General features: G+C 43.0%; 1 protein-coding gene across 1 annotated transcript; it reads right to left on the bottom strand.

The window, feature by feature from the left end:
* Positions 1 to 14989: 14989 nt before the first annotated feature.
* On the bottom strand, positions 14990 to 47406 carry ST6GAL2 (ST6 beta-galactoside alpha-2,6-sialyltransferase 2). Its single transcript, XM_028103776.2, has 5 exons — positions 46461 to 47406; positions 37669 to 37766; positions 36173 to 36274; positions 33675 to 33849; positions 14990 to 15261 (listed from the first exon to the last, which is right to left on the bottom strand). Exons 1-5 carry the CDS (start codon positions 47404 to 47406, stop codon positions 14990 to 14992), a joined length of 1593 nt encoding a protein of 530 aa, XP_027959577.1.
* Positions 47407 to 72089: the final 24683 nt, after the last annotated feature.

The raw sequence follows: 72089 nt of genomic DNA on the forward strand, positions 1-72089 counted from the left end.
GAAACAAAAGCCCAGGGCCAGATGGCTTCCCAGGGGAATTCTACCAAATCTTTCAAGAAGAATTAATACCTATTCTCCTGAAACTGTTCCAAAAATAGAAATGGAAGGAAAACTTCCAAACTCATTTTATGAGGCCATCATTACCTTGATCCCCAAACCAGACAAAGACCCCATCAAAAAGGAGAGTTACAGACCAATATCCTTGATGAACATGGATGCAAAAATTCTCACCAAAATACTAGCCAATAGGATCCAACAGTACATTAAAAGGATTATTCACCATGACCAAATGGGATTTATCCCTGGGCTGCATGGTTGGTTCAACATCTGCAAATCAATGTGATACAATACATTAACAAGGGAAAGAACAAGAATCATATGATCCTCTCAATAGATGCAGAAAAGGCATTTGACAAAGTACACATCTATTCTTGATCAAAACTCTTCAGAGTATAGGGATAGAGGGTACATACCTCAATATCATAAAAGCCAACTATGAAAAACCTACAGCGAATATCATTCTCAATGGAGAAAACCTGAGAGCTTTCCCCTTAGGTCAGGAACGTGCCAGGGATGGCCACTCTCACCACTGCTATTCAACATAGTAGTAGAAGTCCTAGCCACAGCAATCAGACCACAAAAAGAAATCAAAGGCATCCAAATCGGCAAAGAGGAAGTCAAACTCTCACTCCTTGTAGATGATAGGATACTTTATGTGGTAAACCCAAAAGACTCCACCCCAAAACTGCTAGAACTCATACAGGAATTCAATAAAGTAGCAAGCTGGTGCAACCACTCTGGAAAACAGTATGGAGGTTCCTCAAAGAGTTGAAAATAGAGCTACCATACGATCCAGCAACTGCACTACTGGGTATTTACCACAAAGATACAAATGTAGGGATCCAAAGGGGTACGTGCACCCCGATGTTTATAGCAGCAATGTCCACAATAGCCAAACTGTGGAAAGAGCCAAGATGTCCATCAACAGATGAATGGATAAAGAAGTTGGGGTATATATACACAATGGAATATTATGCAGCCATCAAAAGAATGAGATCTTGCCATTTGCAACGACTGGAGGGTGTTATGCTGAGTGAAATAAATCAATCAGAGAAAGACATGTATTGTATGGCCTCATTGATATGAGGAATTCTTAATCTCAGGAAACAAACTGAGGTTTGCTGGAGTGGTGGGGGGTGGGAGGGATGTGGTGGCTGGGTGATAGACACTGGGGAGGGTATGTGCTATGGTGAGCGCTGTGAATTGTGCAAGACTGTTGAATCACAGATCTGTACTTCTGAAACAAATAATGCAATATATGTTAAGAAAAAAAAAGAAGAAGATAGCAGGAGGGGAAGAATGAAGGGGAGTAAGTCGGAGGGGGAGACGAACCATGAGAGACGATGGACTCTGAAAAACAAACTGAGGGTTCTAGAGGGGAGGGGAGGGGGGATGGGTTAGCCTGGTGATGGGTATTAAAGAGGGCACATTCTGTGTGGAGCACTGGGTATTATGCACAAACAATGAATCATGGAACACTACATCAAAAACTAATGGTGTAATTTATGGTAATTAACATAATAAAAAATAATTGAGCATGAAAAAAAGATATACATTTTCATTCATAGCTCAGCAATTTGTTTTATTTTTCTTCAGGTGTGCCTGTGGTTATAATTTTGTATTGGACACATATGAGAGCCAGATTTTCTGCAGAAAGAAAGCTTTTCTAGTATATCAGATGAATGTCCATATTGATATTTTAAGGTTTCACAAAAACTTCAAGTGTGGTAGAATCATTCAGTTAAAGCACGCCCTGAATAGGGACCAAGTCCCTGAACCATGACTATTTCTGATTTGTGTTTCATTCAAAACTGGCCATTTTGCAAATTTGGTATGTGGTGATAAAAGCATGAAACAGTAATTTAAGGTTCTCTCCCCATAATTTCTAGTACCCAGCTCAGGGGGTAAGGGCATGTTTCCATCATTCCTCAAAGATGGAATCTAAGTGTAAAATATAGAGAAATGAAGAGTCAGATATTTGGCTTCTGATTTTCTTTAGCCACAGTTGGTTTTAAAGCAGAAGATTCAGAAGACTATACCATACAAAGAGCTAGTTTATATCCATATCCAGATTGGCTGAAGGTTCTCTAAAGTGTGGGTGAGAGAGAACCAAAGAGGTAGACACTGGTGGCCCAGGACCTGGAGCCATTTCCCTACTCTTCCCTCCCCACGCTGACTCCAGATCAGGGCAGTGAAAGAATCCCAAGGTGGGTTTGAAAATCCCCAGAGAGAGAGAACACACGACTTGCCTGTCCTGGGGAACCATGGGAGGAATCAAGATGTAAGGCATCCCCCACAACCAAGATGGCATAGAATAGCAAATGGACTCTACAAGCAACAAGCCAGAGAGACTCCCGGGTGTCCCATCATTCTGCAAGACATTGCTGTGACTTGTGAGCCTGCCCAAAGTGGAAAAGAAGTAGCTTGTGAGAGGACCAGTCTTCAGAGGCCTTGAGACTGCAGAAAGAGGAGAGGTGGTGGATCTGCTTGGATGCACCTGTGGTTGGACCCTAGACCACAGTGAGGACATATCAACATGGATGGATGGTGGCTGAGAACCAGACATGTCCTCCAGGGCCTCATGCCATGAGCAGCTGCTCCCTCGCATGGTCATGAATTTTACTTCAATGAAACTTTAGTTTTATTTTTGAGTATAAATACATTTGAGTGTAAATAAAAAGGACATTTATTTTTCCTTTGTTGAGATATAGTTCACATACCACACAGTTCACCCTTTAAAGGGTACAATTCAGTAGTTTTGAGCATATTCACAGGCTCATGGGACCATCACCATTGATGGTAACGTGCCATCTCTACCCTAGAACATTTCATCACCTAAAAAAGAAACCCCATGCCCATCTGCAGGCACTCTCTACTCCCCCCTTGCCCCAATCTCCAGGAAAAATCTCCAGTCTACTTCTGTCTCTATGGATTTACCTAATTCTGGACACGTCATATAAAAGGAAACATAAAATATATGTCCTTCTGTGACTAACTTCTTTCACTTGATATAATGTTTTTAGTTTCATCCATGTTGTGACATATATGACCACTTCATCATTTCTTATGGCAAAAACAACAACAACAACAACATTATTCCCTTGTATGGATATACCACATTTTCTTTATCCATTCATCAATATGGGTATTTGAATTTTTCTACTTTTTGGCTATTATGAATAAGGCTACTACATATATTCATGTATAAATTTTTGTGTGGATATATGTTTAAATTTTTTTTGAGCCTTTCATTCATTTTCTATGCTTATTATAACAAATTACCACTAATACTGGCTTATAACAAAAATTTATTATCTTACAGTTCCATAGTTTAGAAGTCTGAAATTCATCTCATTGGACAAAATCAAGATGTCAACAGAGCTTCATTCCCTCCTGGAGGCTCTCCCTTCCTTGCCCTTCTCAGCTTTGAGAGGTTGCCCATAGTCTTTGGCTCATGGCTTTCTTCTTTCATCACCAAAGACAGAAGCCTAGGGTAGAGATGGCACGTTACCATCTCTCTGGTTCCCCTTATTCATATCTTCTTCTAATTCTTTCATTAATTTTAAGATTACATTGGGTCCCCCTTTATCATCCAGAATAATCTCCCTATTTTGAGGTCAGCTGATTAATTCCTAACTGCAATCTTATTATCCTTTGCCATGTGGGAATTCTTTGTTGTTGTTGTTTATTTTTTTTTTTTAATGTAAACTCTATGCCCAAGTGGGGCTTGAACTCACAATCATGAGATCAAGAGTTGCATGTTCTTCTGACTGAGTCAGTCAGGCACCACAATACCCTTTGCCACATAACATAATGTATTCACAGGTTCCAGACATTAGGATGGAATTGCTGAGATGTTTGGTCACTGTATCTCTATTTTTTTGAAGAACTGCCAAACTGTTTTCCTAAGCAGACACACCATTTTATGTCCCCGTCGGCAGTGTAAGAGTGTTCCAATTTCTCCCCATTCTCACCAATACTTGTCATGTCTGGTTTTTGATTATTGACATCCTTGTATGTGTCAAGTGGTATCATGTGGTTTTGATTTACCTAATAACTCATCATGTTGAGCATCTTTTCATGGGCTTCATGTCTTTTGTATAGAAATATCTCCTCAAATCCTTTCCCCATTTAATTGGATTTCTATGCATTTTTATTGTGTAGTTGTAGAAGTTCTTTATATATTCTAGATACTAGACCTTTATCAGATATGTGATCTGCAAATATTTTCTCCCATTTTATGACTTTCTTGATGGTGCCCTTTGAAGCACAAAGGTTTTTTACTTTGGTGCAGTCCAGTTTATGTACCTTCAAATTCATTAATTATTTCTTCTGCTTGTTAAAAATCTGCTTTTAGGCCCCTTTAGCAAAATTTTAATTTCAGGGATCATACGTTACGACTCTAAAATTTCTATTTTGTTATTTTTATAATATCTATAACTATTGATATTTTCTGTTTTGTGAACCATTGTTCTTACACTTTTTAAAAAATTATTTAGACATGGTTATTTTTTGTTCTTTGAACATAATTATAATAGCTGATTTAAAGTCTTTGTGTAGTAAATCCAATATCTTTCTTCCTCATAGGTTTTTTTTTTCCATCTTTGAGCTATACTTTCTTGTTTGTCTTATGTCTCATAATCTTTTGTTAAAAACTGGACATTTTGAATTATATAATATGGCAATTCTGGAAATTGGATTCTTCTCCCTTCTCCATGGTTATTCATTTTTGCTAATTGTTTAGTGTCTTCTCTGGATTAATTATGTAAATTCTGTATTCCTTGTTGTACACAGCCATTGAGGTCTCTGTTCAGGTTTAGTGTTCAGCTAGTGATTGAACAGTGATTTTCTTCAGTGCCTTGAACCAATAAGTCACCTAGCCTTTGCCAAGGAGTCTGTGTGTGTACTGAAGCGTGTCTTCAATGCTTGAATCTCAGGTTTTTTTCTGGGCATGCACACATCCCTGCACATGTACATCGTCTTCCAGATTCACAGGAAGATGTCAGAGCTTTTACAAAGCCTGCTACAGACATCTCATTCCCAGTTTTTTTATTATAAGACTTTGGTCAGCCTCTTCTTAGCCCCAACTGGTATCACTATCTCAGATAGCTGCCATGTTAAAGGATTGCTGCGGGTTGTTTTCAACAAACACCCTAGTGATAGGGTTGTTAGCCCCAGATGGCTTTGAGTCAGGAAAAGAACTACAATCTCTGAGAAAGGTGTTTTACAGTGAGTTGCAAGAAAGGTCAAATAGTGATGGTTTTCTAGGGCTTTCGGGAAGCTCAAAAGCTGTTCTGACCCTCGAGTGGCTGCTAGCGTTCTGGTTTTCACAGCTACCATAGTTGTGAGGCTGTTGTTCAAGACTCTCAGGGAGCTGGAGTGAAAGGGAAGAGAATAGGGCAAGGTAAAAATGTCACAAAGCTCACTGTTCTTATTGAGATTTAGACATTCTTCTTGAATAAACAGTCCTTGGATTATTGTCAACCCTTACTTAATGTCCTAGTGTCTGAAAAATGTAATTCCTACAATTTCTTCCAGTGTTCTTGTTGCTTTTATGGAGGGAGTGGATTTCTGGAGGGCCTTACACTGCCATATCAGAAGTGCTCTTCTGCAGTCCAGAATTAAAACACAATCTTGGGGAAAGAATGGGATTAAATCCAAGCGAGATTAGAAATACCAGTTTTCATAATACCAAGAGTTTTTCCCCTCATATTTTAACGTCCCAGAAGTTGAAACGCAGTTTGCAATCACTATTTGCCAGCTAGGAGTCCTAAGAATTTGTTCTTGTCTCCTTGTGGACATTAAAATTGCAGAATGCATCAGTAGCTCAGAAGAAAATCCTAAAGATGATAGTAGAGCTCCCTTTATTTTTATTTTTTAAAGATTTTATTTATTTATTTGACAGAGAGATGGAGAGAGAGCACAAGCAGGGGGAGCTGCAGGCACAGGGAGAAGGAAAAGCAGGCTCCCAGCTGAGCAGGAAGCCCAACGCGGGGCCCCGGATCCCAGGATTCCAGGATCATGACCTAGCCTAAGGCAGATGCTTAACTAACGCCACCCAGGCACCCCTAAAAAGTGGTGTATTCACCATTGCTTCTGATGGTGCAGAGAACAACTGTGGGTCAGAAAATCATAGTAGAAATTAATGACTCTTATCCAAAAAGTGATTAAGAAGAGAGCCTCTGAATATGAATGTTTTAAGAATACCTTAAATAGGGGCGCCTGGATGGCTCAGTCAGTGTAGCATCTGCCTTTGGTTTAGGTCCTGATCCCAGGGTCCTGGGATTGAGACCCACATTGGGCTCTCTGCTTGGCAGGGAGCCAGCTTCTCCCTCTGCCTCTCCCCCTGCTTAAGCTCTCTCTCAATTGCTCTCTCTCTCTGTCAAATAAATAAATAAAATCTTAAAAAAAAGAATATCTTAAATAATCTGTTTCACTTATATTTAGCTTTTCTGTATGTACAAGAGTGATAATGTAAGAAAAATTTGTCTAAATAAGCCTAAAAACCTTTTCAACCAATTTACAAGTTCAAAGTAAGTATTGTTTTCTGGAGATTTAATGTGAGCATAGATACTGCAGCTCTTCTAATAAGCATGTTAAAAAGGTATAAAGGAACAAATAAAATTAATTTTCATGTATTTTTATTTAACTCCAAATGTCTAAGATATCATTTCAATGTCATCAGTATACCACAATGATTGAGATATTTTACATTCATCTTTTCACAGTAAGTCTTAGGTATTTGGGGTGTATTTTACACTTCACGTCTTAAGTCTGATGAGCCCCATTTCAGCTGTTCAATATCCTTATGTGGCTTATGGCCGCTGTGTCAGTCAGCACACACGAGGAGTTCTCACTAATTTAATTACAGCATTTTCCTCTGTAATGGTGCATCTTATACTTAAGGATGTCTTTGATGAGATGGAATATGGTGGTTTTTCCCTTGCGCTGGGAAGGGGATTCAAGACAGAAATTAAATTTAGTGATGGAAAAAATAAAGTTATGGTTCTTATACACACCTGCCATGTAGGTTAGATGAGAGCTGTCCGGGATGCCATTGTTGGCTCGGGATTCCTAGGTCAGCTGAGTCCACCTCTCGGAGACCCTCTGGCGAGGCAGCCTCAGTATCATGGTTGCTGGGTCTCCATTACTGCCGCCCAACATGGCTGCCAAGCTGTGTCCATGTCTGCCCCTAGATGCTCCGTGCAGGGCTCACTCAAACAGGCTTCATAAATGAGAAGAAGCGCAGTCCAAAAAGTACCCTCCCCAGTGGCTTCAGGCCTGCATCGTTTTTTTTCTAAAATAGCCAAGGGGCAGGCTGTTGTTCTAATCCCAACCCCCCACCCCGGCCGTGTGAGGATCGGGAAATCAACAATGACAGGGGGCGCCTGGGTGGCTCAGTCGGTTAAGCGACTGCCTTCGGCTCAGGTCATGATCCTGGAGTCCCGGGATCCAGTCCCGCATCGGGCTCCCTGCTCCGCGGGGAGTCTGCTTCTCCCTCTGATGCTCTTTCTCTACCATTCTCTCTCTCTCAATAAATAAATAAAAATCTTTAGGGCGCCTGGGTGGCTCAGTTGGTTAAGTGACTGCCTTCGGCTCAGGTCATGATCCTGGAGTCCCGGGATCGAGTCCCACGTAGGACTCCCTGCTCAGCAGGGAGTCTGCTTCTCCCTCTGACCTTCCCCCCTCTCATGTACTCTCTCTCTCTCATTCTCTCTCTGAAATAAATAAATAAAATCTTAGAAAAAACAAACAACAAAAAAAAAGCAATGACAGGAAAGTATTTTTCAAAGTCATTGATTTTTCTTTTACTTTTACTTTTGTGATCAGCTTCTCAGCTGGCATCTCATTTTCCAGGTTAAGTACTGTTGTTTCTCCAGTATGATGCAATTGAGTTAGGACAGTAGCTGGGAATAATCGATGAAATGCCAGTGCTCCATGCCTGCTTTCTCTATCCCACATAAGAAGCACTCTATTCGCTGGATGGGACACACACAGAGACTGGCTTCTAATAACAAAATAAAAGTTGTACTTGACTGACACATGTAGTTCAGATGCATTTCAGTGTTCTGAGGATTTAGAGAACTTGAAAAGCTTGGATCCTCTGTTAATCTCCATAACTTTCATACCACAGTTTCTCAAAATATTCAAGATATAATTGTCCTCCAGAACTGAGACCTTGGAGTATTGGGGTATGGGATACTCGAGTATTAAAGCAGTATCTCTAGGTACTAAAGGCTGCTTTAAAAAGCCTACCATAATGGTTCCAAGCATGAGCTGTGAAGTCAGACAAGGACTGCAAGCCGGCCTCTGTCATTTGCTGGCTGTGTGATTGTAGGCCGATGAGTTAACCCGAGCCCCAACTTTCTGGGGCTAATAAAATATTTATCTTAGAAGGTGATTTTGTGAGGCCTAAATACAACCATCTACCACGAGGCTCGCCTAAATAGTTCTTGGTAAATTGTGCAGTGGTCCCCCTGACCCCCAGGGGATATATTCCAAGACCCCAGTGGATGCCTGGAACCAAAGATAGTACACACCCCTATAAATACTATATTTTTATACATATCTATGATAAAGCTTGATTTATAAATTAGGCACAGTAAGAGATTAACAATAGCGAATAATCAAATAGAACAATTATAACAATACACAACAATAAAAGTTATATGAATGTGGTCTAAGTATATGATTGTGCTCTACTCACCCTTCTTCTTGCGATGACATGAGGTGATAAAATACCTCTGTCCGAGGTGAAATGAGGGGAATGATGTAGGCACTGGGACATAGCGTTACTATCGACCTCCTGGTGGCAGGTCGGAAGGACGATCATCTGGTTCCGGACGGTGGCTGACCTTGGGTAACTGAATCGTGGAAAGCAAAACCACAGATAAAGCTGGGACCACTGTACTTATAATGGGAGGTGGGCAAACCTTTTCTGTAAAGGGCCAGATAATTCATGTTTTAGGCTTGGCCGGCAGACTATAAGATCTCTTTATATGTGGCAGCATAGACAAGACGTAAACAAGGGAGCATGGCTGTGTGCCAGTAAAACTTTATTTACAAAAACAGGCTGTGGGCCCCAGTTTGCCAATCCCTGCTCCCAGAGGGGCCCGCAGAGGTTGAGTGCAGGAGGGCCTTCTCCCCACCCCCCCCACCCCCCCACCCCCCGCAGGGTTCTGTGCTCCAGGCTCTCCTGAGCACACATTTCAGTAGAAGGGCTCCCTTAACCCTTTGAGCCTTTAGCCAGGAGGCAGTTTTGTCTCTGAATGGATGCTTTGCTATGCAAACGGTGTTGAAGATCCCTGGCACTTAGATTTCCCTCCCTCTCCCTTTCCCTGCCCTGACCTTCCTCCCCATCTCCCTCCCCCTGTTCTTCCTTCGTCTCTGTGCCTGCTACCTGGCACAGAAGTAATTCCAGGTCTTCCCCGGCAGTGCTGCCAGGAGCATGCAGGCCCGAGAGGCCGCCAGCCAGGCCCCCGCGGAGGCATCTCTGCAGCAAGGCCGGCTCTTCCCCCGCTGCTCTCTCAGTGTGGGGGGAACAGCCTTCTAATCAGGGCCCTCGGAGCCAGGCCTGCGTTTTAATTATCTGGAAGCAAGCAGTCATCTTGTGGGGAAAGAAAAAGGACAGGAACCCAAAGGTGGTGGTAGGACGCCCAGATGCAGCCCAGCTGTCCGCCGTGATTTATGTCTCCCGAACTCCCCAGCTGCTCACAGCAGTCCTCCCGTCAGACACCCCGAGTGCCCCGCCTCAAGGCTTCCTTTGCATTGTACCCAGAAGGCACAAACGACGGGGAACTTCTTTCGAGGAGCCTAATGAGCCGATTTTCTCCTCACATGCAAGCATGAAAATCCCATGATCTGGGAAAATCCCAGATCGGGCTGATCTGACACGGCAGCAGGGTAAGGCGATTTCACCGTCCCTAGGCCTTCCTCTAATAACTTACGGGTATTTTCTAAGACCTGAAGACCTGTCAAGCTGGGGATGAGTCTCCCAAGGCAATAAATTAACTGAAATGCTGGGCTACTAACTCAACATAGAGAAACGGTAGCCTAAATATGCTTTTCCTGTTTGTTTTCGCCACTGTGGATCTTGGTCTTTGGCAATGAGCCCTTGGGTGAAGAGGACCGAGGCTGCCTCTGGTCTCAGGCCCAGGCCGTGTCCATACTCACAGTTCGAGGGTCTGCTGCTGCTACTTCATTTACAATTTTCTAATTAGCTTTCAGCTTTGTGCCATGTTCTCCTAAGATGGATTGTTTTCCTGCCACTCGCTCATTTGTATCTGCAACTTTTACAAATGAAAACAGAGAAACTTCTAGACAAATGAAAACATGTTTTATTTACAAGAAAAAAGTCTGTACACTGTGTATACATAAAAATATACAAAACCAAAATAGAAAATATCAAAGGTGTTAAAATGTATACAAACACTTTTTTAAAATGTGACTCCTGGAAAAACCTCAGGCCTTAATTAATTGGAAGAGTACACATTGCAGTTTAAAAATTACCATACAAAAAAATTCTCAAAGCTGTTAAAAAAGTTCACTGGTTCCCACAGGAAAAATTTCATAAGTATTTTTAGCTAGCATAAAACAGGATGTGTGGTATCATAAATGTTAGGTTTTTAGCATTACCAGTGCAGTTAATTTGTTTGAAACCTACCTAGTAAGAAGACTGTTTTCCACAGAACCAATATTCAATTCCCCCCCTAACCTCGTAAAAACCATGAGCTATAATAAATAACCTTTCCGTCAACATTCAGTGCTCCATTGGGCTTCTGATGAAGCTATGATGTTCAGGTAATGGTTCTACCTGCACAGCGCCTTTTAAATATTTTTGCCATACTTTTATACACACCCAGGGTGTGTAGAATATCAGTGTGTGGGAAGACAGAATGTTTTTTTTAATAGAAGGACATCTAACATTTGCTTTCTTCTATTAAAAAATTGGCATTTGCATAATTAAAATAAAATTTACTGTAAAGGCTTCAGGAATAAAGTTTGATGAAAAAAGACAATATAAAACCAACCATGTGTGTAGATACGTATATATACAATTATATAATTATATCTACGTGCACACTTTCATAACAAAAGAAAGAACTAGAGCAGTGTCTTTAATTCTTTAAATTCTATCATTCCAAGCTTGTAGAGGACTATGCTGGATTATTATTTCTTACTAAAAGGCTTCATTCATTTAATAAAACAAGAATCAGAACTTATATTTTATCCTTGAATTCACAGAGAGATACCTTTCGTTTACCAATTGTGTAAATAATGCCCAAGTGACAAGGACATGCAGGATATTTTCACAATGGAAATGTCCAGAGTATAAAAAAAGAGTTTGAACTCAGGCACATTTTACCTAAGCAATTGATCTCTCAATGCAACTGTAATAACTGAGTAAGAGCTCTAAGCTATCAGAAAGTGGGAAGTCGAATCAGACAACATGACAGAATATAGAGACTATTTGGCCTGTCATGGATTTCTCGATAATTTTCTCCTCCCTCTCTCTGTCTCTTCCCATAGCCAAGCAGAAATGGGACCAGGTCACTTTGCCTACCAGCCTCAAACACGCACTGTGTGTTAATCTCTAACAGAGGCTGGAGAGAGAACTTTCATCATGTCATTTGTGCATAGAAAATGCTTCCATCATATGCCATTACTCACGTGAGACTGATCCCACTTAATGCAGCCAAACAGGACCTAATTAATTCGGTGGTTGTAAGTGCTCCTGCCCGGAAGGGTCAGCCAACCACATAAGGTATTAATCTGTTCCACCAGAACGAACTGGCTCATAAACATGTAATGGAGCAACCCCGTGGTAGCTTTAAACAGTTACTTTTATTTCCCAATTTTGAAAATGCTAACTATTATTTCAGCATCGCTTTGTCCAGATGCTCCAGCTACAATGACAGATGATTACTGGTGAGTTCAGGATTGATTAAATATCTGGCTTAGAGAACGAGGGCACGAGACACGCGAAGGGCTGTGACTGAAGCAGGGCTCCCGGAACTCTGCGTCCAGGCAGAAAGGAAAGACCCAGTAATTGAAACAGGCACCAAAGTCCCTCACGTGGCTTAATACATGCCCTTGATGTTGCATGATGCATATATGCAACTTTTAATTGATTGTCTCTTGGCCTCTGCACACAGTTCTTGATAAAAGCAGCCCTGTACAGACTTAGTGGGGAAGGTCAGGTACACGGGGCCAGCACGGGTATTCCCTGCAGACAGTGAGCATCGGACACCTGTTAAACCCCACTCTCATAGCTGGTAGAGGGACTGGGGAACTAGTTAGCAAGAACCTAGACAAAGGTGAGTTGTCATTCTTGGTCAATATTTGTTTCTTTGTGGTAACAGCAACCACCACAAAAGATGGAGTGAAATTATCTTGAGACACCTAATGGCTTCAGGTTGCACCTTAAAAACTGTATCAGCGTCCCTTCTAGAAGTGGATGGAGCATTTTGGGAGGGACAGAGCCTGGGAGAAATGTACTAGGACAGCATTTATTGTCCACTACTCCATGGAAGAACTGTGTGTTTACAGCAGTTCAGTAAATGTAGCCTAGAAGGACTTAATCAATGTCTGGCAAAATACTGCCACTTAGGACCAATTTAGCTAATACTAGATGCAGTCATCATGTTAACTACAACAGCCTGATCTTTTTGGGAGGCTAAACAATTTAAACTTTCAAACAGAAGAATGCCCAGCCACGCTATATTAATATGTGTACCACATTTTCTGAATGTTTAACAGACCCTGATTCCCAAGAGTCTTTAAGGCCATAATAAATTCAAAAATTTTAATTAGATTTCCTTTATGCTCTTCAGTCTTTCTTATAACATCAGTGAGACTGAAAGGACCTTTTAAAAGTACATGCATTACAACAAAATGTTATTTAAAAATCTTTGAAGTGTTTTCTGGGGCTTTTGAACTTGAATATTTATATTGACCCCCAATGAATTTTCCTCTCACCAAGCTCTTTTGTCACCAAAGGGGAATGTCCTGGGTAATAAGGTCAGAAGGAAATCCCCCAGGAAGACTATCAAAGGAACTTCAGTGTCATGGACATTTGAAAGCAGAGCTGGAAGGTCCAGGGAGAACCAAGGCCATGGAAGGACTGCTCACCGTGCTCAGATTGACCTCATGATCTGAACTCCTTACTCACTACACGTGGGGACAAGACTAAGCTCTTTCAGGAAACCAGAGAGAAAAGTGTCTTGACTATGTCAGCTCACAGATAAGCTAATGTGTAGGACAAACTTATCGATTTCTTCTCATAGATCTGGAAAGAAAGCTCTCAAAATGGGCTTCTCGTGGATGCTGTCATGATTGAAACTTTTTTATTACTCCTCTACTTCACTATTATAATAAGCCATAGGAGATGCCTATTACCTAACACGATTTCTGGGGAGTTAGACTCACCAAACAGAAGCTGTCAATTTCTGTAAACCATTCTTGCTCAAGAAAGTAGTTTTGAGAGCACTCAGGAAAAAACCAATCCCGGAACAAAAAAACCTTCCCACTAAACTCTCCTGACATTCATGCACTTGCAAGGGAGAACATATTTGATTTAAAAAGTCTTACCTCTACTGCTATGTTTTGGTTATGTAGAGAGGTAACATGTCTAATTAATGTATTCCAAAATGTTTGTTCCACTACATTCATAGCAAAAAAAAATTGTTTTTCAATGCATCAGTGATAAAAGTTGAGCTTAAAAACAGAACAAAACAGATCTGAATATAGCTAACGTATTGGGGTGATAACTTCCTCCCCTCTAGCCGGCTTTGCCTCTTAAGCATATAGGGATTTTCCTTGTTGTTAAAGAGCAACGTTTTCACGCAATTTTATTTATATTTATGGCTTGTATGTGGCCGACAAAAAATATATCTGTGAAAACAGGGACAGGGTTCCTCAATATCTGTCTGCAGAGAGAATTAGTGAAAATCCAGTCCATCATTGCTGGGGTTCCAGCAGCTGATATTGACCTGAAAGAAATCTCCAGGAGAGAGATAGGTATGCATCCCTAGACGCACAGAGTGAAGGCTCCGCATTCCCTCCTTCTAGATTGGAAGGAAAGAGCCCTCCCCCATGGCGGAGGGGGTCACAAGTGTCCGTGGGTGTAACAGTGTAAGGGCTGTGGGGGAGGACTGGCAGCTGAGGAGGTACAATGCAGGAAGTCTGGAGCTGGGATTTTGTATTTACTTGCCAGAGTAAGAAAATATTGCAGGAAAACAAAGTGTCTCCTCTGTAGTGCTACCCCAGGGTTGGCTTTTCCTTGGACTGCTCGAGATGGATGCTTTCTGGTTTTAGAAATCTGTCCTGATACACAAAGAGCAAAGCTTCGGTGGGCAATGGGAAACAGAGTGGGGGAATGCAACAGTTTGCAAACATGCGCATCTCTCAACATATATGGGAGATTTTGCTGTTAAAATAAACACATCTGAGTGATAATTCAGATGCTTGTCATAAACGCTAAGATCTTTAATAACGAATGAATGTACAAGTGACACAGTAGGTGCTACAGATACTGTACCTCAACATGGGTGTATAAACCACTTCATAACGTCAGGCACATCACTGAAACCTGTAGCCCAAACCAACCCTCATAAGGGATGCCCATGGCATAAGAAAAGGTTAACATTTCTGGAGGTACAATACCCATTTGTCATTCATTTGCCCCCCTTCTTTTAGCTTTTTTTTTTTGCATCTTTCTTGAGCATTTTTTGCTTTTAAATTCCATTTCTGTATTCCAAGCAGTAATAAATACTCAATGGCTTAGAAAAAGAAGAATTCTTGGGCCACTGCTAAGTTACAGTCTAAAGGCTGAAGACTACATTGCCTAAAAGAGATCTTCAAGTATGCTCCTGTGACTCAGAGTACAACAGTAGTACCTTATTGCACATCGCTTCTCAAGAGCCTCTCTTCAGGAGGGCGGCCCGGCAGGCTTGGGCGCGGGGCAGCGCACGGCCCGGAGCCCGGGCAGGACCACCTTCCCCTTGCGGTGCAGGTCGCCCAGGGCGCCGGTGTTCAGCCGCTGCACCAGCAGTTTCTCGTAGAGCAGCGGGTGGTAGGCGCCGAGTGTGCACGCCGCGTCGTAGTACAGCTCGTGGTAGTGGCACAGCTCCGTCTGCCGGATGGACGGGATGTATTCATACACGTGCACTTCGCTGCACAGGGACATCATGATGAGGATTCCTGCGGCGGAGAGAAAATTAGAAGCTGTGGAACAACTCCAAGCGGGAGCGAGGATGTTTTGGAGCGTGGTGGTGGGAGTGACTGTAGGATGCACACTTGCTCTGCACTCGTTCATTTCCTGTTACTTATACATTTGCAGTGTTAGAACCTCCAGCAGGTGGCCTGTCTGCGGTTCATGGGGTGCGGGGGCCTACGGAGATGTGACACACATTCACACGTCTGGTGGATTATCGTGGGCGGGGCAGCGAGAAAGGAGGAGACAAAGGTACTGAACTTAACAAGCGGCAGTCTAGTGAGTGGCAGGTCTGAATTCCCCAAATTGGACAACCATGCGTCACAGTCCACATGCAGGTCCTGTTCTCATTTGCGAGAGTAGTTTACGAAGAAACAGGTTAGAAAAAAACTGACTATAAAATAGTTGCTTGATTATAACTGATTATAAGACAGTTGTTTGAAAAGAAAGAAATGGGATTGGGGACGCAGATGTTAAGATTCATATTATCAAAATTATTTATCTCCCTGGAACTGTCAGTATTAAAGTTGCTTTAACTGACTTTTCTTTCTTTTTCTTTCTTTCTTTCTTTCTTTCTTTCTTTCTTTCTTTCTTTCTTTCTTTCTTTCTTTCTTTCTTTCTTTCTTTCTTTGTTTTCTTCCTTCCTTCCTTCCTTCCTTCCTTTTCTTTTTCTCTTGTTTTTAATGTTTCAAATAGAGACCCATCAAACCTTATCCTCACTGAGCAAATCTAGTTCTTGATCTAGAAGGGCTAAATGGTTTTCTTTCTCCCCAGCACCACCAACATCTTTGTTCATATCCTTTAAACTTAAAAAATATATATGCTTATCCTTTTTATGAAAGAGGGATCCTTTCTTACGAAAAAACATAGTCACAACAGTTACATCCTGTTAAATGGCAACATCTATCTGCAGAGGATAATCATGTTTCTAATTAATCAACCATGAAAATCCTCACAACCAGAGAAAGTCATGCATGAGGGCCACCGGGAGAGAAGAGAGAAGGGGACGAATTTTGCCTGGGGATCCAGAGGAGTTGCTCAAGGAGGTGAGCCTGAACCTCCTAGGCTGCCTGGCAGACAAGGGGAGGAAGAGAAGCAGGAGAAGGGGTGCCGGTCCACAGGTGACAATGGCATCCTGTTTAGAAGCCTTTTAAAGGTGTGACTTGAGAGCCAGGACACAGTATTGTGGCTGAAAATAAAACACATTCCTAACAGAGAGAAGGAGGTGCTTCAGTTCAAATTCTAAGAAGCAAAACTGTCCTCAAGAGCTCTGTCAAAACTTCAAGTTACTTGTCTGTTCCTTTCCTTTTCCTCCCACAACCCATTTCCTCCTCCTCTCCATTGGCTGACCTACTGCTGGGTTGCGGCCCCTTCCTTGGGATGACCCAAGGTAACAGCAATTCAGGGGGAGCAAGGACCAGCACCTCACTCCAGAAGTCACCGAGGAGAGTGGGTATCAACACCTAAACATGCAACACAGGCGATAAAGAAGTCTCTCTCCTTCTGATGAGCAATTACTGCTCTAGAAATATTTTTTCTCTCCTCCTCATAAAATCATCTACTGATTGACATGGTGAATGAGAAAGCCATGCGCTCAGGGAGCATTAAAATTCCCCCTTTGATCCCAGTTACTTTACACCTGCAACAAACAAGAACCCCTCTGATGTGTATGTTCTTTCTCGATGAGCATCACAGGGCCCGTGTCTATGGAGCTGAGGAGGGCATCAGTGTTTTCTAAACAGGAGCTATGGAACAAGGTCCTGTACGGTATTGCCCTGGAGCAGGCAGCCCTCCCTCCCCGGGGCATGGTGTGATGTGCGGAGGAACCACATCAAAGGATCCTAGACACCCCTCGCATACTTAGACGCTTTCCATTAATACAATTAATAAAAACAACTTTCAGTTGAAGAGGCTTCAAGGGTGTCTTACACAAAGGCATCTCAAAAACTAGCAATGGAACTGTACTTAGAAACCACAGGTCTCTGTTACCTGGGGTGTGTTGGGAGCCAAGGACACAACCTCCTCCCTGAGGGCTGAAGTCACATGTGTAAGAGCTGTCACCTTTGCAACTTTGGTCCTTAGAGTGGATGGCTTTCAGAAGTTAACCTTATACTTCAGAAATGTATTAGCCACATTATTGGCCCTCCTCCTAAAGCAGTTCTCAAACTTTGGCATGAAAAAGAATGATCCGGGTAGCTTGCTAAGTGCCCATTCCTGGGACTTGTCCCCATTTCCATAGATTTGGGTTCCACTGGTTTATGTTGGGATTTAGGAAATTGCATTTTTTAACAAATGTTCCTAAGCTATTTGTGGTGAAGGACCATTGGCGGGGAGGGGGGGGAGGGGGGAAGTCCAATCTATCACAGACCATTACTTTTGTAAAATACAGTATAATGATTTACTAGAAAAATTATCACATATTTGCATGCCATGCTCTGTCAAGTTACTACAGAAGTTTGTAAATACTTTCAGTTTCTACAATGATCTACTTGTAGACCAATGACTAATGTTTCCAGACCAATGCTCGTCCACTTCCCATGCTTTGAGGACCATCTTTGAGGACCATGCTGGTCTAACACAATATTCTTTGAAGAAGTCTGCTCTAAGGGACTCCCATGCTGTTTCCTAAGTAGCTAGACATTCTACATGTTAGATTAAATCTAGAGCTGAATTGCCACCCACACCCAAGTGAGAAAATCCTTGGGTAGTTTCTCTAGTCCTTGTTATTGCCTTGGTCTCAAAAAGCAACTACTAAGGGGCACCTGGGTGGTTCATCTGATTAGCGTCCCAACTCTTGATTTTGGCTCAGATCACAATCTCACGATCATGAGATCAAGCCCCACATTGGGCTCTGTGCTAGGCATGGAGCCTGCTTAAGATTCTCTCTCTCTCCTTCTCCCTCCGCTCCTCCCTGCTCGTGCCCTCGCTCTAAAAAAAAAAAAAGAAAAGAGTATCTATTAAGATCTTTGAATCTTTTTTTTAAAAGATTTTATTTATTTATTTGACAGAGAGAGACACAGCAAGAGAGGGAACACAGCAGGGGGAGTGGAAGAGGGAGAAGCAGGCTTCCCACAGAGCAGGGAGCCCAATGCGGGGCTCAATCCCAGGACCCTGAGATCATGATCTGAGCCAAAAAGATGCTTAACGACTCAGCCACCCAGGTGCCCCAAGATCTTTAAATCTTAATAGATATTTCCCAGAGAAAATGTTCACTCTTGCTGCTGGTTAATTATTACTTTTTTAAAAAGATTTTATTTATTTATTTGAGAGAGAGAGAGAGCGAAAGTGAATGAGCACAAGCGGAGTGAAGGGCAGAGGGAAAGGCAGACTCCCCGCCAAGCAGGGAGCTGACTCAGAGCTCGATCCCGGGACTCCGGGATCATGACCTAAGCTGAAGATAGACGCTTAACCGACTGAGCCACCCAGGCACCCCTAATTATTACATTTTAAATCATGCGTTTGTTAGATATACAATATAAATTTTGTCAGGAGACTAGGCAAGAAGTTAGTTTCACTGCAAGTAAATAGGTACATTTTAGCATTCTCATATATAAATACCTTGTATTTTAAAATAACGTCTAGAGCTTCAGAAATGCAGAAACTTGGCAGTTAGTTCATGATAGTCCAAAATGGAGGCCAAGAGAGGTTAAGAAAGTGTGAGTTCTTGCCTTGAGTTATCTGCACAATTCCTCCTGATCTTCTCCCTATCTGATACAGACTTACAACAGCAGTTGTCCATCCTATCGTGCACTCATATGAACTTGTGACTTCCAGTAACCATGAGCCTAGAGCATCCTAAAACTTAGCGGCAGAACCTGCTCTACATGTTTAAATGGCAGCCATAGCTGTAGTGCTGATATCACAACTCGTACGGCAGCCCCTTCAAAGGGAAGGGAAAATTAATTTACAATTTGTTGGGTGCATGTGAAAAGTGGACCAGACCGATGGAACCAAAGCTGGAGAATACTTTTCTTATTTTGAACTTTTTTCAGACAGCATGGTCAATTCATTGGCATATGCATACTCTGTTTTTTGATTTATTCAGGCCATTATTACACATTGTTTTGAGTTTAGATTCAGACTCTGTCATATAATAAATACTGAAAATCACTATTACTAAATGTGGTCAAATCTATACATCAGTTATCCAATGAGTGAATAGTACTTAGCCAAACACAAAATCCTAAAGACAAAATTTCTTCTTGTTTTGCAAAAAGGAACTAGGTAGACATCAATATTTGGAGTTCTAGAATAGCCCTGGCACAGTTCACAGGGTGTGTGTTAGGGAACAGGGTGTGTGGGTGTAGACACCGCAGTGAGGCAAGGTTGGGACAGGGCTGGGAAAGATCAAAGCCTTCACATTCTGCTGGAGGCCTCTTCAATTAAATTCAACATTTATTAAACTGGGCACAGTGCTAATCACTAGGGAATTAAGAGAAAGTTTCTTTAAGGAAAGAAAGAAAGTAAATTAAAGAACTAACCTTTAAATTTAAAAAAGACGTAGTGAGCACCTAACCTACAATTCTTTGGATGACCTGAAGAAAGTGTTTTACAGACTGTACTGGGAAAAAATGTTTGAGCCCTACCACCAACATTGCTTCTGTAAGTGTTGTGAGGCTGAGCCCTATTATCCACCGACAACATATGGTCCTCAGACGTCCTCTGAATTACTACCAATAGAGTACCATGTTGAGGGTCCCCAGCCCACCCCCAGGTTTGATGATTCACTAGGAGGACCCACAGGTCCCAATATTTAGTGATACTCAGCTATGATTTATTAAAGCAAAAGGATACAAGGCAAAATCAGCCAAAGTCCAGGGGGAAACTAAGGCCAAGTTTCTATTCCCAATGGAGTCACATGGGATTTGCTTAATACCCCTAGCAACACGTGAAATGCTGCCAATCAGGGAAGTTTTTGAGAGACTCAGTACTCAAGATTTTTGCTGGGAACTCGTCGTGTAGGCAGTCCCTGCCTGGCACATACCAAAATTCCAGACTTCCAGAATGAAAGCAGGTGTTCATCATAAACCATACTGCTTACATAAACAGTCTAGGCACAGTGAACTACTCTTATCAGTTATGGGGTTGGGAACCTTCCCCAATCAAAGATCCCAGATGCCAGCCAAGGGCCAACTTTGTAAGCATGCCTTCCTAAAGATCAGCAGTCAAGCCTGCCAGGTTAAATCTTTTCTGCAAAGATACCAAAAATGGATAAATTCAAAGTATCATGTTACTTCAATATCAGTTCTCCATGCCAGACCAATGTGGAGAATTCACATCTGGTTATGCTAAAAATGTTTTTATTCTTTTTTTCATTTCCTCTCTTAGGACTGCTCAGGATTACCTAAAAGTCAAAAAGAATACAAATAATTTAATACTATGCTACTTGGTAAAGAATTTCTAAAAAATCACTTAAACTCTTATGTTAAGTAATTTTAAGGACTACCAGAAAGTAACTGCTTTCATCACTAATAAAATTTTACTGCTTTCACCCAGCATTCAAAGAATTAATACCAATCCTTCTCAAACTCTTCCAAAACACAGAGGAGATAGGAACACTTCCAAATTCATTTTATGAGGCCAGCATTACGCTGATACCAAGACCAGGCAAGGGCACTGCAATAAAAGAAAATCACAGGCCAATATCCCTGATTAACATAGGTACAAACATGCCCAACAAAATATCAGTAAACCAAATTCAACAAGACATTAAAAGGATCAGACACCACAGTCAAGTGGGATTTGTTCCAGGGACATAAGGATGACTCAGCATCAATAAATCAATCAATATGATAGACCACTTTAACAAAATGAAGGATAAAAATCATATGATCATCACAGTAGATGTAGGAAAGCATTTGACAAAATTCAACATTCATTTATGATAAAAGTTCTCAACAAAATGGGTATAGAGGAAATGTACCTCAACATAATAAAGGCCATATATGACTAGCCCACAGCTACATCCTACCCAATGATGGAAAGCTGAAAGTTTTCCCTCTGAGATCAGGAACAAGACTTTTATCCAGCATAGTATGAAGTCTTAGCCAGAGCAATTAGGCAAGAAAAAGAAATAAAAGGCATTCGGATTGGAAAGGAAGAAGTAAAACTGTCACAATTTGCAGATGACATGATACTAGATATACAAAACTCTGAAAACTAGACCAATACCTGTTAGAACTAATGAATGAATTCAGTAAAGTTGCAGGATATAAAATCAATATACAAAAAAATTTGTTTTGTTTCCCTACACTAATAACAAGCTATCAGAAAGAAAAATTAAGGTAACAATCATATTTACAATTGCATTATAAACAATAAAATACCTAGGAATAAATTTAACTAAGAAGGTGAAAGATCTGCACACTGAAACCTGTAAGATACTGATGAAAGAAACTGAAGAAGACACAAATAAATGGAAAGACATTCCATGCTCATGGACTGGAAGAACTGATATTGTTAAAATATCCATACTACCCAAAGCAATCTTCAGATTCAATGCAGTCCATATCAAAACCCCAGTAGCATTTTTTTCCCACAGAAATAGAACAAAAAGTTCTAAAAATTTGTATGGAACCACAAAAGACCGCAAATAGCCAAAACAATTTTGAAAAAGAAGAACAGAGCTGGAGGCAATACCCTCCCTTGATTTCAAACTATGTTACAAAGTTATAGTAATCAAAACAGTATGGTACTGGGCGCCTGTGTGGCTCAGTTGGTTAAGCGACTGCCTTCGGCTCAGGTCATGATCCTGGAGTCCCGGGATCGAGTCCCACATCGGGCTCCCTGCTCAGCAGGGAGTCTGCTTCTCCCTCTGACCCTCTTCCCTCTCGTGCTCTCTCTCATTCTCTCTCTCTCAAATAAATAAATAAAATCTTTAAAAAAAAAACAGTATGGTACTGGCATAAAATCAGACACATAGGCCAATGGAACAGAATAGACAACCCAGAAATAAACCCAAACTTATATGGTCAAATAAATTCCAATAAAAGAGCCAAGAATATGCAATGGAGGAAGGACAGTCTCTTCAATAAATGGCATTGGGAAAACTGGACAGCCACATGCAAAAGATGAAACTGGAGGGCTATCTTATACCATACACAAAAATTAACTTAAAATAGATTAAAGACTTGAATGTAAAACCTGAACCCATAAAACTCCAAGAAGAAAACATAGGTATGAGCTCCTTAACATGGGTCTTGGCAATGAATTTTTGGATTTGACACCAAAACCAAAAAGAAACAAGTAGGACTACATCAAATTAAAAAACTTCTTCAAAGCAAAGGAAACCATCAACAAAATGAAAAGGAAACCTACTGAACAGGAGAAAATATTTGTAAATCACATACCCGATAAGGTATCCAAAATACATAAAGAACTCATACAACTCAATAGGAAAAACCCCCAACAATCCAATTAAAAAATGGGCAGAAGACTGAATAGACATTTTTCTAAAGAAAACATACAGATGGCCAAGAGGTACACGAAAAGATGCTCCACATCACTCATCATGAGGGAAATGCAAATCAAAACCAGAATGAGATATTATGTCACACCTGTTAGAATGGCTATCATCAAAAAGACAAGAAATAACAAGTTTTGGCAAGGATGTGGAGAAAAAGAAACCCTTGTGCACTGCTGGTGGGAATGTAAATTGGTGCAGCCACTATGGAAAACAGTATGGCAATTCCTCAAAAAAATTAAAATAGAATTATGTTATGATCCAGCAATTCCACTTCTCAGTATTTACCCAAAGAAAATGAAGCCACCTGGAAAAATATCTGCACCCCTATGTTCACTGCAGCGTTATTTACAATAGCCAAGATATGGGAAACAACTTACGTGTCCTTGAAGGCATTGCTAAATGAAGAAAGGCAAACCTAGAAGGTATTACACTACATGAAATAAGTTAGACAGAGAAAGACAAATGCCATGTGATCTCATTTATATGTGGAATAAAAAATAAAAAATAAAAAAAAACCAATAAACAAAAAACACCCTCATAAATACAGAGAACAGATTGGTGGCTGCCAGAGGTGGGAGGGTGGGCAAAACAGGTGAAGGGGGTCAAAAGGTACAAACTTCCAGTTATGCAATAAATATGCCATGGGATATAACATACAGCATTGAGACTGTAGTTAATAACACTCTATTACATATTGGAAAGTTGCTAAGAGAGTAGATCTTAAAAGTTCTCATCATAAGAAAAAATTCTGCAAACCAGGCGTGGCGACGGATGTTAACTAAACTTACTGTGGTGATCATTTTGCAATAGAAACAATCAAATCATGATCTACACCTGAAACTAATATAATGTTGTACATCAATTAAACCTCAATATAAAAAATTCCTGCTTTTAACATGAAGCCAGACTTTTAGATAGGCAGATTAGTATTTAGACACTTTTTAATGTATTTTTCTAAGCCAATCAGATGGGCATGTAGTCAGCTTTTTAAAATCTTTAAATATAATTCAATTAACATTCAGTTTCTTTGGCCAGTTTTTATAAATGAGTCCATACTAGGTATTCATTTAAAGAAAAAAAAGGCGCACATTTTTTTTCTGGGCAATTATGACTCAAGAAGCATTCATTTGCCAAATTACATGTCTTTAAGTATTATAATGCAATCAAACCAATTAAAAAGCATTTCGACTGGTCTTAATAAAATGTCACATTATATGACTAGCAGTATAACACTTATTTGCTCCAAAATCAGCATAAAAAGCAAACTGCAACCCATGTGCAGAGTATCAACAAATTCTGAATGAATTAGGTTTCCCCTATAAAACTCTACTTTGCATATCTAGCTTTGCATTTGATGTGTTTCCCCATTTAGTATAGTGTAATCATTTATAGCCTTGATTTTAACTGTGATTAAAATTATCTTGCTTTCACCTGGCAAAATATTTAAAGTAACATCAAAAATCATTCAGAATGATAGAATTTTCTCCTTAATGAATATATCCTTTCAACACATGGCACAGAAGCTATGGATATAAAGAACACAATGCAAGTGACAGACAAAATATTGGCTTACATCAGTTCCAGTTAACATTTAAACATAAGTCATATATAAGGTAAATTAGGAATTTCTGAGAATGACCAATACAACACTGCAAAACACATTTCCGAAGGAGTGGTTAGATTTATATTGTATTATTTGATGGTAATATACATTCAGGATTCGTTATTCATAAGGAAATGCAAAAAGTTGTTCCTAATCAATATAATTGTGACATATTTTATGCAATCATAAATATGAATGTTAAGTGGCTGATTATTTTGTGCTAAACATCTGAGTTTGTGTGATATATTGGAAAATTAGAACCTCCAAAAGCAATACAAAATGGAGAAGAAAGTTATGACTTGCTTTTAAGCCTAGTATTCTTATGCACATTTAAGATTTTATTTATTTGATAGAGAGAGACACAGTGAGAGAGAGAACACAAGCAGGGGGAGTGGGAGAAGCAGGCTTCCCACTGAGCAGGGAGCCCGATGCGGGGCTCAATCCCAGGACCCTGGGATCATGACCTGAGCTGAAGGCAGACGCTTAATGACTGAGCCACCCAAGCGTCCCTCTTGTGCATATTTAAATAGCCTGAAATTATAGTGTCTGCATTTGTGAATTCCAGAAATATTAGTTATAATTATAATCAGTAGTGGCTGCTTTTTAAAAAAAATGGCAGGATGTGCTGGTGGTTTCTACAATAAAAATATTGTCAATTGGTCCATTGTAGATTTAAGTAGAGAGTCTCCCCTCTCTGTGCTGCTGGTTGGGACCTGTGCTGCCAGGCTTGTCTGCCTGCTGGTCCTCAGGCTATGAGCCAGGGATGGTGAAGGTGGTGCCTCCTGGCATGGCTGGATGCCCTACTGCATATAAGTGACAAACCAATCCAGCCATGCTTTATAACCCCAGGTGAGTTCACTGACCTTCTATAAAAATATCTGTCTTTATGAGAACAAAATGGAAGCCGTGGGATTCCAGGTAAATTATTCCTTATCCTCAGTCAGGCTAAGGTACAGTCCAAACGACTTCCAAGTACCAAATAAGATAAATCTCTAGTATCCAACTAGGGATGAAAGAAAGAAATGCTACTCATATGCGCATGAATAGCTCCCCAGTGGGCTGAAGGTAAGGAACCTAATTAGATAAAAAAGTTGTTCCAAAGAAAGAAGTCCTTATGGATCATCAAAATTACCTTGATCCATGTTACTTCCTTTTAATTTAAAAAATGCATGTGCTGTCCACCAGGGCCAAGAATCCCTTTACTGCTTCTCTAGAGAAGAGGATGGTACATGTACCACATTCCCAGTGTATCTACTAGTGTGCCTCTTTCTGTGAACTGTAAGGCTCTGATTAGAAAGTCAAAGAAAAAGCAATATGTCAATACTTAACAAACTGACATCAAAATATCATATATACTCTTTGCTCAGCACTAATACTCTTGGGAATCTATCTTAGGAAATGGTTTAAAGGAAGAAAAGTCTATGTATTCACATACAGAATAAACTCTAGTATTTTTGTACATAGGTATAATGATGACTCATTAATATAATTGTTTGAGAATATCAAATACTCTGAAACAACTCAAATACTCAACAACTAAAGAGAGGCATAAGTTATGATATTCCTATTTGATGTACTGATATGGCCTCTGTAATATCAAAGAGAACAAGTCTATTTGTTTGATTATGTATCTTTTTTTTTAAGATTTTATTTATTTATTTGAGAGAGAGACACAGCAAGAAAGGGAACACAGGCAGGGGGAGCGGGAGATGGAGAAGCAGGCTTCCTGCTGAGCAGGGAGCCGGATGCGGGGCTCAATCCCAGGACCCTGGGATCATGACCTGAGCCGAAGGCAGATGTTTAATGACTGAGCCACCCAGGCGCCCCTTGATTATGTATCTTAACAAAAGAACAGTGTTTTTATATTTGCGAATATGGTCTTATTTGATCGAGCATATGTTTTAGATGAGAAACATCACAGTTAACAGTGAACAGAAAACATTAGCTATTGTACTAAGCACATGATAATTCACATATGGGAATTCAAACATAAAGGCACCACTGGGATCTTTATTTTCTCATTGAAAGAACTGAGGCTTGGAGGTTTGGAGTAACTTGCTCAAGATCACATATTTAGTAGAGTGGTAGAACCAAGGGTTGGTTTTGGTCTCTGCAGAGCCCAAGGTGTTAACCACAGGACATAGCACACATAACTAGTGACAGGAGAAGAGGTGGGCATCCTTCTACATGTGAGACCAGCTGAATCAGACGTGAGAATCTAAGGTGGCATAAATCACAACTTCCCGTTCATTTGTTCATCCCTTCATTCACTGAGCAAACATTTACTGTGCACCTGTCGTGTGGTGCCACACACTGAAGGAAGCTCATTCATTACAACAATGGTTTTTTCTTAAAGATTTATTTATTTATTTGAGAGAGAGAGTGTGTACCAGTGGAGGGAGGCACAGAGGGAGAGGGAGAGAGAGAATCTCAAGCAGACTCCCTGGTGAGTGTGGAGCCCGATGGCGGGCTTGATCCCAGGATCCTGAGATCATGATCTGAGTCAAAATCAAGAGTCAGATGCTTAACTGACTGCGCCGCCCAGGTGCCCCTCAGTAAACAATGTTAAGAAAACAGAACTCTGTGGTCATGATTTGGAAGAGTTTTAGACTCTCTAGACTAAAATACAACCAGATGGCAATACTGGAGGAGCTGGTGGGATTACCTGGTGCTTTAAAAAAATGTTTAAATATTTAGTTATAATGTTATTTTCCCCTTTGTGTAAGGCCCACCAAGGAGACTCTTCAGTTACAATGAAACATCTTATAAAGCAAGACCGCCAGTCTCTTCCTTCAGGTTTGGTGAAAGCTTTGGACCAATATCTATGTTGGGATAAATAATATCTAAATCTCCTTAGGCTTACATATGTTAATAATGAGATTTCTTGAAAAGTTAGTCAAGTTTTCACTGATTTTCACATAATGATCTTGTTAACAAAAGTCAGAATATATTTACACAGTTTTATTAAAATATTTGGGGAAAGATAATTATCACTAATCAATGTCCAACTTTGAGTTAGTTTTCATGTTTAATTGCAGTGAATATTCATCTCTTTAGTGAAGTGACTCTTCAAAATATTTTGTTTGGTAGTAATATCGGCTTGATGTTATAAAAAAAGGAGAAATCATAGTTTAAAATATTCATTTAGAAATATGAGAGTACTAGCTTCAGTATATATCATAGATATTAAATCTTTAATAAGTATTTTATTAAATAAAGCTTGTAATGAAAGTATAGTTTAATTCACTTGATCTTAAAATATATTTACGTTGTGTCAATATTATAAAAATTGTTCACATATGTTCTCTAATTTAGTTTAATTATAAAGAAAGCATATTAAAATTATTAGCTTTGATAAGTCCTTTATGTATGTGAATTAGAAGTTTCTGGGGGCACCTGGGTGGCTCAGTGGGTTGAGTGTCTTCCTCTTGGTTTCAGTTCAGGTCATGATCTCAGGGTCCTGAGATCGAGCTCCACATCGGGCTCCGTGCTCAGCAGGGAGTCTGTTTGAGATTCTCTCTCTCCCTCTGTCCCTCGCTCCACTTGCACTCTCTCTCTCTAAAATAAATAAATCTTTAAAAAAACAAACAAACCAAAAAAGAAACTTCTGAGATGCTTTTCCAGCAACAAAATGAGTTTCAGTGAAGAAGCTCTCAGAGTTTGTTTTCTTCAATGCTAGGTCAATGTGTTCGTCAAGTCTTACACAACTTACTGCTCTTTATAATCAGAAAAGGCAGTTCCTGTTATTTGTAGTTACTGCTCTTTATAATCAGAAAAGGCAGTTCCTGTTATTTGTAGATAAAACAAGAAGAATTTATTTAGGTGCAAGTGAACTATCTGTGCCTGAATCTGATCTTACTAGGACATCTTACCCATAAGAAAACTTCTCCATAGGAGCTGATAATACACAGATCCCACAGAACCCAGGAAAAAGTACAATGCATACTCAGGAATTGTGATCAAAGACAATGCTGATGCAGAAATATTTCCAAGCCTGCTCTAAGGAACATTCAGAATGGTGCAGTGGACAGAAGTAGTTTCTAGACTCTTCTTCCCTTCAACACTGTAGTCTCCCCTAATCCTGCAGGTTCAGTTACTCACAGTCACCTGCAGTCTGGAAGCAGGTCCTCCTGACATATCATCAGAGGGTCAGTAAGTGGCCAAACGCCAAGTCCCAATGCCGACATCATTCCCCTCACTTCATCACGTGGGCATTTTATCACATCTCATAGCAGCACAAGAAGAAAGGTGAGTACAGTACAATAACAGAGTTTGATAGACTGTATTCACATAACTTTTCTTGTGATACACTGTTATAAATAATTTATAATTTATGAATTCAACTTCTTCATCAGTATATATGTACAGGAAAAAACACAGTCTAAATAGGGTTTGGGACTATCTGAGGTTTTAGGCATCCACTGGGGGTCTTGGAATGTATCCTCGCAGATAAGGTGCGGGGGGGACTATGTATTTCTTCCTCTCTTTTCCCCACAGAAAACACACATACCCACCATAGCTCCTATCTACCAGGCAAGCCCTCGAGATTTATGTTCCATCAAGGAGAGGGCTGGTTCAGGGTTAGGGGTTCCTAATGAAGGTCCAAAAAGGATGTCATGCTTCTAGAATGGGAGATGTTGGCTGAACCTTCTGCTTGAATATTCCTGAAGATGGTTTCCTGCAATCAATTAGAGTTGGGGACCTTGCTTATTGGTGCCAAAACTTATACTCAATCAGTATATGTAAAGAATCTGGGTCCCAAGATGATAGAATCAACCAACCAACCAAACAAAAATCCACTTTCAAGAAGACATTTACAGCCAGCTGTTATGTATGACATTTCACAAGTTTTCGAGACATGAAAGAAGTCTATCAGTAATGATAAGAGTAAATTTTTTTAGCTATGTCTTTAAAGAAACAAAAAGAATAATGTATTGGTCACATCCTGTGTTCTCCTGAGCCAAATGCTTATCACCTTGATGGCACGTCTATCAATACAGGATCTGCAGACCAGATTTCTAAAGTTCCTTCTAACTTTAAGATTCTAAAACAATAGGAAGGTGGTTCTCAAAGCACAGAACAAGGACCAGGAGCATTAGCATCACTTAAGAACCCGGTAGAAATGCAAATTATTGCCCCCTCCACCTCCTCAGAAACTCTAGGATGGGCCCAGGTGTCTGTGTTTTAGAAAGGTGTGGTAGCCAGGCTTTAGCAGGGGCCCTAGGATCCCTACCTGGTGTTCCCATCTTTGGGTAGTTCCATCCCACAACAACGGGACTGACTGATGTAACAAACAGAATGTAGCCACGGTGATGGTGTATGACACCATAAAAAGTACTGTGGCCTCCTCCTCGCTCTCTCTCGGATCGCTTGCTGTAGGGAAGCCAGCTGCCATCTTGTGAGGACTTGCAAGTACACCTAGAGAGGTCCCCGTGGTGAGGAATCGAGGCCTCTGGCCAACAGCCATCTTGTGAGTGAGCCACCTATAAAACAGACCAACCAACCTACCTCCAGACAGCTGGAATGCAACCTGATGAAAGAGCATGGTGAGCCATCCAGCCAATCTGCTCCCACAATCCTGACTACAGAAACTGTACAAAATAATAAATGCTGATTCCTTCCAGGAGGTGAGTCTTGGGGTACTTTACTTCATGGCCTTAGCTAACTAATACACAAACCCTCCAGGTGACTCTGACAAATGCTGAACTTGAGCTGAACTGAGCTAAAACATTCATTCATTCTCCAAATAATTATTTCTTGTACTTCCTATGCGCTAGGCTACGAGCATGAACATGATGGGCAAAACAGACACTTCCCAGCTCTCGAGGCAGCCTGTTCTTTTCCTTCATTTGCACAGTTTGTGATTTTATTTTATTTAGGGAACACACACTTATGTAATGTGGGTGACCCACTGCACCGTGAGTTTGTGGTGAGCAGGACCTTTGCCTGGTTTCTTTCCCACTACCCCTGGGCCTCGCCTGGTGCCTGCTACATAGGAGGTGCTTAATTAATATCCACCTAGTGGCTTTTCCCTTCCATCTTTCCCACCTTCCTCCAACATGATGAACTGAGGCCCCAGGAACAGGCCTCTGAAGAGCAACCAATAACAATACATTTAAGGGTTCAAGGTGTGTTCCCCTGGGAATCTAAAGGCCATTGGCTATAAATTTCCATAGAAAGAAATGTCTTGTGTGTTCAAAATGGTCAACTTTTAGAGTCCCTCTATATTACACATGCAGATTCATAAACACATACAAGGAAAATATATGCAGTGGGTTTAGAAATAGAAGTAATTAAATGTGAGACTATTTTCCTGTACAGATGTGCACATCAATAAAGCACAGGGACTCATCTTGCTTTACCTCCAGGTGGAGCCCTGTGGTGATAAGGAAAGCAGATTATCAGGAAATTGCTCTTCTCTGATAGAGGATGTCTTGCTGACCCCCATACTTGTGCAGAACCCTCCGCTGTGCACCCAGAAACATCCTAATCTCACTGACCAGCTCTAGGATGGGTTCTTCTGTTCAGTAAGGGACAGGAGAGGTTAGTGTTGGAAATAAGGTGGTGAGATAAGAAGTCAATAGTTTTTTTTTCAACATGACCTTAGAACACGAAGGAGTATTTAGAGAATCCTTTTCTTTTTTAATGTAGGCTCCACACCTTGCATGGAGCCCAACGCAGGGTTTGAATTCATGACCCTGAGATTGAGGCCTGAGCTGAGATCAAGAATCAAATGCTTAACCGACTGAGCCACCTGGGCCCCCCGGAGAACGCTTTTTGATAACAGAAAATAACTCACTGATTTTTAAAAATTCTTATGGCAGAAAGTTTGAGATGTGAGTGACTTCATTTTACCAATACTTAGGAACATCAGAGAGGTTAAAAAACAGACTCTGGCTCTCAGCATATTTCTGAGCAAGATCCAAGAGGAGGCAGGCCAATTGCAACATCCGCGGGGTCTTCAGAGGGCAAATGGTGCTCTGCTGGGCACAGCTCACACAGGCTGCCTCTCCTGCCCATCCTTCTTGAGGGCTCATGCTGAAATCTGGCCGGGGACGAGAGCAGCAAACGAAGGTGATGATGGTGGGCTGTGTCTTCTGCGACATCGGTATCCCCAGTCACAGAGCATAGCCCGCCCAGCGGGAACTTAAGACTTCCATAATTACCCGCTTGCTCTTTCTCATTCTTCTGTGACTAGCAGAACTTCACAATGCCATCCTATACAACTGCGTGTGATGGAGATGGTCTCCCTCTGCACTGCCAGAGCACTGGGCTACTAAGAGCTAGAAAGGAAGCCAGTGCTTCCTGGAGCTTCTCTCTTATTTAATCCTAATTAATTTAAATGTAAATAGCCCCCTGTGGCTTGCAGCTGCCACTCTGGGCAGGACAGTGGTAGAAAACAGTAATCATGGCAAATGGGTGCACCAACTCATCTTGAGGAAGATTTTATCATTTTCATCTCTTCTAAGAGCGCAGGGAGGCCAGGCCCACAGGAGTGATTGACTTGCCCACGATCAAAAAGGTGGTAAATGGCAGAGAACAAGTCATGCTTCATCTGTCTGCCCCAGTCAGGACTCCTGCAACGCCATCGGAGTGCATTTCCCCTTCTTCAAGTAAAAGACGCCTCAAAGGCAAGCGTCAGTCTCTGAAAACTCCAAATTCTCAGGAAGCTAGCCATATGCGGCAGGATTCCTTCCAACAAAAACACATGGGAAAATGTTTCTCTCCAGCTATGAGGATCTAACTTGATTCTTTCAAACTACAAGTTTGAAAGTATATCTGACAGCCCCCACTGCGCTCGAAAACTTTTGCTCCAAGCAAGTGGTAGCCCCATGAATTGGTGAGAAGGCAATAATACGAAAAAGATTTTATTAAACTTCTGCCACATCCTATTAAGTGTGCTTCTATCCTACTTAACTTTTGCTGACAAACTAGATTATACTTTCTTTCCTAAATCAACAGGATCCCATGAAATTGCACAGAAGATAAAGTACCTAGCATTTCAGGACTGATTTGGAAATAGAGTGTTAAAGGCATGACTTTAAAAGGGCGGTTAGCTATGCTTAAGGAAAATAATCTGCAGTCATATTGTAAATTCTGTCTTGAATTCTATGTAAAATATTTCACATTATTGTAATACCAGAAACTCACTCCAAAATCCACAAGCCTCAGTTCAGATACTTGAAGGTCCTGTATCCATAACCAAATGACTACTAGCTCCATAAATCTCTCCTTTATTCACAGAAACCCACAGTGCAGCCCAAATTAAGATGCAGGGTTGTAAATTCATTGAAATTAGGCTGGAGAACGTCACAGTTTTTTGTGGACAAAACTAATATCCTTCTGTTCTATTACAGCTTTCATATTGCCAAGGGGATCGAAGCTATTCCTTAATATTATCCTACTTGGGTAAAATCAAAGAGATAATGGGATGATTAGCTGAGGCATAGGTAAGGAAATGGGGTAAGACCACAGATTTTGAGGATCAGAGCCTGGTTGTGAAAAATATATATAATAAGCCAAGTGTGATGATCCTGTTAGATAAAACAATCCATTTTTTAGATTAGAACTAGTGCACTCTGGTAGCAAGAGCTGTAGAAAGTCCTAGAATTATTCTCATCAAAACCTGCACCTACTCTCTTACAGCACATGACACTATCGTACAGTCACAAATTCACCTCCTCAATCTTGCATCATGTGAACAATGTGAATGGGTGAGTGGGGTGGTGGGTCATAGATGACCCAGGTGGGGTCTATGTGTCCTCCCTTTGAATCCCATGGGGACTTAACTATTCTGACCCACAGAATACAGTGCAAGTGACATTGTGCAGGTCTCTAGGCCTCAGCCGTAAGAAACTTGCTGGGAGGCCCAAATGTCTATTTAAGAAGCTCAATTACCTTGAGACCACCATGCAAGAGACCATGGGCAGGCACAGAGTCAACATTCCTGGCTGAGCCCACCCTCCCAGCCATCCACATCAAGGGGGCCAACCATGGGAGGGAAGCCATTCCAGGAAGCAGCTGAGTACCACCAAGTGACTCCCATTGATGCCCGTGGAACAGAAGAATCACCCAGCCAAGCCCACCAAAATCAAGACCCACAAAATCATGACAGAAAATAAAATACTTCTTGCTTTACACCCTGAAATTTGGGGGGTACTTTGTTATGTACCAATAGATAATCAGAACAGAGTATTTCTACTATCTTCAGCTAATCTATGCTTCCTCTAAAACCACCTTCTAATTGTTCTGATTAAATAATGTAACTGTACATTTACTAAATACTAAGCCTAATCCTGCCGGCCTGATCATCCGTTCTTATATACACCTACCAATGAAGCCGGAAGATGGTGGGTTGGGCTGAATCTTCTCCTTGGTGTTCTCCTGGATAATGTCCCAAAGCTGCCATATAAATTTTGGATGAAGAATGTAAAATGGCTGATTTGGGTTTCTCTGACGGTGCTGAACATATGGAGTGAACAGGTTGTAATCTGGCTTCTTGTACCACTAAGAAAAAAAAAATCAACACAATTAAGTACAGAGCACTACAGTGGGAAAAGGAAACAGGCAGCACTCAGGTGGGGGCAGAAGCTCCTTCCAGGCTGAGGGAACAGGAGGGGAGTGAGGTGGTGACTGTCACGTCTTTAGGCACTGCCTCACTGGAAGAGGGAACCAGAACAAAGAGAGATAGGGTTCCAGCCCTGGAGGATGGATCCTTTGTTCTTTAGTGAAATATGGGAGATGAGGTAGGGCAGGGGTGCTGGACTCTTCTGTAAAGACCCAGACAGTAAACACTTTAGGCTTTGTGAGCCTCATGGTCTTCTTCAACTAGTCAATTCTTCCGTTGTACTGACAAAGCCACAGCAGAGAGCACGAATGGGTGTTTTTGCATTCCAATAAAACTTTATTTACAAAACAGAGCCACATTCGGCTGACGGCTGTAGTTTGCTAACTCCTGGGCTCAATCAGTGTATTTCAAAAACATATTTCTATATCAAAAGTATAGTGACAGAAAGCATGCCAGTTGTTGCCTAAGTCTGGGGTAGGGGGGCCCAGAAGACTGACAGGTGGGGCACCAAGAACTCTTTGGAGTGATGAAAATATTCCATTTCTTAACTGTGGTGGTGGATACATGACTATATAAATTTGCTAATACTCATCAAAATGTATACTTCTGATTATACACACGTTATTGTACAGAAAAATGCACAATAAGGTTGATTGTTTTGTAAATGTCTTTAGAATGTCTTGGGTGCCATCATGAAATGGGATTTGGAGGTCTGTGGGGGAGAGACTTAGCTCATAAGGCTCTGAGGGCCCCATCATCCCTTTGAACTGACACCTTGGGGAGATAGGAGGTATATATTAATCCCAAGTAATATTCCCTGGTTGGATGGATTCTGTGGCTTTAACAATTTTGAGAAGGACTAGACCCAATCATCTTTAGTACACTTTGCCCCCAAGCCAAGAGGAAGCAGGAGGAAAGCAAGAGGAGTATGGGCCTCAGTTTCCTCACCCCTTCCTCCTCCAGAGCACAGACCACACAGAAAGCAGCCCTGCTGCCTGAATTTTGGCACTGTCATGCCCATGTCCATTGGGTTGGACAGCTCTGTGCCCTGGGCTTAGCTGCTTCCAAAGGAGGAAGAAACAAGGTCCAACAGCTAGAGGTCTCAGTCTGTCCACAAACAGCAAGAGATAGGTCAGAACTTAAAGCTAGAGAACTTCAATCTGGAAAGGAAGCTGAAGAGTTCCAACATGCATTTCATACCTGATTCTTGGTAGATGCTACCTGTGAGAATCGGCTGGAGAGCTTTCTCAAAAAATACACACTCAGGCTGCAGGCTACATGTCTGGAAATGGGGCTCTGACAGATACACCTGAAAAATCCTCTCCAGGTGATTCTGGTTTGTACTCCTAGTTAACAACCAGTTAGCAATCATGCTAGGTAAACGTCCAGCTTGGTCTCATGATGAACAGTGACCAAACACCCCCAGAGGGACCCAGGTGACCTTGGACAGCTGCTCTCTTGGAAAGTTATCTCTTGGTGGAGTCAAGATCTGTTCCCCCATCTTTATCTTAAGAAGGATGCATTCTCTTAGGTCATGGCAGAACAAGTCGAAAGACACTCTTTGGCACAGCTGACAGCATCTTTCACGAGGCTAAACCGTCATACGTATTTCCCAGCCCTCTTTAAAAACCGCACTGGCTTTTCATCCAAGTTTTCACCAAAAGTAAGTAGCTGCTCCTTTAGATAGGCAATGATTTGCCAGAATGCCATGAATATAACTTGCTTATATTTTGATGGCCAGTAATAATCTTGTTTACACTATACCACGTAAAGTAAAAAAAGGGTTTAGAGGCAGAAGCCAAAGAGTGGCACACTCCAGGAAAGCCTGTAACAGGTTACACTTAAAGAATAATGAGCTGCTGATTCACAAAGTTTAAATTCTCTTGACAAGCACTTTGAATTTATTTCAGAAGGTCTTGTAACTGCTTGGAAGTTAAAGTAACCCTATCACAATGGAAACATTCTGACTTTACTCCACCCAATCTCTAGTGAAATTAGGAATGTCTGAATATTTAGACACTGTAATTTGTTTTGGTTTTTAACTCCTCGAGAGCAAAAGCCCCTTTTCATTAGATACTTGTTCACCAAGTATGCTCTGGGAACCGGGTATCAAAATGGTATGAATACACATGTATTTAAGTAGCGCCCGTGAGTGGTTTCATTCTGTGAAAGCTTAATCCTTGACTTGCTCCCATTATTAATCAGTCAAAGGTACTATCTGACTGTTAGGGTAGGGGCACTTACCCTAAAGAAAACACTTACCAGATTAAGATTTGCAGAATAAGGAGCAGGGTCCCAGGCCACCAGAATGACATCTTTATACAATGAGCTGTCAATGAAGTGATGGTTGGGGTTGGTCAGAATCTGCAAATACAAATAAAAGTCATTTCAAAACAAGTGTTTGGTTCTTCAAAATTACATCTTAAAAAAGATGAAAATGTAAAAAAATGAATCAGGGCAAAAAAAAAATTGTTCAGACTTTGTCTTTTCCTCTGGGGGATGGAGAGAGATGAGCACCGCATGCTCATGTGTGTAAAGAAATGTCTGGGGAAATGAGGGTTAAAAATAAAATCCACTGTCTCCTCCCATTTTCACCAGCACTGTCTTCATAGCTGGTGGCATCGAATCAGCTCCTGAAAGATGCCATGCCCTAGCTAATTCGGCACCCCAACATCATCTCCAGTTACTTTCACAGGTGATTGGAGAGGGAGGTGCAATTGTGGATGACCCGCCTTCTGAAGGCGCCTCCAGGGGGCCAGGCTCCGGACAAACGGAATACAGACTGCCGGCTGACGGATGGCAGCCACGATGTGACTTCCTCCCTCTGTGCCCCTATCTGGTCCTGGAGGAGACCAGGAGACACCTGCCAATCATCTTTTTTTAACTACAGTTTCGGAGGGAAAAAAGTATTGGTTTTCATCAGTTTTCAGGGGCAATTTTTCAGTTTTTGGGATATACTTTCTTCATATTTGAATATTTCTCAAGCCAGGGAGTATGTTACAGGGGACACGTATTTCAATTTGGTGGGGTTGATAACGCTGAAAAGCTGGGAAGCTGTGATTGAATGAATGGTGGCTCTTACAATCAACGGCATCTGTGAAGTAAGGAAATATGACGATTGTTTCAGGGTACCATGAAGAAAGCTAATCTTTCCTTCTGTAAGCAACCTGTCATAAATCATCCATCACCTCATGTTCTTTTTATATAGTTTGAAACTCTAGGAACTGCTGTGGTTTTGAGAGTAATTTTGCTCTGAATTTGGAAAACATTCTTATGAAGAACACCAGGAAGAGAAATACTTAACGAAACAATCCATTTTTTTTTAAGTTTTTCAAACGTTGGACTAAAGCTTGCAAGCCACCCTATTGACCCTTGGATTTTGTAAACTGTGTTTTTCTCCCCTTCATCACTGGCCTTTCTCACCGTGGCGATTTCTTTTAAATTTAACTGTCTTTCCCTCCATTCATAAAATGCAACATGCTAAGTCTATGATTATGTATGTACATGTGTGTATGGATAGACATGTATTTCCATATGTACACTGATTTTTCCTTTTAATTTTATTTACTCATTTCTTCCTATTCATGTCACATGTAAGTTCCTATTTATCTGCATTTTTTTCTCAATTCTTTTTAATTACAGGACCCACAGAAATAAGCAAGACCATGGTCATGAATAATGGTAATTTCTCTTCACTCATCCAGTTAAACTATTTACCTATAAGATGTACATCCACAAGAACACATCATCCATCTTACCTGGGAATTAATGATGCGCACAGTGGTTTTATTTCCAACATCTTTCTCATAGCCGCGTGTAGGAGCAGAGTTAAATCTCAAAACTGCATCATGAGAATCTAAGGACACATAAGTGACAAACTTACTGTACTTTTCGCTGTCGAATCGACAAAATTTAGAAAAAGCGTTAAAGCAAATTTTTCAATACCTGAAGCTAATAAGAAACAACCAATAAAGTTAAGATACCCATACACATATTTTTCAGTATAGTGTCTATTTAGAAGGGGATCCCGGCTAGGGGACAAATCAACATGGAAACATAGGACCATTACAAGTGGTCCCATATCATCCAAATGTTAAGCTATATTTAGATACTTGTTATGTGTTCACATTCTTTAAAGGTGACATGCTTTATGCAGCCATTCTCTGAATGATTCCAGAATATTTCAAAGATGGAATCTGTGGGAGCAGGTAAGGATATGGCAGATGGGCTGCTTGTGTGGTTCTTACTGCTTGGAGCATGGAGGCTGCTCATGGTGCCTCTGAGACCGCGGCCGAAGCCAAGACCAAGGGTGTCTCTCACACAGAAAGAGCCACAGCCTTTAATGCGACTTCTATACCTTGGGGTACTGGTTTGTGCTTAAAAAGAAAACCAGCCCTTGGGCACCTGGGTGGCTCAGTCTGTTAGGCATCTGCCTTCGGCTCAGGTCATGATCCCGGGGTCCTGGAATCGAGCCCCCTTTTGGGGCTCCCTGCTCCGCGGGGAGCCTGCTTCTACCTCTGCCTCTGCCTCTGCCTCTCTCTCTCTCTCTGTCTCTCTCTCTCATGAATAAATAAAAATCTTAAAAAAAAAAAACCAGCCCTCTATAACACCGTATGTTAACTATACTGGAATTAAAACTGAAAACTTAAAAAAAACCCAAAAACCCAGCCAGGATTTCTGTGCTTCACATACTGCTGCTGCTGCCCAGAAGACCCATGCGGGAGCATTCGAGAGCGTTCTGCGTTCCCAGCAAATGGTATGACTTCCTGCCACCTCCCTGCCAGATGGAAGCACCACCAATGGTACTGGCTGCCAAGGCACTTTGTCTTCTGTCAGGGCACACCTTGGTTCACCGAGCCTCAACTACAACATAAATCTATGTCTCTCTTCATTCAACTTGACAGATTTTTAAGTTCTCAGAGATCCTGGGTGAAAACAAAGCTCCCATCTCCTGGAGGCCGACAAGGACACAAAGAGCTACAGGTAGAGGAGAGTGGGGTGACCTGTCTATCCGATTAAGGGATGGGAATGGGGACATGTTCCCTTCCCACAAAGCAGTCCATATGCATACATATGTCTGGAAATTTCCTGAGCCAGTTACTTGTGTTGCCCAGAAACCAGAGTTAATCAGCAATAAGGGAATTTCTATGGGCTATCTTTAGCTTCAAAAATTCCATGCACATTTCAAGTTGAACTTGGTTGGAACAACAACAATGCCTGTGTATGTGGGAGGGGGGGGTAAGATTATGTATTTCTGATTTGCCAAAGAGCCTGTGGATGTACCCTGCATTTACGGTGACTATACCCCATGCAAGTCCCTAAAGCAGCCCATCTTCTTCATTTGAGTCCTGCTATATCCCCTCTTGAGCAGTGTCCTTGGGAGAGACCTTCCTATTCCTTAAGTAGCAGAGACTCGGCGCACAAGTCACCATTAAAATAATGGTACACTAGGTACCTTTCTTGAGCTTCTGAGCTCTGAGCTCAGAAGAATTTGTATTCCAGTTTCGAGCACCAAAATTAAATAGAACACAAGGAATGCATAAAGGATTACTGGCTATGCCATTAAAAACTTCTACAGTGTTAGGGACACCCAGGTGGCCCAGTTGGTTAAGCATCTGCCTTCAGCTCAGGTCATGATCCCAGGGTCCTGGATCGAGTCCCACATTGGGCTCCTTGCTCAGCAGGGAGTCTGCTTCTCCCTTTCCCTCTGCCCTTCCCCCTGCTTGTGCTTGCTCTCTCTCTCTGTCAAATAAATAAATAAAATATTTTTTAAAAAATTCTACAGTGTTCTTTTAGGGGAACTGCTGAAGGGGTCAGCAAGCTATGACCTGTCACCTGTTTTAGTAAATAAAGCTGTACCATGACACAGACATACTCATTTATCTATTGTCTGTAATGGCAGAGGTGAGTTGTGACAGTGACCCCATGACTCACAAAGCCTAAAATATTTACTACTTGGCTCTTCAAAAAAAAGGAAAGAAAAAGAAAGAGGTTTGCCAATCTTTACATTCTAGGTGACCCATGCTTTGCATATATGATGTCAAAAAACATGAACATTTTCTATTTTCTTTATAAGTACTTGCTTGCACATTTTTTATAATGAAAGTTTTGTTATTTATTTTTATTGAATAGTACTTTGTCATAAAAACTCAAATGATATTTGCACTAGAAAAATTAGATTACCCAAAGCAGTGCTTCTTATTTTTGGGCCTTAGAACACTTTTAACTCTGAAAATTATCAAAAACCCAAAGTTCTTTTGTTTATTTGGATTATATTTTTCAATGTATGCCACCTTAGAAAGCAAAACTAAAAGATGTTTATTTATTTATTTAAAAATAAAATATTTTTGTGAAAAATAACCATATTTAAAAAAAATAGAAAACTGGCACTGGTTTAAATGTTTGCAAATTTCTCTAATGCCTGGCTTTTCAGAAGACAGTTGGTTTTTCTTATCTGCTTCTGCATTCTATCTGCTGCAATATATTGATTTAGTTGAATTATGTCAAGACTCAGATATATTGTTGAAAATGTAAGGAGTACTTTAAGTCTTTCCAGATTACTGGGAATATTCTTTGATACTTCATCAAAACTTGACAAGTGCTAGTTTTTTATTAAAAAAAACAACAAAAATCTTTTGTAATATGGAATGTGAAACAATATAAATGAACTTTCCATGCTCTGTTCCATTGAAATCCAACCAAATACTTTTTCTTGCTCTCAAAATGGAGGATTCACCCAGGCACGATTTTGTACCATTGAGCAATGATCATTTGGAGCTATCAGTTCAATCAGTTATGCAGATCTTCCAAATATTGATGCATTTCATTATAAAGTATCCCCCCAAATCACATCAGTTAAATTACCATGCATCTCATCAGTCTGAAGCATGGGAAGCTTCCAAGTTTGAAACCATGTGTCCTTAGGATTGATGAGGTTGAAACTGGCAGAAAGTTTAAAGCTTGTTTTTCTGAAAATTGTTTCCCCCTAATCAGCTATTGTGTCTTTTCAGACCCCACTAACTGCAGAAGCCTGGACTCAAGGTCAACTGATACAGTTCCAGACTATGAACAAAGGAGGCCCCACATTCCTTACTCAAGATAACAAGACCAAGACCCCATCCAGTTTAAAATGTCTCTTGGGGCAAACCCATAGCCCCTTCTCCTTGTCTGAAGATAACCTCCTGACGTCAGGGGCTGAATGCTGCCTCGTTCTGATGTTAAGTCTACACCCAAACGGAACACGGGATGTATGTTACATGTACGTTTGTTCAATGTGCATGTTCCATCTTTCCTTATGAGCTGTCATAAGTTTCCCTGATCTTTTCATCAATATGTATGCAATTTCAACCCCTGTGATTATAAAAAACTCATTCTCTCTCCCTTTGGGGAGGCAGATTTGAGGCTTGTCCTCTCCTTTCCTGGTTTGGCTGCATAAATAAACCCTTCCCTTGCTGCATACCTGATGTCTCAGTGATAGCTTTGCTGTGCATCGGATAGAGAAACTTGGGTTCGGTTCCAAGTTCATGGTTGAAAGCTTGCATTTTATCACTGGCAAAAAATACTGTCAGCTCTTTTCCTAAAAGTGACAGGCTCACTCAGATCCTTTTTGAGAAAATATCTACCAAATATCCAGGTCTGAATAAAGTATGTCTATCAGTCATTTGTTTCAAGTAAAAATTGTTGTTTCATGATGCAAGTGGCTAGTGCTACTCAAGACTCCAACCACACAGGGGCTCTTCCACTGTACTGGTCTGCAGAAGTGTGTTTTCACTTTATTGCCCACTTTGTCTTAAAAACACATGTAGTCAAAGGTGAATATTAAATAAAACCAACATTTTTTTTCATTTTTTTCCTGCTTCATCAAGGACATCCTTAAGTGAAGCAGGCACTCTATTCTTTTCCTGCTGAGCGTGGCTGGCAGTGGTTGGAGTCTAAAGAGTTAAAAGGTCAATCTTTGGGAAGGAGGCAGGGAGGCAGAGACAGAGGGAGGCTGCTATGGATGGAGACTGAACCTCCTTAGAGCTGCCAGTAGGATCAGGATGGGAGGGGGGAGCAGGTGGGAGGGGCAAGCCCAGGGTGTGTCTATCAGTTTTGTAAATGTCTGCCTGGCCCTGCATCTCCTTGATAATGCGCACGAAAAGCTAAGCTGTCCATTCGTATTTACAAAAGGAGGAATGGATCAGACAGCAAGCACACGGGGAATAAAGTAAAGCCTCATTTCTGGAGAAGGCATTTCCAGGGTAGAGCCATTTCATGTTGACCTTGAGAATCAAGCCAGGCTACATGCATCCCCCGAGGGAAGATTAAAAACACCCTTGAAGGAGCAGCCAGCCAGGAGGGCACTAGCCCTGAGTCACTGCCCTGCCTCGGGCCCTGCCCCACGGTCCCCTCCTCCTTTCCTGTGCTCCTCCAGAGCACAAAATCGGAAACGGGAAGGGAGCAAAAGCCTCCAATCTTTAGGGAGCCGCCTGCCAAACAGATGATTCATCCCTCTCGAGACTCCGCCGCCCTGGCCTGTCTCACCTCTGCCTGGCACTGCTGCAATGTGATGGACTTCCTTTGTGCCCTCAGGTCCAGGCTCTGGAACACTCTCTCAAATGAAAAGCTGACCCATCACTTCCCTGCTTCAGAGATCACAATGCCTCTCTCTGCACCATGGGTGCAGGGGTCAGAGTTGGAGTTTCTGGAGAGGGAGAGTGGGGTTTAATGGAGGCCAGGCTCCACCCCTGTGCCTCTAGGTGCCTCCATAAAACAGGAATCATCATATCTTTGGCTTGCAACACTGAACACAAGAGCATTTAGAAACAGGACTTGGCTGCAGTAGATGCCCCGTAAGTGACACCTTTTATTACAATTATTATGTGAAGTCTGATTTCTGAAGAATGATGCACAAAGACATCACGAGCTGCCCGCCTGCCTGCTTATCCATTCAGGTCTCTCCCCACTCCCGGCCCCTCATGCTGCCTGTAGCTCTCACACCCCCCCATTGCCCCTACCCCTGTGCCCTTTTATGTACCCCTACCTCCCACCCCCAGCGCTCCTTCTGTTGTCTCACCTCCTTGTTATCCTGGCCTTTGGCCTGGATTTCCCTCTTCTGGGCAGTTCCTCTTAACCTCCTCTGCCTACCGGCCATCAGCCCTCACGGTGGGTTAGGGTTCTGTTGTCATTTCTTCCCTGTCAGTCTGCATATCTCTCTGTCCTTCTAACCATGGAACCGGAACTGCCTGTTAGAGTCATTCTCCCCCAGTAGACTGCAGAGGATCTGAGGTTTAGTTCTGTGCCTTATTCATCTTTGCATCACTAGTAGGCCTAACATAGTATCAGGCCTTGGTGAGTTGGGGATCAATAAATAATCGATGCTTGTTAAATGACTATATGATCTGCTTTCTTACCTTTTCTTACCTTTTAAGGTATCAGGATATGCTAAGCCCCAAGCTCTTACCATCAAGTACTATATGCCCTGCTTCCTACACACAGCCTTCCCCACCCTCCCATTCCCTCCACACACTTCCCAGAATTTGGGTTTCAAGCACACAGATCCCGATTTCCCATACCAAGGCTACTACTGTTGGACATTTCTGCTCTGTCTAGTGTTTGCTTAGGACTGCTGGTAGCTACCAGCACCACCAAATTATTATTGTTTATATGTATGGCTGAAAAAAAAATCATCTCTCGGCTCTAGGAAAGACTGTTCCATGTTTCCAAAACAGTTCAGTTTGCTTTTCAATAACATTCAAAGTGGAGGTGTTTACAACTGCTGCACCGTTCTCAGAAACAGTTATACGGTGTGACTGACTCAAGCCTAACAGAGCCGGGAAACAGGACTGCACTGCCCGCCTAAGCAACCAGCAGGGGGAGCTAGAGGGCAGTCGAGAAGCAAACCTGAGGAGCAACTGGGTCTCCCTCTCAGAGACCCCCCAGTGGCGGAGTATTTATGGAGGGGCCTCCTGGCAGGGAGCTAGCCTCGGCTACTTCCCTAGCTTCTTCCTCAGATTTTCATGAGACCATGACCTTTTGTAAATCCTTTGATCTTCACTTAGCCAATTTCACAAGTAGATTTCTAGGGTCCGGGATGATTTCAGCTAACTAGCAGAACACGCCCCAATATTCCAAGTTGCCTGAAGGAATCCACGGCATGAATTTGTTTTTATCAAGAGAGCCATTAACAACTCTGTTAATAAGCACGTATATATCAAGAGGGTAGGAAGGAGAAATGTCAGCACCTGGCAGGCAAAAGTGCTGAGACTAAGAGACACACTAGTTTATAAAAATGAAAGACTTCTTTGTTTTTTCACACTGAACTATGCTCTAATTATGTATTCCTTAAAAAAAAATCTTTATTTTAGAGACAGAGAGCACACGAGTGGTGGAAGGGGCAGAGGGAGGGAGAAAAAGAGAATCCTGAAGCCAACTCCTCCCCATTGAGCATGGAGCCAGGGCCGGCTAGATCCCAGGACCCTGAGGTCATGACCTGAGCTGAAAACAAGAGTTGACTGCTTAAATGACCCAGCCACCCAGGAGCCCCTGATTACATATTCTTAAAATGGTAGTACAAAATTGGATTCAAAGGAACCAAGGCAAAACAATAAAGAGAATTTCTTAAAATTTCTGAGTGTGTTCTTCAATTATGAGTCTATAACTCTAATCATGAAGCTTCACGTAAGTGCAAACAATATAAATTAAATTTGGATGCTAGAAACTAACAAAGATTTAAATGACATTTCCCGTTCCCCGGAAATGTTAATTCCTGGTTTCTTTCACACTCTCTTCCAAATTCTGAATAGAGTTTACAAGACTCTGGTCAGGGATATTTATGCCAGAATAAAGAGCAAGAGAAATCTCCCTGACATGCAAGAGCAATCCAAATATGCAACTACTATGCAGAGGTGTTTAAAATAAGGCAAAACAAAACCAGAAGCAAGTTACTGCCTGCTTTAAAGCATAATACTTAAATTCCTTCTTACATTATTAATAATGGTCCTCGGAAACTGGGAAGAACTTCACCCCAGGGAGCTTAAAACCACTGTTCTTCCCTAACCAATGGCAGACTGCTCCGCTCCAGCTCTTGCGGCATGTGACGCGTGGACAGGGTTATTACGAGCCTGCTGTAATGTCAGCTCGGGGATCCTGGGACCCTACACCGCCAGCCCATACTCGTGCCTTTTTTTTTTTTTTTTTTTTGACGTTTTAAAAATTTCACATTCAGCTTCATGCCCAAGAACATCTGCGAGGAGGTCTGGGTTGTAGAGCTTGATTACAATGGCATCACCCCATTTCAAGACGGCTCTGGCTTATCAGCCATTCCTCTGGAACACATAACACTAATGGACCCAAGAAACAATGGTTATTCCTTTTGAACAAGTGGGCAATGCCCCTTGACTCTCACTTCCAGGTGAGTTATGAACTATAACAACACCGTCTACTGTGAGAATGTAGTAGACACAGTTGTTTTACACTGGGACTTAAGGACAAGGCTGTGTCTGATTCACATTTTTTTTCCTTGGCACCTGGTACAGAAGGCTGCACACAGTAGGGACGAAATACGTGTTTATTAAATGAGTGAATGAGTCTGAAGGGTCAAAATGCTCGCTCACTGGTGTGACAATGGAATGAGCCTGGGCACAGAGGGATGTCTAAGGCCTTACAGCAAAGACTGAAGTTTCCTGGGGAAGAAGGAACTCTGTTTCCAGTGCAACAGAGAGACGCTGCCTCAATTTCCTACCTGCTGGCCTGCCCTACAGACTTCAGGCTCCAGACTGCAATCTCAACTCTTACCTGAGTTTCCAGCCTACTCATCTGCCCTACAAATCTCAGACTTGCCAGTCCCCACAATTGCAGGAGCAAGTCGTTAAAATAAATCTTTCTCTCTCTCTAAATCCCATCAGTTTGTTTCTCTGGAGAGGCCTAATACAGGAACTGTGACCCAGATGTTCTCCTGGGCTCTTGACATGGCTCTGAAGGCAGAGTTCAGAAGGAAAGATAGACGCCCGAGGTGTGGTCGTGTGATTTACCATCTTGGAGTAGGGCCCTGCTAGGTGCACTGGCCCTCACCCAAAGGCTGGTGTGCGCCAGCCAGTGCGATGTCAGAACTCCTTGTTCCGACCGGAAGGGCTCTCCTCTGAGCCCACAACATCCATTGAGTCCCTGGGCTAACTAAAATTACCATCATTTGCACTTCTCTTTGGAGAACTGTTGCTGCCCCGTGGGAGTTCTGCTTTCCTCTCTGGTCCTCTCGCTCCTCTCCCATGATCCTACCACGTATGGGTTCATCAGGTCTCTGTGGGCGAGGTTGGGAGCCTGTCCACGTAGAACATAGGGTCTGCAGGAGACAAATTCTGAGCAGCGCCGGCCTCCCACTCCCCTAACACCCAGCTGGAGAGGGGAACACCTCTGCTCTAATCTCCCTCCCCCCCCAAAAAAAAGACCTCTGCTGGCACCTCCAACAGGCTCATTCTGCCCCAGGGAGAGTCCCCGGCTGGCGTCCGAGACCTCGGGGGCCGGGCCCACCGGCGCACCCACCAGCCGGCGTGCGCACGGTGGCGAGACCCACCTATCTCCTCGCCCAGGGAGGAGTTGAGGATGGCGCCGGCCGACATGACCACGGCGCAGCTCCGGAGGCCGCGCGGGTGCAGCTGGCTTAGCGGCACCGCGGGGACCAGCTTCTGCCAGCCGAGCGCCGAGAAAGGCGCCTCCTTGCCGTCCAGCGTGCGCACCCGCACCCGGCTCCGCAAAGCGCACAGCAGCTCCGCGCGGCTCAGCCCCGCCGCCTGCCGCCCGCGGAAGCGCACGCCGTGCTTGTTAGCGCTCAGGTAGTCCTGCATGGCCTTCTGCAGCCGCGGGTTGAGCATCTTGGACGAGACGTTTCCCTTCCAGAGCCGGTGGAGGAAGGCCCTGGACATGGAGGAGTAGAGCCTGTCCCCGTCGTCGCCGTCCTCCAGCACCAGGCTCCCGCCGGGTTTCCGCTGCCTCTTCCCCGCCCGCCTTCTCCGCGCCTGGCGGGCTGGTGCAGCCCCCTCCGACCGGCCTTGGTCCCCGGGGGACAGGGCCCCCGGCGTGCCCTGAGTGTGGCTCTGCAACCCTGGCTGACCCGCGGCAAAAAAGTAGTCGTCGTCCTCCGGGTAGAAAGCACTTTGCGATTTCCTCCCGATCGGGGATGAAAAGAACTCTTCCTCACTTTCAAACCCATCCTGCACCTGGGCCCACTGCGGCAGGTCGCTCGGCGCCCTGTGGAAGGGGCCCGATGGGTGTCCGTCCAGCAGGCCCTTGTGTGAACCCACGCTCTGGAGCAAGGAGGGTTCCTGCACGGCGCCCATGATGGCCCTCTGCTTCCCCTGCATGGGCAGGAGCCTCCTGGTCTCCAGGAAGGAGAAGGAGCTGGGCGCAGGCTCAGCTGGGTTGCTGTCGGTGAAGTAAATGAACATCACCACGAAGAGGAGCCCCCAGGCGAATATCCCGCAAAGCATTCGTTGTCTCCATTGCTTCAAGTGTGGTTTCATGGCAGGTCTCTGGGGTCAGCACCTTGTGTCCTAGAGCGGTAGGTGGCCGAATGAACCTGAAAAACAGCCGGGTCTACAGTTAGCCACCTGAAGACGCCTGCTCCGATGGTGCAGGCGCTAGGGACAGTCTGGCCTGAGCAGCGTTTCTGCGGGGGAGGGTTAAAAGGGGCATCAGAAACCAGGATCATCTGGGAATTTTGACTAAATTCAAGTGTCACATCCCCTCCCACCCCCCCTTCCCCAGACCGGACCTCTGCAAGACAAGTGGTCCAAGAGAGTCTTGGGAGAGAGGTGGAGGAGTGGCTGTATATTTGGAAAACCTCTGGAGGTATAACCACCTCCCCACCCTGACAGCTACTTAATTGGGGCCCATCCCAATAACCTCTCTCTGCAACTGCCTTTATAGAATTCCATTTGGTAAAGCAAAGCAGCTGAATTAAGAAGTAGAGTTGGACCTCTCTTCCCTGATTTATCAGAACACGAAAGGCTCAGTTTCTAAGGGGTGACAACCATATCAGATTCTTCATGGTCTCCCCCAGGCCCTGGAGGCTGCCAGGAACATACCAGGAGTCCACCTATGATCCTGAATAAGCAATGCTTCAGAGACTGTGGCCGTGGGCCAGTGTTATACCAGAGTGCCTGTGGATTTCAAAACTACACTCAAATAAATGCCCTCCTACTTCATCCCCATCATGAGTCTCTGATGGAATAGGAGGGAAGTATGTTAACATTTCAAATAAAGGAGGAGATGAGGAGAGAGCTTGCTGTTTCTAGATGAGCCTCCAACAGGGAAAGGATGACAATGGAGGCGGAGATGAAAAGTGTAAGATAAAATGTAAGACAGAAGGAAACTCTCCTTCATACAGTACTGCAACCCATGTTTATTGCTACATTGCTGTGTGGGATAAGACAGTAATAAGAAATGTACCTAACCTTCAGGAATGTAAGCAAAGCCCCCCAAAGGGTAAAAATATAAGGCATGTGTAATAATACTGGAGCTTACGGGAGCCTAACAATGAGCACGGTGCCCAACGCAGGCAGACACTGAATAAATACTGGCTAAAAGAATGACATGAGCCTGTGTGTGTGTGTGTGTGTGTGTGTGTGTGTGTGTGTGCGCGCGCGCGCGCGTGTTGGGGGTTGGAGGCTGTGTGTTTGGGTGATGGGGTTGGAATTAGGGAAAACTTAACTGAGCAGTAATGCCCTTCCAGCCATGGGAGACCTCATAGACCTATCTGGATGTCAGAGCCACAGGTTCTGTGAGAAATGGGGAGGAGTGAAGTTTTCTGAGCAAGGGCGTACCATGCTGGTTGCATGGGCTTTCAGACTTCTGTGTAGCAGGTAAGGGGGACAGGGAGGAGTGTAGGGAGGCTACACAGGGCTCAAGGGGGTCATTAGCAGAAATCAGACACTCAAAGTAGAGTGGGAGGAACTCAGAGGGGTACTCCTTCCTTAGCATAGGCTGATGGATGCTACTAAAACTCAAAGGCATGTGAGATGTGACCAAAATGCAACAGCTGGGGTTTGCACTCAGGTAACTCCTATCAAAGTGAGTGATACCTACATAAACCTAGTTACCATGGAAGCTACACACTGTCTTTGGTGGTTAAAAAGATATGCCAATGTAAGAAAACCACATTTGCTTTGTGGCTCTGTAGCCGATTAAATATGGACACAGATTCGTTCACTCTCCTCCCATTGAGAGGTGGGGTCTACGGCTCCTGTCCTTGCATTTTGGGGAGGGCTCTGTAACTGCTCTGATCAGTTACTGGGCTCAGGTCCAGCAGCTTCCACTGCCTGCTTCTTAAAATGCTCATTCACAGGTGGAAGCTAGCCACCAACAAAGACATCTCTCTGACCTGAGTCCACCATGCAGCCAAGAAACCCAAGCTCGCCATGTGGAAAGGCCACTGAGCTGTTCCAGCTGTTCAGCCCCTGCACCAAACATGAAGAGTGAAGACGCCCTGTTGCATGTCCAGGCGAGTTGAGCTTTCAGATGAGCTAGCCCTGGCCAACCTCTGACTGCAACTGCAGGGAAGACCCCCAGTGAGAACCCGGCCGAGCCCGGTCTACCCAGAGAATCAGAGTGATAGTGATAGATCGTGGATCTAAGCCACTAGGTTTTGAGGCGATTTGTTACAACAGAATAGACCACTGCGACAGGCGCTAACAGAAATGTGAAATGAGAAGTGCGCCAAATGCTTCCAACACTGGGGCATCCTTGAAATGAGAGTCTAGCTTCTCAGAGATGATTTGAAAAGCTATATTCAATTACATGTATAAGTTGTGGCTTTTAAAAAGTGTTTGCTTTCCCTTGTATTCGCATACAGGCAAGGCCGTCAGTTTCATTTACAGTCAAAAATCAAACACACACGTAAGGAACATGGATTCACCTAGCCAGACACGCTGATGCCAAGAAATTTACATAGAAGAAACAATGCCAACAGTTAACCTATGTGCCACACCCCGTGCTCAGCACTCTTCCTCCAGTACCTCATTTGCTCCTCCCAGCACCTAGTGAGGTAGGAAATACTGCTATCTCCATTTTGTAAATGAGGAAACGAAAGCTCAGAGAGATTGAGTAACTTGCCCGAAGCCACAGAGGTAGCCAGCCGTCGGCTTGACTCCAGGCCTCACACTTTTAACACTAAGTTCTGACTCCATTAGATCATACCAACGGAAGCTACAAATAAGGCTCCTTAAACTATCTGTGGGGAAGGATCATTTTTACCCCTCCAAACTGTCACAATCTGATACTTATATATTTCCATTCCTGAATGTCTTGGCAAGGCCCGATTGCTGTAAGAGATGCTAAATGCTTACTACCAAGTTCCGTACACATCTCATCAGGAGCTGGTAATGAACAGTTTGCAGACGTGCACAGTGTGGGGACCACACTTTGAGCAAGAATCCACTAAATGATCTTTCTAAACCTGTCCCACTCCGGAGCGCGTGCTTCAAACTGTAATGCCCAACCTGAAGATCTAGAAGCTGTTTCCTGGATTTCTACATTTCTATTAGAAATCAGAAAATCATCCTCAATGACAGTTATTCTGTCTTCACCTCAAGTGAGCACACTGAGTACAACTCTGATGCTAACCTCTGGAGTTAGCACCGGCCCACGAGTTAAGGACTCAGTCCCAAAAGACTGCCTGTGCTTCAGACCTCAGCCTTAAGTGGGAACCCCAGTCCACTTGTGCATAATTATGAACACTTGGCCAGCAATCTGGGAGGCTCCCATGACACCCCTCGGGTTCCACAATTAGCCGGAATGAACTCAGAAAGTCCCTATACTAATGATTACGGAATTTTTTTGTAAGGTATACACATAGTTCGAGGTCTTGGGGGGTGGGTCCCAAACAGAGATTCTCTGCCCTCTGTCTGCGGTGTCAGAGAACATCACCCTCTCCCAACATCACTGTGTTCATTAACCATAAAGCTCCACCAAGCCCTGGCATCTAGAGATTTTCCTGGGGTTTCATTTGCTAGGCATGCCTGATTGAATCATTGATTTAAGCATGTGATGGAATTCAGTCCCCAGTCTCCTTTCTGCCCCCAGGGGTCAGGCTGGCCCAAGGTCTTGCTGGTGACCAGCCCCATCCTGAAGCTATGCAGGGACCCACCAAGAGTCACCTCATGAACATAACAAAGACACTCCTGTCACTCAGGAAATTGCCAGGGTTTTAGAAGCCCCATGCCAGGAACCGAGGAAAAAGACCAGACAAATTATTATACCACAACAAGGCTGTAGTTGCTAATTTAAAAGGCAGTCTTTTTGCTTCTGGCTGGAAATCCTTATTACTTGGTTGTCCCATACTAAGCAACAGCTCTGGGTGCTTACTTGGTGGATTATTAAAGAATGGGGAGTGGAGGTTCTTTGTTCAGCATTTGCTTGAGAGACTATTTTTAAAACGCAGAGTCAGAAGGGGAGGGGTGTGCACAGGATTACTGTGGGGGAAATGATGAAGAGGAAGCCTTGATCCTTTGGGGAGGACCTAGAAAGCTCTGGCCTTGGGGTTCAGAGCTGAGGGTCCTGCCTCCCCTCCCCCCATGTCGGATGACAGATGACCCTTAGCTGCTTTGGAACTTCAGAGTGGGAGTATCAGACATACAGACTTCATTATACAGAAATGCATAGTTCCCAACTGAAGCAGGCGAAGACTTTTTTTTTTTCTCTGTGGGGAGATGACAGACATGGAAGGGAGGGAGAGCAGGTCTGGAGAAAATAAGAGCCTAAAAGGGAAAAGCAGGAGAGAAGGAGCTGTGGTGAGGCCAAGAGCCTGGGGCAGATTTTGTTCTCTCTGCCCACTTTTTTGGGAAGTAGAAGGGTGGGATTTGTGAAGCTCTCTGAGCACCATGAAAGCATTCGGGATCCCAATGCAATAATGAGGATTTTTCATTAGGTAAGATTTTGTGGCTTTTGATGCACAGTAATAATAGAAAGGAGTGGGATCACTGTCTCAACTCATGATTAGGCTGAACTTTTAATAATCCAAAAGCCTTCCCCGCAACCTCTGTCACTGCAAACCTCCTGCTGCCAATTAAGGGAACATTCTCCAAAATGATTAAATCGCAAGGCAAGAGCAAATCCTCTGCCAGCAAAGTGCTACAGAAATCATTTTACGTTATCACCGTCATCAGCATCTTTATAAAAATCCAGGTGAGAGAGAGACGGAGGATATCGTCAATACTATATCCATTGGTCATTCTTGCCCTTAAAAGGACCATACAGCCTAATAGGAAGAAAGGTTCAGCTAAGCAACAGAAAAAGGAAAAAAAAAAAAAAAAACACAACACATTTTTTTCCCCTCTAATGTGGTATATCTGAAATATTATAATGAGATAGCTTAAGCAAAGTAATGTATACTCATTTGTCTATCCCATCATTAGCTGGTGTGATACAAATTGCATCAGGGAGACATAAGAGGTGCATCAGGTGAATCATCTGTCCCTAGGTGCCAATGACAGAGTGTTCCCTGATCTCATGCTCACGTGTGCTTCGTCAGGGCTAGTTTAAGTGACTGAGGCGGTTGAGTTCCTGCCAGTTTTCCCCTGGGAAGAGAACTGGCAGGATAAGAAGCACAGTCTGTGTGCTGTGGCCTTCTCTTCTCTCCATAGCAATGCTAACATTATTACCTGGCCACGCGCTGAGGTTTGCATTTCAAGTAGATGGGTGTTCTCTGCCCACTTGAACTACTGTTTGTCCATCCCCACTTTTCTCCCACTTTCTGTGGCCTTTCTGGCCAAGCCTCTAGGAAACCTGTATGGGAACACTAAAGCAATGAACCCAGACACAATGAAAAAATGACCCACGACCCGAAATTATTTTGATTGTCCCACTTGCTCAGGAATTTCGGTGCCTCTTAGGTACTAATTCTCAAAGAAATGAGTTACTTTGGGCGCCTGGGTGGCTCAGTTGGTTAAGCGACTGCCTTCAGCTCAGGTCATGGTCCTGGAGTCCCAGGGTCGAGTCCCGCATCGGGCTCCCTGCTCAGCAGGGAGTCTGCTTCTCCCTCTGACCCTCTCCCCTCTCATGTGCTCTCTCTCTCTCACTCTCTCTCTCTCAAATAAATAAATAAAATCTTAAAAAAAAAAAAGAAGTGAGTCTCTTTTCTGCATGGATGTCCAAAATAATACAAAAGAGTGTTAATTCTCCTTGAAATCGTTCAGAGAGACATCACATTTTCCCAAAAGGTACCATTCATTACAAATAGATGAAATTAGGGAAGGGTAAGCCACAGATGAACCTGACAACAATGCAGCGAAGGGTTAATACGGCCAGCGTCTCATTTTGTTCAAGGGTAAAGAGAAGTTAATTCTGGCCTTTGCCACTTGAACGACGTCCCTCTTATGCCCGGAGGTTGACAGGCTGGCTCACCGGTTTTCCTGAATGGAGAGTATTTTTTTAACCCACTTTGATGGATGTGTGTGTTACAGCCGCCATCTGGCCGGGTTTTCTGTTGCTCTGAGAAACACTCGTGTCTCTTTTTGGTGTAGAAGTTTTCTAAAGGATCTTAAACCTAAGTATTTACGTTAACATTGATATAATAAAGAAGATTTAGGCTGTGAGCTATAGTGAGACACTCATGTGTCTTAACAGCCTTCAGGAGTCATTTTCTTCCCAGATTCATTTTTCTAAAATTAGCTCTTGTCACACACCCAAGAAAACATCAAGGCTGCAGAAGAGGGAGGTGCCACCCCCAGCTGGAATGCCTCTATCTCTTCACAATCCCATCGGCTCCTTTCACAAATAATCCCTTTTCTTTCCTTTTCTCATTTTCTATAAATGTGAGCAAGCCTCCAGACTGCCGCACGCAGGATGCCGGGGGCCCCCCTCTCTAATTCTTTCCCGCTCCGGTCTCAGCCCATTCTTAAGCTAATGTCCAGAAGAACAGAAAGAAGAAGGTCAGCCCGGTCAGTAGGGCTGGGTGGCGGGAGGGCTGCCCGCCTTCTAGTGGGTCCGGCGTCTTCATTGTCCTATGAGGGCGGCCTGGCTGGCCCATTGTGAGCCCCAAGGGTGAGGCGGCTGGGCTCAGGCCATGTCTCCTTGTGACCAGGAGCCGCCGGGCTCCATCATGGAGGTGGCCATCCCCTGTGTGAGGAAGGACACTGTTCTGTGAGGGCTGGCCAACTCGAATGAGCTCGCTTGGCAATGGCCTGAGTTTAAAACCCCAGGGCCACAGCTTCGGGTTGATGTAAAACTTGGATGCTTGAATAATCTCAGTGGGGAACAGTGGGGGCTACTTGAGGGTGGGACCACATCACAGTCTTGTATTCCCAGCGAACAGTGTAGGTGGTCCCATGGAAGGTTCCTGATGAATATTTTAAATAAATGAAATTTGAATGACTATAATTCATAAAACAAAATAAGTAAGACTGCCCAGATGGGGCTCCCGGCTGGGGTCAAAGGGAGGGGATGCACTGCTTGTGGGCCTTCCCAAGCCAGCAGGAGTGTGCGGGGGGTGCCCTGCACATGTAACCCGTTGCCATATGGTTAGGTTAGTATAATGAACACCAGTCAGAAGTGGCTGGGAAGATGGAATGAACCAGCAGCAGTGGTATCAAGTGCTACCATTTATCAGATGCCTACCATGGGCCAGGCACTATACCAAGCCCCTCATCTGCACTGGCTCATTTTAATTCTTCATTCCCAGGGTAATCTTTACATCAAACACCTAGTAAACATTATTATTCTCATTCGGTATATGGAGAAACTGAAGCTCTAAGTGGTCCACTTCATGTACATTGTTCCAAAACCCCTGTCTTTCTGCCCTAACTAGATCGCAAAACCAGGGGATGCTGCACCATGCTTGAAATTTTAATGAGATATTTTCCTCTCTGCCATAAAGTACTATGCCAAATTTCAGCCTAGATCCCGACACTGACTGGGCCACATGATCCCCTAACATCCCATTTTCCCTAACATGTTTTTGTCTGCTGGAGAAACTGGTCTTCCTAGTCAGGCCTTGGAATCCACACCTCCCCAGAATCCACCTGCTCGGCAATCATCGGAGACAGCTTAGCCTCGGCCTACCAACTGAATGGATTTTGCCCAGTCAGAATGGGATGCCAATTCGCTAACATTTCCAGGGAGTCTAAAGGTGTGAGGGTCCAAGAATCTCAAGGAATTTGTTATCTAGGTGGGAAGACCACAATTCTGACTGCTTGGTTCTCTGTCCCAGGATAGGTGGGCATACAGAGGGGAGATACATATTAAAATAATCATGGGTTACTTTAAGGGGGGGTGACGAGGGTTGGACACTGAGGCCCACATTGGTATGGAAGGGAGTTAGTCATTTCTAGCCAGTGGAACAACTAGGCTAAGTGTGCCTGGGGTGGGAATTTGCATGCTGCAAAGACAGGTGACAAGGAATGGAGGGCTCAGGCTGGACAAGGAGGGCCAATCTTAGGAAGACTATGGTATTCTCTTTCTGGGCGAATAATTGCAGCAATAGAGATTTTTCCTCAAGTGGCAGGGCAGATGGGAAATAGTTTAAAAGGCAAGGACTCACATATGTGAGCCACTCTGGGCAGCTTTTAGCTTTCAGAACTTTCTGCAATGAGGTGCCAGGTGCTGTTGGGGCAGAGGGAGGTGGACATGATTCCAGACGTCTATTACTGGCTGTACAGGGACAACACAAGCTGGCGACTAGCTAGGGTCTGCTGGCTTCCTGAAACAGCATTCATCTGCTTTGGACACAGTGGCCTGTTTGTTTTATGATAATTAACATTCAAATATTTACACTTTACACCAATAATATGCCAAGGCTCATGACTGAAGCTGTAAATTAGCTTCAGCCGTGATGTTTAATACTCAGGAAGATGAAATATTGCCTACCTGCCACTGAGATTTGGAAGTTCTACTCTGTTCCTGCAAACATAAGTGGGCTTCTGGGTAAAAGGCTCATTTTAATTCTTCATTCCCAGTGTAATCTTTACATCAAACACCATAGTAAACATTATTATTCTCATTCGGTATATGGAGAAACTGAAGCTCTAAGTGGTCCGCTTCATGTACATTGTTCCAAAACCCTTGTCTTTCTGCACTAACTAGATCACAGTTAGTGATCAGCAGGTGGCTCTTACAGGGAGGCCTCTGTACCAGATGGAGCCACTCCGTCCCAGACCGAGAGGGGTCCAGAGCATCAGTGGGGGCTGGCAGGGACACTTGTGTGATGGCAAGGGAGTGCCAGCACCACTCGGGGGACAAGTCAGGGCTACCTTCCGTGGCCTACCCAGTGTTGCAGAGTGATAGTGGCGTTGTTACCTATGAGGAAGAAAGGCAATGTGTAGTTGACCGGAAAGCCCTGTGGTCAGACAGCCTGTTCAGAGCTCGCCAGCTGTGTTATCCTGGATAAATCCTTTGAGCCTCAGTTTCTTTATCCAGTGTGAGTCATAACACTGCCGAGATCCTCACGGCTCTGTGAAATGAATGAGTAAGGCATCACGTGTGACGTGACAGGCCCAGTGCTGGGCCCAAAGTGAAAGCTACATAAATACAATTTTTCAATCCCAGTTTTGAGAGTCTGTAAAAGTAAAAAGGTGGTATAACCAGCATGGATTTCATTGTATGAGTATTGGCCCCATGTATATACACTTGAAGGTTCACCAGTAGGCATCCCTCTCTTTACATGGTCCCAAATGGATGTGCCCTTGTTTAGATAAACCCTAGCACCTGACTCAAGCTAATAAGTGTGGAATAAACCCTGCCTCAATAAAGGCCTCTCTCTGGTGTCTCAGTCACAAAAAGCAGAACCTGTCAGGGACTGGATGCCTGAGAAGTATCTTTTAATGGTTCATCGTGTTACCTTATTTTAATTTATGTTGCTATAATTCAACAAATATTTATTAGACCTAATGTCAGGCTGACTATATATCCTATGATACTTTACCCTTGGGGGAGCTGAATGAAGTTCTTGGGGAAATTAAGATTTGAATTCTTAAACACCAAGAGTGAACGATTGAAAAGCATGGGGTAGATTCAAAGTCCAACATGTCTCTTCAGTCCAGACAATGGGGCTCTCACAAGAGCCCAGGAAGAAAGAGCGCTTAGAAGAACCCCCTTTCAGAAAACTTCAAAGGCCCTGCGGGCCACTTGTTTTGCCCATCAAGGGAAAGAAAGTGTTTTCTGTGGCAAGAGCCACATCTTAACAAATCACAAAAATAAAAAAGGCTAACTGCTTTAGATCCATCTCCATAGATCCACACCAGTAGATCTCAAGTGGAAAGCTGGGGGAAAAAACAGAAGCTGCAGAAGCAAACTCACAAGAATTGCACCATTTATGCAAGATTTTAAAAGGCTAGTACAAACCTCAGCTAGTAGCTACCTCTGAGGAAGAAGGACGGAGACTTGGATGAGTGAGAGGGACAGAGGACACTTGCATCATTGCTCAAAAATGTCCTTTCTTATGTTTTTTTAGTATATATATATTTTTAATTTTTATTATGTTATGTTAATCACCATACATTACATCATTGATTTTTGATGTAGTGTTCCATGATTCATTGTTTGCATATAACACCCAGTGCTCCATGCAGAACGTGCCCTCAATACCCATCACCAGGCTAACCCATCCCCCCACCGCTCCCCTCTAGAACCCTCAGTTTGTTTTTAAAAAATGTCCTTTCTTATAAAGAAAAGATCCAAAGTAGCAAGGCAGAATATTAATAGATTCTAAATCTGAGTATATAAACTCACTTCTTATGTATTCTCTGTGTTTTTAAAAGATTTTATTTATTTATTTGAGATAGAGAAAGAGAGAGAGCGTACACGGGGGGTGGGGAGGGGCAGACAGAGAGGGAGAGGCAGAGAATCTCTAGCAGACTCCACACCCGGTGCTGAGGCCAACATGGGGCTTGAGCTCACATCCCTGAGATCATGACCTGAAACCAAGAGTCAGATGCTTAACCAACTGAGCCACCCAGGTGCCCCTGTGTTCTCTCTCTCTGAACAGATTTAAACATAACAATTTTACATACAACAAAAGTTGAAAAATAAAAATTGTTATAAGACTTGCAAAAATAAGAAAGAGAAATCATTAATCGGGTTTATATTTACATCTCTATTTCCTAATCTCTTTGGCCAATAATTCCTGCTTACTCTCTTAGCACAAAATATAAATCTAACATTTAGATTCTACACTGGATTCCAGCTTGGTTAAGACTCTCATGTGACACCATCATCAATCCAGAGAAGAATAACTTATAGCTATACTGATTTATGAAAGCACAGAAAAGCACTGAGATTCTGGCCCTCACTCGTTCTAGGTATGTGATTTGGGGCAAGTTACTTTGCATTTTGGATCATCAGCTTCATCATATGAAGATGAAAATAACCCCAAATTTAACAGATTGATACAGAATAACATATTTCAATGAGAAAATGCAAATAAAGTTTCTATCATTGTTACCATAAGTAGTATCTAAAAATAGCTATTTCATGTGGCCCCAGTCTCTGTATTAAGCATTGATGGGTGCCATCTTGTTTACTCCTAACTACCTGGGAAGATGGAGTCTCTCTGAGTCCTGTGTTGGCTAAATTGAGGGACGTCTCCAGAGGAACATCTTTGGCCTCTGCTCCACCTCTTAATTCTCCCACATACTAGGAGTTCCCAGTCCACTGACAAATAAGGATCATGGTATGAATCTCTATAGAACCAAACTGAGTTGGCCCTAAGTCTAGATTTGGTAATTGCAGGAAGAAAGGTGGGGGATTGATAATCCAATGTATTCCCCACACCCAGGCACAAATTATGCATGACCATCAGTAATGCATGTAATAATTTAACCTCCATCTGTCTGACATTCGTGGTATCTTCTAAAGCACTGAACAGTTATTATTTCAGTGTCTCTCAAAACCTACGATCTAGGAACTATGGTGAAGCCCATAATATAGATGAGAAATATGAGTCACAGTGAAGTTACTTAAAAGTCCCACCATCAGCATGTGTTGGAGCTAGGATAGTACCTGGTAAAATTGTAGGCAGTCAAAATGAGGACAATGATGATGTTTGCTCTCCTTACCTCCTAGGGTTGTTGAAAATACCCAGGAAAAATGCATTAGTAGGGACACTTAAAATTAGATGTCCTACAAATTCATTCAGTTTTCATGACATAATTATAAATATTTAGATTCCATTATTATATCAGAGTTACTTTAGTTGCTTTTTTTGTCCTATAAAATGTGTGTAAATCAAAAAGATGATCCCATTATATATATAAAAAAAATCACCTTGGCAGATGTAGAGGTGCCAGGGAAAATCATAGATGGTGCATATTTTTCTGAGCAAGTAAAAATGATAATAGTTTGCTTTGTAAGGCTATTTAGTGGCTTTAATAATACAGCCTTAACACTGCTGAGATTTGGTTTTAAGAATGGAACTTTTAAAACATTATTAAGAGAAAGTGTCAAGTTGTTAATGCCCTAACACCAAGTTCCTTACTATAGGACACATTTTCCTCTGAAGTAATAGGATAAGGCAGCTATGTCTTCAACATGCATTAGCTTTTATATTAAAACACATACAAACACACATTATGAAGTCAAATATAAAACCAACTTGAAGATTTAATAGAAAACATGAGACTTCAAAGAAATTTCTTGGTGCGGAGCTTTCAGTGCTGCCCTCTGAACTTCAAAGCTGAATGTCCTTTGCCCTACTGGAAAGGTCTGAGCAGCTGGGATGAGACCCAAGCATGAGGGCCCCAGCACACTGAAGACTAACCTAGGAAAAGTTCAAATGTTTCCTCTCTGGTATGCTTCTCTAGTTTGCATTTTTCAAAGCCTGTAGAAAAATTCCAGATTATGAAATAATTCCTGAGGTTTCTAATTCTGAGGATTGGCTCACCCTTAGAATATCTTCCAAGCGCCAGCACACCGCAGTCACGACCACTGAGTCACGGTTCCCGTGCGAACAACAGCAGATATACTTTCCGTATCTAGGAGCACAGTGCTGGTCTTCTGTCACTTCACTCATTCATTTGTTCTACGGATAACTGGGCACCTACTACATACTACTATGTCTACCATGCTGAGCAAATCAAATATTACGTGTCCCCCCATCGAGCTTACCGTATGGGAAAGACAGAAATCAAGTACACTAATCTTGCAGGATGTTGTACAGTCCTAACTGATGTTTTGTTTTTTTTTTACCACATTCCCTTTTTAATTCATGACCTTCCTCCATTCACCACAATAAACATAAGACCTCCCATGCCCAAAGGAACCAGAAGGCGGTGATGTCAATTCTTGCCTTTAAAGTTCAAAAGCTGGTGCGCCTGGGTGGCTCAGTCAGTTAAACCTGTGACTCTTGGTTTCGGCTCAGGTCATGATTTCAGGGTCATGAGGTTGAGGCCTGCATCAGGCTCTGCCCTGGGCGTGGGGCCTGCTTAAGATTGTCTCTTTTTCCCTCTGCCCATCCCCTGCTTTCTCTCTCTAAAATAAAGAAATTATAATAAATAAGTAAATAAATAAAAATAAAGTTCCAAAGCTGTATTTCAAGGGGTGGGAAAGGGCAGGACAAAAACTGGGAAGTATACTTGCTGCCCAGTTTTCTCCTGCCCAAAGGGAGATTGAAAAGATCTCCCAGCTGATGGAAAAGGAGAGTGGGAACTGAAACAGAACAACTGGCCCCCTGGCCGGGGCCCCTGACGATGGTCGTAGTGTCAGTGCTAAGAGGAAGAGAACAACAGAACTCTAGGTGAGTTTGCAGACAAGATCTTGCTGTAGTCTGCACCTCAAACCTCGGGCTGTGGAGGTAGCACAGGGTTGGCTGTGTGAACCCAAGTTTTCTGTACCCAGAATGGCAGGGAAGAATAACCAACTGTGGCCCCCAAAGTAGAGAGAATCCACAGACACAGAGGGGACATGCAGCATGGGCAGGGGGACTAAGGGGGACAGTAGAGAGCACTGTCCTGTAACGTACTATAAGGCAGAAGGCCAGGCAGCTAATTCAGTGCCCAGACAGTCCAAAATGCATGCACCTGGGTGCTAAGGACTAGACAGTTTCCCTGAGGTCATGAAGCTGTCTAAGTTAGAGGAGGGAAAAAAAGAACCTAAATTAAAAACCCATGTTAATGTCAACTTTGGTTACTTTAATCAACTAGAAAGGTTAGCTGAATTGGCAGTTAGATTTTTCCAACACTGAGTGGAATAGGGTCTCAAAATACAGCTTAAGTTGAATTGAGATAAGTTGCATTACTTGAACACTTCTGGACTGAAAATATACACCTGCTATGTAAGCATATGGCTAGAAGCATGCTATGTTTTCTATCTCCTGAGGCTGCCCACATTTATACCCATCGTGTTGGTTTCTCCTCTGCACTGCAAACCCATATAACCAACTACCTGTGTGACAGTTTCTCTTAAGTATTTCCTCGCAATCTCAAATTTCACGTGTCCAAACCAAACACTCGTTACTTTCTTTTCTTCCCTTAACCTTTCTCCATCTGGTAAACAGTGCGGCCATTCACCCAGGTGCCTGGGTCAAAGACTTTGGTGTTATTCTTGCTCCTTCTTTCCACATCCAGTCCCAACCTATAGCCTTGATCTGAAGTAGGCAGCCCTAACCCTAAAACATACCTGCACTGGTGGCCTTCTCTACTGCCCCGAAGTGGTCCGAGCCACCTCTCACCCGCACCCATGCAATGACCCCGGGGCCGGTCTCCCTGCTTCCATCCTGCCTGTCCTCTGTGGATGCTCCAGGAGGCAGAGTGAAACGCTTCGGGTGGGAATTTAATGTTGCCGGGTCCCTGCCGTCAGTTCTCTCTTCCCTGCCCCTCATGTACGTGGTGTGTGTCCCCAGTTGTCTCTCGGACCTCATTTCCCACCGCTGATCCCTCGCCTTCCCCCCTCCTCCAGGTCCTTGCGGCCTTCTGTGCGCTCAGCACCCACCTGCTGCAGGGCCCGTGCCTGGGCCCTCCCTGCTCCCTGCCCAGGCCATCCCTGCTGCCTGCAGCCGTCCACCAAAATCTGACCTGCCATCCTCCGGCTTTATTAAAGTCTCCGCTCTATTCAGAAGGGCTTTCCCTGCAACACTCATTCTCTTGAACTCTCTCAGCTGCCTTTGTCTTCACTTTTGGTAGGGAAGTGCTTGATGTGTTGTATGTTTAATGCTTTTCTTCTCCAACAGGGCTTAAGCTCCAGGAGGAGGCCTGTCTTTCCTCAGTCTCTAGATAGTGCCTGGCACATAGTTAAGGGTTCGACCACTGCAGGAGTGAGGTGGGGAAGGAATTGAGACACTGTAGGACAAAAGACTTTGGGGCATAATTTAGGCTGGGGAGACTGGGCAGGTCATGTGGAGGCAGTAAAATTTAAGCTGAGAACAAACGGATGGTGAGAAGTTAGGTACTGGGGGGGCCGGGTGCGTTTCAAGTGGAGGAATAGGAGCCGTAAGCGATAGGGCAGGTGGGAATGTGCACATCTGTACTGTAATTTGGCTGAGTGCATAGGTACACAATAGATCCTCTTTACAAAGATCAAACCAGGGCGCCTGGGTGGCTCAGATGGTTAAGCGTCTGCCTTCGGCTCAGGTCATGATCCCAGGGTCCTGGGATCGAGCCCCACATCGGGCTCCTTGCTCAGCGGGAAGCCTGCTTCTCCCTCTCCCTCCACTTGCCGATCCCCCCGCTTGTGCTCTCTCTCTCTGTCAAATAAATAAAATCTTTAAAATCTTTAAGAAAAAAAAAAAGATCAAACCACTTGTTACTTAATCTGCAAACACACCGTGAGACGGAAACGCTGGCTTCTATGAAATATACTATCAAGAACTTGTGAGAAATACTATAATTTTAATGCCTTTATCACATGTAATGACATAAATAAAAAGCAGTGTGTTTCAGCCTCCCCATCAGAGCTCAGTAAAAACCTCTCACAGAGAGTTTTAGCTAAAACCCAACCACATACAGGTGGGAAATGGGTTCTGGAAGTTCATTTGGTGACGGATGGAACTAGGAAGACGAGAGAAACATGAAAATAATAATATGTCCACATCCACCCAGCCTTGATGCATTGCACAAAACTTCTGCAGGGCCTCGGCAGGACTGCTGATGAGGAACCACCGCCAACACTGGAAACTCAGAGGCCAGCCCCACTCCTGAAATATCAGGGACAGAAAAGGAAGGGGGGATGGAAGGGTGAAGTCCAGAGTCATGGCGAAATCATCAGAATATGAACTTAAAGCAACCAGGATGACACAGGACAACACAGTGCATCGAGGCAGATGAAAGATGGTGTCTGAAGACTGTGTCTCTAGGATGGCACCACGAATCATAAATCATTCTGATGAATTCTGCTCCAATATCTATGCTAAACAAGTGCTCTGGTATCTAACCCCCATCCTCCCCAGCCCCCTTTCCTTCCAGCTGTAATTTTTCTCTGGTCTGCAAAAAGCTCTTTTATCTAATTTGTAAATTAGCCATGGCATATTAGCAGCCCACCTACCCTTGATGGGGGAACACACACACACACACACACACACAAACATACACACACATACACAAAATGCATACCGTAAGCCTTTATTATATGTTCAGGAACTGTGGTGGGGATTAAAAGAACAATGTAACTCAGTCTTATCCTTTGTGATTCTATAATTTAATGGAAATAAGTACTAAGGTTGTCTTCATGGTACCTTTGTCAGCCAAGAACATTTCACTATTAAAGAGAATATATGTTCGTTTATTTTTATTTCTTACTCTTATGAAAATATACAAATAGTGCTACGCTTGGGGTATCTGTATCTAATTTCCATGCTGAGGAAATGGAAGTTCTGTAACAGATAAAAAAAATGACTGATCCAACATTTATTCACTCAACAAACATCTCTTGTAAGGCACACACTCAGACATAAAATTATTAGCGATTGTACCATACATTCCATGTGGCTTAAATGAGATGCTAACACCAGAGCACCACAGTAATAAAACCGTATGGATCTTTATGTTTTCTCTCACTCCACCGTGCATTTGCTCATTTTATTTCTGCTCTTGGCAAGATTTAAGTAAAGGCTTTTTTTCCTTTGCTCTACAAATGTTTGCAGCAACTATATTCCACTGACTTAACACAGCATTAACTACAGTACAAATATATGCTCCTCAGATTGCTTTTGGAAAAAGGAAAATGTTTATGATCTCTGTCACAGAAACACTGAATTCATCAGTTAAGAATTTATTTAAAATGTCAGATGTGTTTGATAAAAATCTATAGCAGGAATTCATTTCTGAACAGTGTGGAGTGACTACTTTGAATTAAAAAGAAAATAATATGCCCTAAAGTATGATCTGGGTCTCTCAGAATATAAAGTTCAGGTCAAGCCATGTGGACGACTGTGAGTCTACACTGCATCACGTGCTAGAAAAGCATTTCTGACTTGGTTGCCCCTCTCATTTTAGTAAAAATTGTAGTCCCGATTCTATAAGTGAACAAAATATCAGTTCTCCGTAGAAACAAGTAAGAGGCATGTGACAAGAGGAGTGTAATTTCATCCTGCTTTATGGTGCAGGCTCTAAAAAGAGGCAGGACAAAAAGAAAACCATATTTCTAGATGGAGGCAGGACAGTCAAGAAAAGTGACTCCACATTAGAGAAAACAAATAATTGAGCTATTTTAAGTCTAATTAATGTGATTCATAAAATACATTTCTGTTTTCCCCCAACCCCACAATGAGTGAATACAATAATAGAATTCATGAGTTCATGGCTCACAAGGTCAATGTTATTCGTCTTGGAAAAGCCAAAGAACATGAAATCAGTGGTGACATTTTCTCGCTCCATGCTGGAGACTCGAGAGCATTCATAAGAGCTGGGACAACCTTACAAGGATGCCAACTTTCTCTTTTTACCAACGAGGAACCCATGGTGTGGGGAAATGAAGCGTGTTACTTGTGTTGCAAAGCTAGCTGGAGGCAGACTACTCGAAATACATTCCTCGTCATCTGAATAGATTGGATCACGGATTTTACTTCTAGAGTATTTTAAAGTTCTGTAGCCGAACAGAATGCTGCCAAAATTGAGAATGAGGAATCTGAAGAATAATATGCCTACATTGTACTGTCTATAGAATTGTTCCAATGGAATCCAAAATATTCTGGAGAGCACAGGTGGTCCCCTATTAAAGGCACGTTTCTGAGTCTGGCTGCAGAGCGGATCACCACAAGGTGGCATCCCGGGCACAGGGGCCAGGGCCCCCTACGGGCACTGTGCACCCGAGGAAAATACATTGGCAAGTACCAAGAAGTCTGGGTCCTCAGCCTGCTGATGGTGGTGCCTGGCAGTGCTGGATTAACCTCTGCCATTCTCATTTCTCTCAACTATGGAATAAGAAGAGCAATTAACTGCTCTGAACACCTCAAAGGGTAAATGCGGGGATAGACAGAGACCGGGGATAAAAGCAATGGGAAGCTAAGAAGAGCTTTTGTCTTTATTATGTGCGTGAGCTTTCTTCTTACTGGTAGAGACAGCACAGAAGCTACAGAACAAATGCTTGGTGCAGTCTTGGAGTCTCTAGGGCTGCATGTTAAAAAGGAGACTTCCCAGGTTCCACTGCCAACTTGCTGAACCAAAATCAGCGGGGCAGGGCCCTGGAGCCAGCACTGTAGATGCTTCCCCTCCGGCTGCTCGCCTTTGCCCTTGGCCTTGCCAGGGCTGCAGTGAGTGAGCGGTGGGTGAGCAGAAACCAGGGAGACTGGGAAGAATGGGCCGCTGCATTCCAAGGCAGTTTGGTAGGAATTCCCCAGGCTCCCCGCTGATGCTGGTGTGACCGCAATCTCCTAATCTTGTCACTGCTAACAAAACCAACCTGCACCAAAACACCTTAGATCCAGGGGCCACACGCCACATCTACATGCCTTTGAAGAGTGTCACCTTTTTTCAGAGCCAGCTTTGGCATCCCTCTCTGACATTCCCTCATTTCCTGCGCTGCCCCAGGACTTCGTACATACCCCTTCCTCCCTCGGGCAGGACCTCTGCATGACCAATGGGTGGCACATACCTGACTTTCAATGCTTGATGTGCACACAAATGAATAAAGAAAAAAAATACGGTATTCATTACAGTTACAAAAATCTTACCATAGCATTAGCAACACTATTTCCTTTTATAAAAGGCATTGGAATTTCCATTCTATGGGGAAAAGATAATGAGTTGAATTACAAACACCTACATTCAAAAACTTGTATATAAGTTTCTTCTGTTATTAACCATATCAACGTGGGTAAGTTATTAAATTCCCGACTAGTTTCTTCAATTGCAAGACTGAGGTAACATCACACAGCTTAGCCAGACTTTAAGAGGATTTTAATTGACCTCTGTATGAAAGTCAATTAACGTACTGCCGGGCACAGATGTTTCAAGAAAGTTCATTCCCTTCCCTTTTTCCTTTTGCACACTTTCTAATTGGTTCTGTAGTGCTCTATAAAGCTTGTAACAAATCTTCCAAAAGAAACTTCTAGGTCAATTTCATTCTTACTTAGTAATGTGCTGATAAATGTTTGACAACTGGCTCTTGAGAAAGAGAAGGGGAAGTGGAGAGCTGATTTCTGGCATCTGCCCATTTCCTTGCTGTACATACTTCTGCCATGGCCAGTTTTAAACTACTAAGGTGACATCACTGAACACGGAGCTGGTAAGAGACACACAGAAGCTCATCATTTGCTAGTATTTGCACCATGCAGATACAGCAGATGTAAACAACTTTAAGAGCATGGGTGATACTAAAATTGAAATAATTAGGAAACAATGAGTGTTGAGAATTGACTACCTTTGTTTTTAATGTAGTTTAACAACTGGCTCACAAAATTCCTGAATATTCACGAGCCAGCTGTCACACACCACTGTATCTTACCTCATCAAGAAAAAGTTGACTACAGGGATATTAATTCCAGGGCATTAGATTTTTCAGACTATAGAAAGGGCTTTATTTAATTAATTATTTTTAAAGATTTATTTCTTTGAGAAAGAGCATGCACGTGCACACATGGTGGGGGAAGGGCAGAGGGAGAGAATCTCAAGCAGGCTCCCTACTGAGTGGGGAGCCCCACACGGGGCTCAATCTCAGGACCCTGAGATCATGACCTGAGCCAAAATCAAGAGTTGGATGATTAACTGACTGAGCCACCCAGGTGCCCTAGAAAGCTTTAATTATGCAGGACCCTTCAAAGAGATGTGGCAAGTATACGCTTAGAGTTTCTGCAAGGGTGAACTAAGTCTACGGAACAGTACGCATCTATATGGTGCTGATACAGTGCCCCGTGTGTGAGTTCTGCCAGACAAGGCGGTCAGAAAGAAACTGGACAATGCATCACGCCCGGCCAGCACTCAGCTAGCATGCTGGTGATAATAAAACAGGTTTATTATCACTCTTCTTTCCATCTTGTCCTTATTACATACATTTGCAAGTCTTTGTTTTTATCTTCGGTCCCTTCCATTTGTAAGACACTCTGCCACGATGTGACAAGTTTTAGTATCCATGTCGGACATCTGACACTCATTTTACAGAGGAGAAAAGAAGGCACAGAGGAAGGAAGCAAGTTGCCCACAGGGAAAGAGGTGTGGGGCTGGAAGCCACGTTTCAGAGTTTTATAAAACCACTTTGCTCTTCAAAGCCCTCGAGGCACATTTTATTTTCTTAGGCATCTGTACAGACACTGAATCATTTCAACGGAGATAATAAAATGTATTTCTGACTTGGAATTTTTTTTTCTGCCTGCTCCATTCTAGAAGTGGCATTTCATGACTCCAGCTTGCCTCCACACTAGGTTATCTTTCCAACAATAGAACTGTCTTGTTTGAAGATTTGCACAGTAGTTCGAAGTTGATGAAGAATGAACTTCCAGTAAAGGCATACTATGTACCAAGTGTGGGACTTCATAAGCCACAAGCAGGGCCTCATTTAAACATAAATACAACCTATGAGTTAGGTCATATTATTGCTTGATTTTATCATGAGGAACAAGTTCCTTGAAGTTAAGAATCCATTCGATTGGGGCGCTTGGGTGGCTCAGTGGGTTAAGCATCCGTCTTTGGCTCAGGTCATGATCCCGGAGTCCTGGGATCGAGCCCTGCTTCTCCCTCTGCCCTTCACCCCGCTTGTGCTCTCTCTCTCAAATAAATAAATAAAATCTAAAAAAAGAGAGAGAGAGAGAGAGAAAGAATTCATTCGATGTCAGCCATCAGGGCCAGCCTCCCGGGCATATGACTTGTGCAGTGTGATAGGTCCCCACACTCAGAAGGACCAGGTTTGCATTCACAGTCTCCTGCCTTGGTCTTAAAGTTCTTTTTTTTTTTTTAAGAGTTATTTATTTATCTATCTGAGAGAGACACAGAGAGAGCACAAGCAGGGGGAACTGCAGGCAGAGGCAGAGGGAGAAGCAGGCTCCCCACTGAGCAGGGAGCCCAACGAGGGGCTCGCTCTCAGGACCCTGGGACCATGACCTGAGCGGAAGGCTGCCGCTTACCCGACTGAGCCACCCAGGCACCCCGGTCTTAAAGTTCTACTTTGTCTTTGAGTCTGTGTTTCCCAAGTCTGATGGGAACATGGGACAAGACAACAACGAAGCATGAGTGTGAGCAGAGCAGGTAGGTATAACATGTGATAGGGGTGCCCCCCTTCCTTGCCACGCCATTCACACGCAACATGCGTGATGCCCCTCGAGCCCACAATGCACAGGAGTTTAGCATGACTCAAAGTGTGGACACGGTAAGCATGTGACCTCTGTGACTAAGTAGGGGGATCTGGCAGCCCCGAGCAGCCATGCTTTGTCAGAGCTGGAACTGGCTTCAAAAGCAAAATAAGAAACACAGTGGCCCAAGGGTCCTATCATGTCCTTTCTTATTTCCCTGGATGAGCCATCCACATGCGCTAAAAACGATGACGTATAGAAAAGCCCTTCCTTCCTTCTTGGAAAGCTGAAGTTGGTGGAATGGGCGTGTGTCACCAGGCGAAATGAAAACAGCTGAGTTTGTTCTGAGCTGCGTTTCCACTGTTCCGGTAAGAACGAAACATGTAAGCATGTGCCAGCCATGAAGGGCACATTGTGCAATCTTGGTGATTCTGCACAGGTGTTGAATGCTCTTATATTTGCATTTAAAACTGGATTGTGCAACAGAAAGATGAATGGTAAAATTCATGCTGATCATTAAGTTTTAATTTTTCTTTACTTAGAACATTAAAAACACCATGACAAGTCAAGACAGAGAAAAAAAGGGAAGGGAAGGAAAAAGTGTTTTGTTTTGGTGCTGTTAAGGGCATTTTTGCCCCCATGCATTTGGAATAAGGGGCCCCACATTTGAATTTTGCATGGAGTCCGTCCACCAACCCTGGGGGTCACGTAGCGCCTAACTGACAGAGTCAGGGTCCGAACCCAGGCTGACTCCAAAGCTCTACTGCTTTGACACCATCTTAGTCAGCGTCTCATTAAAAGCAACAGGGTTCCCACAGTTTCGGAACATTTTTGTCATTATTCCACTTGGTAGAAATCTGGACATCTGACAATTAATTGTTTATTCCCTTTGGCTTTTCTTTTTTCTTCTTGTTTTCTCCGAATCATTTAGGCTGTATTTTCTCTATTCACTGAGCAAGTATTCACTCTGAGCCAGGAACATATAACTGTTATCCAACAGAGTCTCAGCAAAGCGTACAATTTTAGAGACAAAGAGGGCGAAGTCATTTCTAAGAACCTTAATAAAAACAAATAAATGAGGAGTTTTATGTAACTTCAAAGTCTTTCTGCTTCTTTTCCTCAATACTTAATTACCTCCATAACCGGAGGCTGCATTTTATGGCAGGTGTAATCCTTTAGGGGACTGGGCTGGTTAGGACGGAGGAGGAACTGGAATGAGCACTTGGCTGCTAAACAGGCATTCCAGTTCAGAGACAGAGTGTTGGGTTGAACACCAAATGTGGATGAAAAGCAGCAGATTAAAATTTTGTGTGCTTGAGTCCCACGGCGAACTCAAAGTCAGGGAATTTCCATCCCAGGACCTTTCTGCATCCTTAAGATGCCCAAACCATTTACTGGGTTAAGTTACCTCAGCCAAAACTCACCTCAAAGAATAAGGTATTATATAAGAAGGAAATGCAGTAGCAAAACCACGACCACCACAACAAAAAACCCCAAACCTTTAGGAGGGCTGATTTAGCAAGGGCCAAAAAAATTTGCTAGACCTGCAGCAAGACCATTACCTTGGACTATGGTGTTGTGGTTCTAATAATAGCCACAGGTGACCCCCTTCAGCCCAGGAAAGATGTGCTGGTTGGTACTTAAGCATACTGTTTGTCAAAAAAGCCCCAGATGATTTACTCTCATTTTACAAGGGAAGAACCTTAAGAACAAGAAGCAGAAGAAATCACAGACCTAAATCCAAAATGCAGAACTATAAAATGCCTAAAAGATAACACAGGAGAAAATCGTGATGACCTTGGGTTTGGCAGGGACTTGTTAAAGACAACACCGAAGGCATGATCTGTGAAAGGAAGAGCTGATAAGCTGAGCTTCATTAAAATAAACAGCTTCTGCTCTCTGAAAAACAATCGCAAGAGGATGAGAAGAAAAGTCACAGACTGGGAGGAAATATTTGCAAAAGACACACCTGATGAAGGACTGTGATCAAAATTATACAAAGAATTCTTAAACCTAACAGTAAGAAAATAAACAACCTGATTAAAAGATGAGTGAACAACCTTAACAGACAACTCATCAAAGAAGATATACAGATGGCAAACAGGCGTATGCAAAGATGCTCCACATCCTAAGTCCTCACGGAAATGCAAGTTAAAACAACCACAAGATACCCATACACAGAATGGCTGGCATCCAGAACACTGACACCACCAAGGATGGGGAGCAACACGAACTCCCATTCATCAAGTGGTACAGCCACTTTGGAAGACAGTTTGTCCGTTTCTTAGAAAACTAAACATACTCTTCCCATATGCTCCGGTAATCATGTTCCTTGGTATTTATTAGAAGGAACTGAAAACTCAAGTCCACACAAAAGCCTGCACAAGGATGTTTATAGCAACTTCATTCACAACTGCCCAAACTTGGAAGCCACCAAGGTGTCCCTCAGTTGGCTAAATGCATAAATAACACCCATTGGATAATATGAACAGATAAACTATGGTAACCAGACAATGGAATGTTATTCAGCACTAAAAAGAAAGGAACTCTCAAGGCATAGAAAGGGAGGAATCTTAAATGCACCAACTACTAATGAAAGAAGCCAGTCTGAAAAGGTTACAAACTGTATGACTCCAATTATATGACATTCTGGAAAAGGCAAAACTATAGAAAGAGTAGATCAGTGGTTGTGGGAGTTGGGGGAGGATATTTAGGGCAGTACAAATACTCTGTGTGGTCCTCCAACAGTGGGTACACGTGGACACACATTTGTCCAAACCCCCAGGAGGTGCAACCTCAGGAGTGCACCCCAATGTGAACCACAGACTCGGGGTGACAGCAATGTGTCAGTGTAGGTTCACCAACTGTGGGGGCTGCCATGGGGAAGGCTGTGCACCTGCGGGGCCAGGGGGTGCGTGGGAAATCTCTGTGTGTTCTGCTCAATTGTGCTGTGAACCTAAAACTGCTCTGGAAGTCTTAATGTAAAAAATGTAGAAATAAAAGAAAAGAAGAAGAACTCATATAAACCCCCCTATCCCCAAAGTGGAGAGCCTGGAATCTGAGGCTCGGTCTATTGAGTCCAGGCCCATCTCTCTCCCCGGGCTGCCCTCTACGGTTTACAAAGCACTTTTCACACACTGTGCAACTCAGCGCCATATGGATTTTGTATTAAATGTCCAATTCTGACCTCAGTTACACTGAAAATAAACTTTTCACAGGTCATAAATTTTTAGAACCTGCTATAGTAAGCGAAATATCTGTGTACAAGTCCCAAAGCAATGATAACTGTCCCGAAAACCTCCAGCCGTGGTTCAATAGTGCGTGCTGTTAATGCGCAAGTCCTGACATCATGTGTCACACAAAGGGATGGGAGACCAGAAGCGGAAGAGAGGTGGGGAGAGAATCCGACATGCAAAATAACTGTCATCAATCTATGATCAGTGTAGAGGTGGGGGCTTAAGAGACAATTAGAATAAGACAACATGTTCCCCTTTTCAAGAAGGAAGTTTCTAACCTCAGAATGTACCTTTCTTCTATAAGTTTCTGTCGCCACTTGTGTTCATTATG

The sequence above is a fragment of the Eumetopias jubatus genome, unplaced genomic scaffold (assembly GCF_037043125.1).
Source record: "Eumetopias jubatus isolate StellerSeaLion01/CBP00866 unplaced genomic scaffold, mEumJub1_p1.0 scaffold_9, whole genome shotgun sequence".
NCBI classification, from domain to species: Eukaryota; Metazoa; Chordata; class Mammalia; order Carnivora; family Otariidae; genus Eumetopias; species Eumetopias jubatus.

Bases quoted from the DNA above. Each gene is read 5' to 3' on its own strand.
- ST6GAL2 (XM_028103776.2), bottom strand. From the start codon at position 47,406: ATGAAACCACACTTGAAGCAATGGAGACAACGAATGCTTTGCGGGATA. The intron at 37,767-46,460 runs GTGGGTCTCGCC...ATGTGTCCTTAG, and splicing joins CTCCCTGGGCGAGGAGATAG to ATTCTCATGATGCAGTTTTG. The intron at 36,275-37,668 runs GTAAGATGGATG...TTGTATTTGCAG, and splicing joins TGCGCATCATTAATTCCCAG to ATTCTGACCAACCCCAACCA.